Raw genomic sequence first — 72089 nt, 5'->3', positions numbered from 1 at the left:
TCAGACATCCCTACTTCAGCTCCTCAGTCTGTCCTCACTTCGTGTTCTCCCTCACAAACCCTGGTATCGACAAGACCTCCCAATCGTCCCTCTACTTCTCAGAGGTCCAAAAAATCTTAAACCCCTCCTTCCCTTCATCCACCTCCACATTTTACCTTCCAGGTCACTGTACCTGGGTCTTTCCCTTTCACTACCTCTGTTAAAAGTGTGGAGGTTCATCATCCTCCTCGTACTGTGCCTTCCTCCCCTGTCCCTTCCCAAGTTTCTTCCTCTTCTGCCACCTCCCAGGTTTCTGCCTCTTCTGTCCCCTCCCACACTTCTCCAGTTCCCTCCACCCTTTGGCCTCCCCCTACCTTGGTCCAGTCCATTACAGCTCCGATCTTTACTCAAACTCCTCCTCCTCCCATCTCCAATATTGTCTCCCATACGACGTCTCTGAACTCCGAAACACTTGAAGCAATCTCTGAATATATTGCAGAGACCAAACCATCGATGGACACTGATCCACCCTCTGTTCCTTCTCTTTCCTCTTCTCCATTTGTGCAACTCCTTTCTTCACAACGCACCGTTCCTTTGCTGCTTGAACGTTTTCTTTTGCCACCGCATGTGGACTTTTCAAACCCTTCTAGTCTGTAGGTACCCTTACCTGCGGATTTCAGGTATCTTTATCATTGCCAATCATGGCCTATTTACAGTGGAATATTCGCGGCCTCGGGTAATCAGGGTGAGCTTCAGATGTTGCTCTCCCAGTTTTCCCCTGTTAATGTTTGCTTACAGAAACCAAAATTACACTCTGCCGTTATCTATCCCATCTCAAGCTATAATTTATTGTATTCTTCAGATCCTTTTCCTGATGGGACCTTTAATGAAAGTGCCCTTCTTCTACGCACTGATATTCCGTACCATCAGCTATTTGTTCGTACTTCGCTGCATTACACAGCAGCTTGTATCCACTTGCATAGGTGGTATACACTGTTCTTTGTATCTCTCTCCTCGGGCATTATCTATCCCAGATATTGCCTTTCTTGTTTCGTCATTACCGCCACCACTTCTGTTATTTGGCGATTTTAATGCCCATCATTTCCTCTGGGGGGGTCTCACTGTGATACCCGTGGCATTCAGTTAGAGGCTTTTACTTGCTACCCACTCCCTCCATGTTTTAAATACAGGTACTCGCACCCATTTTGATCCTCGGACTCGTACTCTCTCTTCCATCGATCTCTCTCTGCTCTTCCTCCGCCGCATTAGACTTCACCTGGTCTGTTCTCCCGGATTTACATGACAGCGATCATTTCCCAATCATTCTTACTTCCCCTTCATATTCACCACCTCTTTGTATCCCATGCTGGCAATTTGATCAGGCAAATTGGAACCTTTACTCACAACTAACTGTTTTTAGTGAGGTTCCTTCTTCGTCCTCCATTGATGAGCTTTTACACCTCTTCTCGTCCTCCGTTTTAACCGCAGCTTCTCATTCTATACCCCAAACTTCGGGCAGGCATTCTCAGAAATGCGTGCCTTGGTGGTCTCCTGCTTGTGCTCGTGCAGTACGTTTGAAACGCACTGCGTGGGGCAGGTACCGATACAATAGAACCACGGAGAGAGTTCTTGATTTTAAGCAGAAGCGTGCGATCGCTCGCCGTGTCATCTGTGACGCTAAACACACTTGCTGGCGAGATTGTCTCCACCATCGCCTTTTCTTCCTTTATGAGTGCAGTCTGGAAAAAAGTACGAAAACTGAGTGGTAAATTTTCTCCTGACCCGTCTCCTGTTCTGCGGGTTGCCTGTGTTGATATAGCAAACCCACTAGAATGACTAGATGTTGCCAATGAAATTGGCAATCATCTGGTCCGTATTTCTCAGGGGCTCCATCTATGCCCCTCGTTTCTTTCCTCAAAGTCTGCCAGTGAATTAGCACCCTTGGACTTTTCTTCTCTCAGAGAAGAACAGTATAATGTGCCTTTTACACTTAGGAACTGGAGGCAACACTCTCAGCTTGCCGATCATCGGCAGCTGGGCCTGACGACATTCATATTCGTATGCTACAACATTTACATCAGTCAGCCCTTGCAGTCCTATTACACCTTTTCAATCTTATTTGGTCACAAGGAGTTCTTCCACAGCTGTGGAAATCTGCCATTGTTCTCCCTTTCTGCAAACCAGGTACTACAGGACATGAAGCCTCCCACTATCATCCCATTGCTCTTACCAGTGCAGTTTGCAAAGTGATGGAACGCCTGGTAAATAGACGTTTAGTGTGGTATTTAGAGAGAGACAACAGTCTCTCCACTTGTCAATATGGCTTTCGTAAGGGCCATTCTACCATAGACCCCTTACTACGCTTGGATACGTATGTTCGTAATGCCTTTGCGAATAACCACTCTGTTATTGCCATATTTTTTGACCTTGAGAAGGCATATGACAACTTGGAGGTATAATATTTTGGCCCAAGCCCACTCCTTAGGCCTTCGAGGCAATCTACCATCCTTCCTTAAGAACTTTTTAACTGACAGACATTTCCGTGTTCGGGTTAATGTGCTCTCCCCGGACTTTATCCAAGATGAAGGTGTTCCCTAGGGGTGCGTTCTGAGCACAACACTTTTTCTCCTTGCTATAAATTATTTGGCCTCTAGTCTTCCATCCAATATTTGGTCATCACTCTATGTTGATGACTTCGCTATTGCCTGTGCAGGTGCTGACTGTCACCTCATTACAGTTTCTCTCCAGCATGCGGTCGACCGTGTTTCCAATTGGGCTACCACACATGGGTTTAAATTTTCCAGTACCAAAACTCGCCAAATTACTTTCACTAGACACTCTGTCATCTCCGATCATCCTTTATACTTCTGTGGCACCCGTATTCCTGAACGTGATAGTCAGGTTTCTAGGCCTCTTCTTTGACCGTAGGTTATCCTGGAACCTCACATTACCTCTCTGAAGACAACTTGTCACAGCCGGCTGAGCCTTCTTAAAACCCTTGCTCATCTTTCATGGGGAGCTGATTGTCGAACTCTCCTTCGCCTACATTCCACCCTCATTTTATCGAAACTTGATTATGGTGACCAGATCTATTCAGCTGCCTCTCCTGCTATTCTATCTAGCCTCAACCCCATTCATCACCAAGGATTACGTTTATGCCTTGGTGCTTTTCGCTCTTCCCCTGTTGAGAGCCTCTGCAGAAGCGAATGTTCCATCCTTATCTGATCGCCATGATGCCCATTGCCTTCGCTATGTACACTCTCATGATCTCCGCAATCCTTCCATTTATAGAATGGTCACCGATGTTAGTAGACATTATTTGTTCGCCGCCTGTTTGCTCCGTCCCTTCTCTCTTCGCCTACATTCACTCTTGTCTTCTCTTCAATTTCCACCTTTCTATGTTCATGTAGCATCTCACTTTTCCCTACCCCCCTGGGAAGTTCCAGCTGTTCTAGTCTGTTCTTTCTCACTCCCTTGCGCGAAAGCCCAGCTGTCTACGGTAGCTTCCCGCTCTCTTTTTCTTGACCACTTCCACTCTCATTCTTGTGCCATTGCAGTGTACACAGATGGCTCTTGACGGCGTAAGATTCACAGCAGTGTTTCCAGACAGTGTCGTACGAGGGCATTTGCTATCTTCGGCTAGTATCTTTACTGCTGAATTGTATGCCATTCTTGCATCACTTATCCATATTGCATCTATGCCTGTGTCATCATTTGTGGTTGTCTCAGACTCCCTTAGTGCTTTACAGGCTATACAGAAATTTGATACACCTCACCCCTTAGTCCTCCGTATCCAACTTTGGCTACGCCACATCTCTACCAAGCATAAAGATATTGTTTTTTGTTGGGTCCCTGGTCATGTTGATGTACAGAGCAATTAACAGGCAGACACTGCTGCACGGTCAGCAGTACATAACCTACCAGTTTCATATAGAGGTGTTACATTTACAGACTATTTTGCTGCAATAGCTACCCACCTTCACACCCGTTGGCAACAACGTTGGTCTACTCTACTCGGTAACAAACTTCAATCTATTAAACCGAGTATAGGTTACTGGCTGTCTTCTTGTTACCAGTGTCGAGGTTGGGAGATTACTCTCTCCTGTCTTCACATTGGTCATACTCGTCTTACTCGTGGATATCTCATGGAGAGGCGCCCTGCTCCTCTCTGTGAGAATTGTCAGGTTCCATTATCGGTCAGCCACATTCTGTTAGACTGCCCACTTGATCAACGAGCACGCGGCATTTACCTCCAACGTCGTCTTCGCTCCTCTGCTCTCTCTTTACCTTCCCTTCTCGCTGATGGACCCACCTTTCATCTGGACACTTTCATTGATTTTTTGACAACTGACTGACTTCACAAACTCTGATGATACCTTCAGCCCTTTCTACCTCAATCTCTTGTTGCCCTCTACCCCTGCACTATCCCCTGCCTCGCTGTTTTCTGTAACCTACTGATCGCCCCTCCGCCCTCCTGCCGCCCAATACCCTCGCTTCCTTCCGTACCCTGCAGCGCTGTATAGCCCTTGTGGCTTAGTGCTTCTTTTTTTTATTATAATAATATCCTGATTGCTAGTTTACTGGCATGATGACTCCTCAGTGCTCACGTGGCTGCCGTGGTGAGAGGAGGTGTTGCACTTTCGTCTCTCATCCGCCCCATCTTTTGTCCAGTGTTCCCTTTGGTTTTGGGGCTATACGTGTTTGATTATGTGTAAAAGGAAGTCGTAACACCAGAAACTATAGCTCAAATCATAGGGCTTCACAAAGCTGGACAACAGACGAAAGAAATAGTAGAGAACGTAAGTGTGTGTGAGCGTTCAGTGAGGAACTGGGTGCAGCGTTTCAAAGCTGGTGGCGGTGTCGAGTTACCATCTGCCAAACCTCGGCCTGTCCCCTTGAATAGACATCTGTTTGTACCTTAATTGTGTTAAAGAAGCAGTTAGAGTGTACACCTAAGATAACTGCTAGAGAATTGAAAGAAAACCCACGTCTTCTCTCAGAGGTGTCTGTAAGAACTGTTAACAGACGTGTGTCAGAACTGGGCTACAGTAGTCACTGCCAGGTTAAGAAATCAATCCTCTCCAAGCCACAGAAGAAATGTAGGCTGGATTATGCAAAGAAATATCTTCACTGGAATCCTCAAGAGTGGTCTGAAGTACTCTGAAGTGATGAAGCAACCTTCACCGTCGCCTGTAACTGTGGGAGATGCGTACCGGCCCAGAGGTAATGACCCGCTAAACCCACTGTACACCTGTGGGACCACCAAACACTCACTCATGGTTTGGGGGTGTTTCAGTGCTCAGAGTGTTGGTGAACTCATTGTGCTTCCCAAAAACTAATATATAAACCAGTATAATTACCTGGAGTTATTTTGTGACAATTTACCCAAGGCATTTGACGTGTGGGGCTACAGTTTTTATGCAGGACTGTGCACAGTGTTGTACCACCAAATCTGTAGTTCAGTGGCTTAAGGACTGTGAAGTGAGATTCTTTAATGACTGGCCAGGCAATTCCACAGACCTAAACCCTATTGAGAACCTCGGGTCAGTAGTGAAACAAAGTTTATTGGGCAAGGATATCAGTTCCTTCCCACAGCTGGAGGCTGCTCTATGTGAGGCATGGAATAATATGCCTCCCCAAACCCTCAAGAATTTGTGAGAGTGTTTTCCTACATGGCTGAGGGATGTGATTAAGCGTAAAGGATGCAGCATCAAGTATTTAAACCTCAGTAAGTGTGCAAATATATAATAATCTTTCATGGGATATGTTTGTGTTTTGGTACATGTGTGAGGGAGGGGCAACATAATGTCGTGACTAGCACTATACACTGTTGGCTGCACTGAGGGCTCTCTTGGGTGCAGAGGGAAATATATGATCCTTTCCATTCCTTCTGAGAGGCCTCCACATTCCTCCCCTCTTTTTCTCCCCCCTTTTTTTAATAAATAAAGGAACTTATCGAGACCCATACCCATGACTTGCTACCTCCTGGACCCTTTCCTGTGGTACCCCCCAAAGGCATGCCTTTGGACCATTCTTCGGACCTCTCTTCCAACCTGGTACTTTCTCTGAGTAACGTTTCTTTACCCTCCTCCGGTACCATAGTGCCAACTGACCTTTTCAACACTTCTGACCTCTGCGCCCCTCAGGGAAGGTTCCTTGATGTTGGTGAGGGGCTCTTGATTTAGGGAATTGGATCTGTGCTCCAGTTCCCCGAATTAAGCCTGAATGCCTTCCACATCCTCCCCCCAGGCGCTGTATAATCCTCCGGGTTTAGCGCTTCCCCCTTGATTATAATAATAATGACCTCTGCGCAGCCCTGACTATGATCCTGGCTTCTCCACATATAGCATGTAGATTTTCGGATCGTACACATGACTCAGGACAGCCTGCCTCTAACCTCCTGTCCAAACGACCTCGACCTGTCCCTGATGACCCTACCTCAGTTTCCTCTCATGCTTCTAGGAAATACGGCGTAGGATTCGCAGCAGTGTTTCCGGACAGCGTCGTACAAGGGCATTTACTATCTTCGGCTAGTATTTTTACTGCTGAATTGTATGCCATCCTTACAGCACTTATCCGTATTGCATCTATGCCTGTGTCATCATTTGTGGTTGTCTCAGACTCCCTTAGTGCTTTACAGGCTATACAGAAATTTGATACACCTCACCCCTTAGTCCAACTTTGGCTACGCCGCATCTTTACCAAGCATAAAGATATTGTTTTTTGTTGGGTCCCTGGTCATGTTGACGTACAGGGCAATGAACAGGCAGACACTGCTGCGCGGTCAGCAGTACATGACCTACCAGTTTCATGTAGAGGTATTCCATTTACGGACTATTTTGCTGCAGTATCTTCCCAACTTCACACCCGTTGGCAACAACGTTGGTCTACTATGCTCGGCAACAAACTTCAATCTATTAAACCGAGTATAGGTTACTGGCCGTCTTCTTGTCACCAGTGTCGAGGTTGGGAGACTACTCTCTCCCGTCTTCGCATTGGCCATACTCGTCTTACTCATGGATATCTCATGGAGAGGCGCCCTGCTCCTCTCTGTGAGAATTGCCAAGTTCCATTATCAGTCAGCCACATTCTGTTGGACTGCCCACTTTATCAACGAGCACGCAGAATTTACCTCCGTCGTCGTCTCGCTCTGCTGCTCTCTCTTTACCTTCCCTTCTCGCTGATGGACCCACCTTTCATCCAGACTCTCTCATTGACTTTTTGACAACAACTGACTTCACAAATTCTGATACCTTCAGCCCTTTCTACTTCAATCTCTTGCTACCCCCTACCCCTGTACTATCCCCTGCCCCGCTGTTTTCTGTAACCTACTGATCATCCCTCCTCCCTTCTGCCATCCAATACCCTCGCTTCCTTCCCTACCCTGCAGCGCTGTATAGCCCTTGTGGCTTAGCGCTTCTTTTTGATTATAATAATAATAATTCTAGGAAATATCCAACTAAGCAGTTCCTCTCCTTATGTTCTGTTTCAAAGTCCTCCTTTGGACAAAATTCTTTCTGACCACAGCAGTTGCTTCTCTCTTAATTACTTCTGGTTTCATTCTTGTGCCGTCGTAGTATACACTGATGGTTCTAAATCCTCTGGTGGTGTCAGGTTTGCAGCAGTGTTCCTGGACAGCGTAATGCAAGGTCATTTATTAGCCTTGGCTAGCATTTTTACAGCTGAATTGTATGCAATTCTTGTAATCATCCGTATTTCGTCTATGCTTACCTCAACGTTTGTAATTGTCTCGGACTCCTTTAGTCCTTCGCAAGCTATTAAAAAAATTAATTTGCTTCATCCCCAAGTTTTTCATATACAACTTTGGTTTTGCTGCATTACCAGCAAAAACAAAGAAATTGTTTTCTGTTGGGTCCCTGGTCATGTTGATGTACAGGGTAATGAGCAGGCAGATTCGGCTGAGCGGTCAGCAGTACATGACCTTCCAGTTTCATCTAGAGGTATTCCATTCTCAGATTATTTGGGGATAATCTAGCCACCTTCGCAATCGTCGGGAACAACGTTGGTCTGGGTTGATTCATAACAAATCACATTCTATCAAGCCAAGTTTAGGATGCTGGTTTTTCTCATCATTGATGTCATGGTTGGGAGACTACGCTTTCCTGTCTTTGCATTGGGCGCGCACATCTCGCTCACAGGTACATCATGGAGAGGCACCCAATTCCACTCTGTGCGAATTCTCAGGTTCCAATCTCAGTTTGCCATATTCTGTTGGATTGTTCTGTTTACCAGTGAGCATGCAGACTTTTCCTCCGATATCGTCACCGCTCTAACACCTTACTTTATCTTCCCTCCTAGCTGATGGCCCCACCTTTGACTTCTTGACAGCAATAGATTTATTACACAACCTTTGATTATACTTTTGCACTCTTACGACGCTTACGTACTCTCCCTCCGTCATACTCTCCACCCTTGCTAGTTTCAGAGTAAGCATATTGCACAATTCACACTAAACCCTGGTGGGTTTAGTACTTAGTTTTAATTATAATAATGTGCTTGGTGTGCTTTACCTCCCTAGGGGTGGCCATGACATAACAGAGGACAAACTAAGCACTGCCTTGTGGGTTTGCCATGCATGGTAATCCATGAATCCCTCGTGTCTGCTTGCCTGGAAGTTTAGCCTGTCAGTGGAGCTATGGCTCTCAGGTGGGCAACTCACTTTGGTGAAGGGATAGAGCTCAAATGAAAGGTTCAGTACTGCCCCTGTTGAATCTCTCGGCTGATCTTGCGTCACTCCACAAGATGGGGTCATGTATTTTAATTAGGTTCATTCAAGCATCAGAGAGGAAGAATCGTCTTGATCCTATGGCTGCCACTTGGTCATCTGTTGGATAATAAGCAAATATTGTTTTATGAATATAGTAAATTATTCCTTTGCACCATCCCTGACATAATTCAATTGTCAATCAGTGAACATTTACCGAGTGCACAGACTGCTTTTCAGGAACTGCAGTTACAACAGCTACCCATTCCCATAGTTGATACTTGTCCGTCCTACACGAGGATAACTTAAATACTCGATCAGTTGTACCACGTTAATGTTCGACAGCCGTGAGTTTCCCTCAAATGTGTTCAGCAGGTAGTTGCTTCACTTAAGTACCAGCTCTTGCAAACTCCTGAAGCATTCCATCAGTTTGGCCAGAATTTCTATCTGTACTCTTCTCCCCTATTCATGATGGCAAATCTTAAAAACTGTCTATAAGAACATAAGAAAGAAGGAACACTGCAGCAGGCCTACAGGCCCATGCGAGGCAGGTCCAATTCTCCCACCGGCTTAAGCCAATGCTTAACCTAGTCAGGTCAGTCAGTCACTAAAGGGAGGAGCACGGCATCTAACCTAGTAGCACAAGCTAGTCAGGTCCAACTCGCCCACCTAAATCCACTTGTGTATGTATCCAACCTATTTTTAAAACTACACAACATCTTAGCTTCTATGACGGTACTCGGGAGTTTGGTTTAGAAAGACACGTAAGCAAACACTAGGACATTTATTTGAAAACGTTTCTGTCTTGGGACCTTGATCACTTCTAACATACAGAGGTAGAAAGACATATGTAGGCGGAGAGTGAGGTGTGAGTGACGCATGGTGACCTGAAGAATGCCATGATGTGCAAGAAAGGTATAAAATACCGACAATATGAAAGTTAAGACACATGTGCAACATCTGGATATCTTTATTGTAGACGTTTCGCCATTCAGTGGCTTTATCAATACAGATTCTAGGACATAATAGGAAGACAGTAGAACTATATACAAAAGATGAGGTAATCAGTCCCTCGGCCTTGGAGTTAGTGTTCACAGCATCTCCTCCACCACGATGCTGTGAACACTAACTCCAAGGCCGAGGGACTGATTACCTCATCTTTTGTATATAGTTCTACTGTCTTCCTATTATGTCCTAGAATCTGTATTGATAAAGCCACTGGATGGCGAAACGTCTACAATAAAGATATCCAGATGTTGCACATGTGTCTTAACTTTCAATGCCATGATCCTCTTCAAGGGGGGCTCCTTGGCGTGGTGAAGAGGCTCTTGGTCTGAGGAATTAGCCCTGTCGGTCTTCTTCCTCAGACCGAACCTAATTACCCCCCATTCTCCCCTCCCCTATCCCATCCTCCCCATCCTCCCCTTTTTCCATTCCTCCTCCTCCTCCTCACCCCTCCCTTTTGCCCTTCCTCTTTTTAGCCTTCGTGATTTCTCCCACAGGCGCGCTAGTTCCTAGGTAGGGGAAAGGACACCGGGGTCGATCCCATTCCGTTGAGGTTTCTTGGCGGTGGCGTAGTTTGCCGTGGAATCTGGATTGCCTAGGGATGTCCCGATCCCTCTCCGGTATCCCGGAGTAGCTTTGGGTGTCTTTTGGGCGACGGGTGTATCTCTGGAAGCCACCTTTCGGATTCCGGGGGTGGTGGCTGAAGGAGGTATGCTTTGTGGCGGATATCCGGCCGCCCTCTCTTTTGTCCACCGAGGTAGCTCGGCAGATGTGAGGTTGCTATCCCGGATTGCTGGTTTACTGGCATGAAGGGTAGGGTATGGCACGGGTTCCATGCTGCATCTGCGCTACTAGCGGTGTCGAGTCCTCTTGGGCGCGGAGGGAGATTTCCGGCCCTTTCATTCCTCCTGGGAACTATTCCTCCCCGCTCCCCCCTTTTTTTATTCTTTTTTTTGTTTTTATTTTCTTTTCTTCTTTCTTTTTTTTTCTTAAAAATAAAAAGCAAAGGAGTAACCTAACCATGGCAGCCCTAGTCCATGAAACCACTACCCCCGGGCCCCTTCTTGATACCGCACCCCATTCTGACCCTGCCTTGTGTTTAGACCACTCTTCGGACACTCCTGATGCCCCTGTACCTCTTGCTGGTGCTGTTTCCTCACCCGCTTCAGGTACCGGGGCTTCGACTGACTCCTTCGATTTGTCTGAACTCCGCTCTCCTTTGACTATGCTTCCGGCTTCTCCCTCTACGGTACGGCAATTTTCGAATCGCCCACCCATTTCATGCCGGACCAACTCCGGTCCTACTCCTAAACGCCAACGTCAATCTCCTGATGATGCTCCGTCGTTACCTTCCCATTCTACTCGGAAACGACCGACACGTCAAGCACTCCCTCTCCACGCTCAATTTCGGACCACACAATGGACTAAATTCTTTACTTTAAGACCAACTTCTTCTTCTGCCTACCTTTCTGACCATAGTATTGCCAAAGCGCTCCTGCGTCATGTTGGCAGAGATATTTCATTTCACGCTCTCAAGAGCGGTACGCGCATCGTCACTGTCCAGAATGCTACCCAAGCTCATGATCTTTCTCTCCTTTCGAATATCGATACTACTCCTATCACTATTGAAAAACATCTTTCTCTCAATTCTTGTAGTGGTACTGTCATTCTGCCCCATACCATAGTCCAACAGAATTTCCAGTCATGTGGCAATGACATTTTTGAACAGCTGGAACTCCAGGATCTCCCAATCCTCAAAGTAGACACTTATGTCCTTCCTGCCCGGGGGCGGAGACGTTACCCTTGCAATGTGGCTCGTTTAACTTTTGACAGCCGAGAACTCCCGTCCTCTGTATATGTCGCGGGACATCGGTTACAAGTTCGAAAGGTGATACCTACACCGCAACAATGTAGAAATTGCTGGCGTTTTGGTCACCCAGCGAAATATTGCAGATCTATGGCCGAATGCCCAGTCTGTGGTGCCGACAACCATTCTAATACATCTTGCAGTCAACCTCCATCTTGCCTTAATTGTAATGAAGCTCACCCTTCGTACTCCCGCCGTTGCCAGGTCTACTTAAATGAACGTGAAATCCGTTGCCTCAAAGAGGCAGAAGGTCTCCCTTATGCTATGGCAGTTACTCATCTCCGCCTCCAAGGGAGACTACCCCGTGTTTCTTATTCTCGTGTTTCCAAACATCCCCCCACTTCTGGGGTCCCATCTTCTGCAGCCTCCTCTGTTGTTACCCCTCCCATAGCCATTACGGCATCTAATCCTTTTGCTGTCCTTGGCTCTGACGTCCCGACTACAACTCAGTCTGTTCTCGCATCTTCGCGTCCTTCCTCACAAGCCCCAGTATCGACAAGACCTCGTACGACACCTAATACCAATCGCCCCTCTACTCAGAAGTCCAAAAAATCCACATTGCTCAAATCTTCTTTGCCCCTTCCTTCCCTTCTTCCACCTCCACACGTTACCTTTCCAGTCTCTGTACCTAGTTCTTCCCCTCTCTCTGGCTCTATTACAAGTGTGGAGATTCACCCTCCTCCTCGTACTATGCCTTCCACCCCCGTCCCCTCCCAAGTTTCTCCCTCTTCTGTCACCTCCCAGGTTTCTACCTCTTCTGTCCCCCCCCACACTTCATCTCCAGTCCCTTACACTTTTCCCTCCCCCTCTACTTTGGTACAGTCCATTACTGTCCCAATCTTTACTCACCCTCCTCCTCCTATCTCCAATATGGTTTCCCATACATCTTTGAATTCAGAAACACTTGAAGCCATTTCAGAATATATTGCAGAGACTAAACCTTCAATGGACACTGATTCACTTCCTGTTCCTTCTCTTCCCTCTCCTCCATCTTCACAACCCCATTCTTCGCAACGCTCCGTTCCTTCGCTACTTGAACATCTTCCAATGCCACCACACGTTGACTTTTCTAACCCCTCTAGTCCGTAGGTGCCTTTACCTACAGATTCCTGATATTTTCTTCATCGCCAATCATGGCCTATTTACAGTGGAATATCCGCGGCCTCAGGGGTAATCGGGGTGAGCTTCAGATGTTGCTTTCCAGGTTTTCCCCTGTTGGTGCTTGCTTACAAGAACCAAAATTACACTCGGCTGTTTTCCAACCTATCTCAGGCTATAATTTATTGTATTCTTCGGATCCTTTCTCAGATGGGACCTTTAATGAAAGTGCCCTTCTTCTACGCAATGATATTCCGTACTGTCAACTATTTGTCCATACCTCGCTGCATTACACTGCAGCCCGTATCCACTTGAATAAGTGGTTTACAATATGTTCTTTATATCTCTCTCCTTCTCGAGCATTTTCTATCCCAGACTTTGCCTTTCTTGTTTCATCCTTACCACCACCACTTCTGTTACTTGGTGATTTTAATGCCCACCATTTCCTCTGGGGGGGGTCTCATTGTGACTCACGTGGCATTCAGTTGGAGGCTTTTCTTGCCTCTCACCCCCTCCATGTTTTAAATACGGGTACTCCCACCCATTTTGATCCTCGTACTCATACTCTCTCTTGCATCGATCTATCAGTCTGCTCTTCCTCCACTGCACTAGACTTCACCTGGTCTGTTCTACCAGACTTACATGACAGCGATCATTTTCCGATCATTCTTACTTCTCCTTCCTATTCACCACCTTCCCGTAGCCCTCGCTGGCAATTTGATCGGGCAAATTGGGATCTTTACTCACACCTCACTGCTTTTAGTGAGGTTCCTTCTTCATCCTCCATTGATGAGCTCCTACACATCTTCTCGACATCAGTTTATACCGCAGCTTCTCATTCTATACCCCAAACCTCAGGCAGGCATTCTCAGAAGTGCGTGCCTTGGTGGTCTCCTGCTTGTGCTCGTGCAGTACGTTTGAAACGTGCTGCATGGGGCAGGTACCGGTACAATAGAACCGCTGAGAGACTTGTTGATTTTAAGCAGAAGCGTGCGATCGCTCGCCGTGTCATCCGTGAAGCTAAACGCACTTGTTGGCGAGACTATGTTTCCACCATCACCTCTGCTTCTTCTATGAGTGCAGTCTGGAAAAAAGTGAGGAAATTGAGTGGTAAATACTCTCCTGACCCGGCTCCTGTTCTACGGGTCACTGGTGTTGATATAGCAAACCCTCTCGACGTTGCCATTGAACTTGGCACACATCTGGTCCGTATTTCCCGAGGGCTCCATCTATGCCCCTCGTTTCTTTCCTCAAAGTCTGCCAGAGAGTTAGTACCCTTGGACTTTTCTTCTCTCGGAGAAGAACAGTATAATGTGCCTTTTACACTTCAAGAACTGGAGGCAACGCTCTCAGCTTGCCGATCATCGGCAGCTGGGCCTGATGACATTCATATTCGTATGTTACAACATTTACATCGGTCAGCCCTTGTAGTCCTCTTACACCTCTTCAATCTTATTTGGGCACAAGGAGTTCTTCCCCAGCTGTGGAAATCTGCCATTGTTCTCCCTTTCCGCAAACCGGGTACTACAGGACATGATGCCTCCCACTATCGCCCCATCGCTCTTACAAGTGCAGTTTGCAAAGTGATGGAACGCCTCGTAAATCGACGTTTAATGTGGTATTTAGAGACTCACAACAGTCTCTCCGCTAGTCAATATGGCTTTCGTAAGGGTCGTTCTACCATAGACCCCTTACTACGCTTGGATACGTATGTTCGTAATGCCTTTGCGAATAATCACTCAGTTATTGCCATATTTTTTGACCTTGAGAAGGCATATGACACAACTTGGAGGTATAATATTTTGGCCCAGGCCCATTCCTTAGGCCTCCGAGGCAATCTACCATCCTTCCTTAAGAACTTTTTAACTGACAGACATTTCCGTGTTCGAGTCAATAATGTTCTTTCCCCGGACTTCGTCCAAGCTGAAGGTGTCCCTCAGGGATGTGTTCTAAGCACAACACTTTTTCTCCTTGCTATAAATGATTTGGCCTCTGTTCTTCCACCCAATATTTGGTCATCACTCTATGTTGATGACTTCGCTATTGCTTGTGCAGGCGCTGACTGTCACCTTATTGCAGTTTCTCTCCAGCATGCGGTCGACCGTGTTTCCACTTGGGCCACCACACATGGGTTTAAATTTTCAAGTACCAAAACTCACCAAATTACTTTCACTAGACGCTCTGTTATCTCCGATCATCCTTTGTATCTCTATGGCTCCCGTATCCCCGAACGTGATACAGTCAGGTTTCTAGGCCTTCTCTTTGACCGTCGGTTAACCTGGAAACCTCACATTACCTCTCTGAAGGCAACTTGTCACAGCCAGCTAAACCTTCTTAAAACCCTTGCTCATCTTTCCTGGGGAGCTGATCGTCGAACTCTGCTTCGCCTACATTCAGCCCTCGTTTTATCGAAACTCGATTATGGTGACCAGATTTATTCCGCGGCCTCTCCTGCTACTCTCTCTAGCCTTAACTCTATCCATCACCAAGGCTTACGTTTGTGCCTTGGTGCTTTTCGCTCTTCCCCTGTTGAGAGCCTCTATACAGAAGCAAATGTTCCATCCTTGTCTGATCGCCGTGATGCCCATTGCCTTCGTTACTATGTACGCTCTCACGATCTACACAATCCTTCCATTTATAGAATGGTCACCGATATTAGTAGACATTCTTTATTCGTTCGCCGCCCCTGTTTGCTCCGTCCCTTTTCTCTTCGCCTACTTTCCCTCTTGTCTTCCCTTCAGTTACCACCTTTATATGTTCATGTAGCATCTCACTTTTCCCTACCCCCCTGGGAAGTTCCAGCTGTTCGGGTCTGTTCTTTCTCACTCCCTTGCTCGAAAGCTCAACTGCCTACGGTGGCTTCCCGCTCTCTTTTTCTTGATCACTTCCACTCTCACTCTCATGCCACCGCTGTGTACACAGATGGCTCTAAGTCTTCAGACGGCGTCGGATTCGCAGCAGTGTTTCCGGACAGCGTCGTACGAGGGCATTTACTATCTTCAGCTAGCATTTTTACTGCTGAACTGTATGCCATTCTTGCAGCACTTATTCGTATCGCATCTATGCCTGTGTCATCATTTGTAGTAGTCTCAGACTCCCTTAGTGCTCTACAGGCTATACGAAAATTTGATACATCTCATCCCCTAGTTCTCCGTATCCAACTTTGGCTACGCCGTATCTCTACCAAACATAAAGATATTGTTTTTTGTTGGGTCCCTGGTCATGTCGACGTACAGGGCAATGAACAGGCAGACACTGCTGCGCGGTCAGCAGTATATGACCTACCAATTTCCTATCGAGGTGTTCCATTTCTGGACTATTTTGCTGCAATAGCTACCCACCTTCGCACCCGTTGGCAACAACGTTGGTCAACTCTGCTCGGTAACAAACTTCATTCTATTAAACCGAGCATAGGTTACTGGCCGTCTTCTTGTCATCAGTGCCGAGGTTGGGAGACCACTCTCTCCCGCCTTCGCATTGGCCACACTCGTCTTACTCATGGGTATCTCATGGAGAGGCACCCTGTTCCTCTCTGTGAGCAGTGTCAAGTTCCAGTATCGATTAGCCACATTCTGTTAGACTGCCCTCTCTATCAACGAGCACGCAGAATTTACCTCCAACGTCGTCTTCGTTCTCCTACTCTCTCTTTACCTTCCCTTCTTGCTGATGGACCCTCCTTTAATCCTGACTCTCTCATTGACTTCTTGACAACGACTGATTTACTCCACAAACTCTGATGATACTTTTCGCACTCCCCTCAGCCCTTTCTGGTTCAGTCTCTTGCTGCCCTTTACCCTTTCACCATCCACTGCCCCGCTGTTATCCGTAACCTGTTGCTCATCCATCTCCCTTTTGCCACCTGATGCCCTCGCTTCCTTCCTGCCCTGCAGCGCTGTATAGTCCTTGTGGCTTAGCGCTTCTTTTTGATTATAATAATAATAATAATCAATGCCATGATGGGATGAGGACGGGTAAACGATGAGATCATGTGACTCCTGTGTTGGGTTGGTGGTGCTTAGCCTGCTTGAGTATCATGTATACTAATGTTTTAGAAATTTTGTGGTTTCCAGTGCTACGTTCTATTGTGTCGGTGACGGCACCGTCGGCGTCTGAGGTCTGGTTCGGTGAGAACGAGTTGCGCCTCATCTCAGTTTATCAAATGCCCCGTGGAGTCTCTGGAGGACACAGGCGTGCCTTAAATCGTCTCCAGGAGACGATTTAAGGTACGTGTCTTTCTAAACTAACTTGTTGGTATTTATTACCAAGGTTTATACCACTCGGGAGTTTGTTCCACTCATCCCCAACTCTGTTACCAAACCAGTACTTTCCTATTTCCTTGCTGAATCTGAATTTTTCCAACTTAAAACCATTGCTATCTGTCAATGAATCGTGGCCAGACAGATGACCGACGAACACTTGCCGAGACATTTGACCGAAGGACAATTGGCCGAACAGACAATAAACAGAATGGATAATTTTGGTTAGGTTTGATATTTTATGGCCTTTTAAATTTTGTTTATTTCTTTTTAGTGTTTGGGAAACATGGCTGTGATAAATATCAGTTAGGCCATATGTCCGTTTAGTAAAATGTTCGATGTCCATTCGTTCAAATGTCCGTAGGCGAAGTGTCCGTGAGCCGTTTGAACTGCCCATTTCTTTTCATGTTCTGTATTCGTTAAGGAACATGTGATCCACCTAAAGGAGAAAGAGGCCATGTCGTACTGCAAAGATATGCGTCTTCATTTCAGAATAGGTCTTCTTTCAAAGATTTCTCATGTCTGTGCTACTTAACTTTCATCTCATAAATACACACACACCTCTTCTCTATTATGTATCTAATATTTTTTTTTTAGTTTTACTGCAAAGTGAACATGGTTCTTTGCATTGTGAGCCAAACATTCTACCACTGAGCTATACTACAAGTACTTCCCTGTTGGTTTTGTGACATGTCGATAGAGCTGATATGGGAACGATTGTTAGCTTGTTCATCATCCTTTATTATGACAATACTCTTCGGGGCGTGAAAGGTCACATTTTGGCCAACATGCCTCATGAGAGTTTTGCTAATACCATGGTCGGTAAGGTAATCAATAGATGTTGGTTGAAGGGGAAAAATGTTTTGTCAAACTGTCTTAGAAACACATCTGTCCTGTGACGAGCGAACCATCCAACATTCGATGCTGCATCGGGGAAGAAGCCGGGAGTATAGCCAAAGTTCTGCTAAGGTCAGAGGATCAAAGGGGTTAGAGTGGAAGCCAGCACCAGAGTCAGGTAAGTACCCAAAACTGGTATCAGGTTCCAAGGGGTCCGGGGGCGCACAGGGATCGTCAACAGATTTTGTGGTATGAAGAATATCCGTACAACGTTAGTAATCACCATTTATTTCCCCACCCACCATCGAGCCCAACAAGGAAGGGAAGAGGGTGTTTAACGTTAACTGAAACAACTAACCCCGGGGTTAGAGAGGCATACGCAAGTACCATCAATGAGCAAAACACCAGCCACAGGACCGAAGTGGTGCCACTCACAGTGCTAGCTTGGCCCTAGCCAAACACATCTCTCTACCAGCTACCAGCTTTTCTGCCTTTCCTTGGATCAAATTCGAATATTCCCATTCTCCTCTCTTTGTCTAAATGGCGGAGACATTTCCCCCTTTGTCAAAATTTACTGCGGCTTATAAAGCCTATGACAGCCTTGTTGCACAGCTGCTAATGCTGATACCAGCATTGCTGCTAACACTGTCGCCTCTGATACTGCCGTTTCCACTACCGCTGCTCTTGTAAACCAAGTCTAGCTCTTAGTTATGATTATGATAATTATAATACAAATCAAGTCTTCCCTGACAGTTCCACTTTTAGCCCAGACATACACTGCTTGCTGCATTTCCAGTCAAGTTCCCCTTCCTCCTTTTAGCCAATGTCCTGTGATGTACAATCCTTGTGTGTTTAGCATTGAACCATAAATATAATAATAGGGTGAAGCAAACATCGGAGGGTAGGCACACTTATTGACCGTAGGAAGTCAGAAAGCGTGTATTCATTAGTGTACTAAGTTTTTTCTTTTGGGTTCTGTGGTCAAATGGGATTTTAAAAGCTAAGTTCCTGAAGCATTATTTAAGGATAATATCAGTACTAATTACTCCCTTCGATGTTGGGTGGGTAGTAGATGATAAATGCTGATAGACAGTAAAATCACCCATCAAAAATGAAAAGCTCTTGACCCAGGGAACTGGAATTGGCTTCCCTTTCCTTGAATCGAACCTGGTAACATTCCATTTTTCATGTGCTGTATAACCCCTATGACCCCTTAAGGGAGGTTCCTTGATGATGGGGGATGGGGCTCTAGATCTGTAATAATAATAATATATCTTTATTTACTACAAGTACATGTACATGGTATACAGGCCTAGACGACATCAATAGCATACTACTGTATAGAAAGCCGCTTGTTATGCTGAGCATTTCGGGCAAATTAGATCAGTTTTGCCCCAGGATGCGACCCACACCAGTCGACTAACACCCAGGTACCTATTTTAAACTGATAGGTGAACAGGGACAGGGACAGCAGGTGTCTTACGGAAACACGTCCCAAATGTTTTCCAGCCGTACCGGAGGAGATTCGAACCCCGGACCTCAGTGTGTAAGCTGAGTGCGATAGCGATCGTGCTACGGGACACCTAACCGACTATATTTGTTGTATTAATGTTTGTAGGATTACCCCCAATATGTTAGGTAAAAGGACACAAGTGCAACTAATGTGACATTTTATTGTGGCAACGTTTCGCTCTCCAGGAGCTTTATCAAGCCGTTATGGTAACGGCTTAATAAAGCTCCTGGAGAGCGAAACGTTGCCACAATAAAATGTCACATTAGTTGCACTTGTGTCCTTTTACCCATTATATTTGTTCTAGTGAATCAAATCCTATCGCCTCCCGTTCGATGTACGAGTCCCCTATGGTTTTAGTGCACCCCTAAATATAATAATGACTACAGGTGTAGCGCCTTCCTTTATACATATTAATACATATAATATGTTCCTTATTAATTTAGCACATGGATATAAGAAAAGTATATTCACAAAAAGGGTGAGGAGGCTCTTGATACAAGAAATTGGATATTTTCTCCTCTTGAACAGAACCCAATTGCCTTCCATTGCCCATAAACTGCTCCATGATCCCCTACGGGGTTAGCGCTCCCCTCAAAATATAAAAACAATGGACTGAGCCTTATTGCTTCCCATTTCTCCAGGAGCTGTATGACCTATGGGTTCAGCGCTTCCACATGAACAAAATAATAACCTGGATTAATATGCTGAGGCAACAAAGCAATATATTAATATATAGCGTTTTATTATGACACATTCAGGTAAGAAATCTATAAAAAAAACATATATCTACAAGGAAACGGTGCCAGCTACTAAAGCGCGCCATGCGCACGCACGCACGCACGCACGCACGCACGCACGCACGCACGCACGCACGCACGCACGCACACACACACACACACACACACACACACACACACACACACACACACAACTGAACAATCCAAACCAACCATCACACACTGATCCCTCTGTTTCCACCCCCCGCACCACAGTTACAGTATTAGAACAGAAGTTGAAGGTTTGGTACACAAATGCAGATGGATTAACGAATAAACATGAGGAATGGCAAGAAAAAATCAATGAGAAGTCCCCAGACATCATAGCAGTTACAGAAACAAAACTCACGGAGACAATAACAGATGCAGTCTTCCCACCAGGATACCAGATCATGAGGAAAGATAGAAGGGGCAGGGGGGGAGGTGGGGTTGCTCTGCTCGTAAAAAACAGATGGAAATTCGAGAAAATGGAAGGCATAGATGAGACGGGAGAAAGAGACTACATAGCCTACGTTAGCCTGGTGGCTAACGCTCTCGCTTCACACGGCGAGGGCCTGGGTTCGATTCCCAGCCAGAGTAGAAACATTGGACGTGTTTCTTTCCACCTGTTGTCTATGTTCCCCATCAGTAAAATGGGTACCTGGGTGTTAGTCGACTGGTGTGGGTCGCATCCTGGGACACTGACCTAATTTGCCCGAAATGCAGAGCATAACAAGGGAGTTTCTATATAGTAGTATGTCATTGTTGTCAGCTAGGACTGTATACCTTGTACATGTACTTGTAGTAAATAAAGATATTATATTCAGTCTGGGGAACACAAAGTGGTCATTGCAGTGATGTATAATCCACCACAGAACTGCAGGAGGCCAAGAGAGGAATATGAAGAGAGCAACAGAGCAATGGTGGACACACTTGCTGAGGTGGCAAGAAGAGCTCATTCCAACAGAGCAAAGTTGCTGGTTATGGGGGATTTCAACCACAGGGAGATCGACTGGGAAACCCTGGAGCCACATGGGGGTCCCGAAACATGGAGAGCCAGGATGTTGGACGTGGTGCTGGAAAATCGCATGCACCAACATGTTAAGGACACTACCAGAGTGAGAGGGGAGGATGAACCAGCAAGATTGGACCTTGTGTTCACCCTGGGCAGCTCAGACATTGAGGACATCAAGTATGAGAGTTCCCTAGGAGCTAGCGACCACGTGGTTCTGTGCTTTGAATACATAGTAGAGCTGCAAGTGGAGAGAATAACAGGAGTTGAATGGGAAAAGCCTGACTATAAAAGAGGGGACTACATAGGGTTGAAGAACTTCCTGCGGGAGGTCCAGTGGGACAGAGAACTGGCAGGGAAGCCAGTAAATGAAATGATGGAATATGTAACAACAAAATGCAAGGAGGCAGTGGAAAAGTTTATTCCCAAGGGCAACAGTAACAACGGGAAGACCGGAACGAGCCCCTGGTTTACCCAACGGTGTAAGGAGGCAAAAACAGAGTGCAATAGAGAACGGAAAAAGTACAGAAGGCAGAGAACACACGAAAATAGGGAGATCAGTCGCAGAGCCAGGAATGAGTATGCACAGGTAAGGAGGGAGGCCCAGCGACAGTATGAAAATGACATAGCATCGAGAATCAAGACTGACCCGAAACTGTTGTATAGCCACATCAGGAGGAAGACAACAGTCAAAGACCAGGTGATCACATTAAGGACAGAAGGTGGAGAACTCACAAGGAATGATCAGGAGGTATGTGAGGAGCTGAATAGGAGATTTAAGGAAGTTTTTACAGTAGAGACAGGAAGGGCTGTGGGAAGACAGCACAGAAGGGAACATCAAGAGGGAATATACCAACAAGTGTTGGATGACATACGAACAACTGAGGAGGTGAAGAAGCTCTTAAGTGACCTTGACACCTCAAAGGCGATGGGACCGGACATCTCCCCATGGGTCCTTAGAGAAGGAGCAGAGATGCTGTGCATGCCTCTAACCACAATCTTCAACACATCCCTTGAAACTGGGCAACTACCTGAGAAATGGAAGACAGCTAATGTAGTCCCCATATTTAAGAAAGGAAACAGAAACGAGGCACTAAATTACAGACCTGTGTCTCTGACATGTATTGTGTGCAAAGTCATGGAGAAGATTATCAGGAGGAGAGTGGTCGAACACCTGGAAAGGAACAAGATTATAAATGAAAACCAGCATGGGTTCATGGAAGGCAAATCCTGTATCACAAACCTCCTGGAGTTTTATGACAATGTAACAGAAGTAAGACACGAGAGAGAGGGGTGGGTAGATTGCGTTTTCCTAGACTGCAGGAATTCCTTTGACACAGTTCCCCACAAGAGATTAGTGCAGAAGCTGGAGGATCAGGCGCATGTAAAAGGGAGGGCACTGCAATGGATAAGGGAATACCTGACAGGGAGGCAGCAACGAGTCATGGTACGTGAAGAGGTATCACAGTGGGCGCCTGTTACGAGCGGGGTCCCACAGGGGTCAGTTCTAGGACCAGTGCTATTTTTGATATATGTGAACGACATGATGGAAGGAATAGACTCTGAAGTGTCCCTGTTCGCAGATGATGTGAAGTTGATGAGAAGAATTAAATCGGACGAGGATGAGGCAGGACTGCAAAGAGACCTGGAGAGGCTGGACATGTGGTCCAGTAACTGGCTTCTCGAATTCAATCCAGCCAAATGCAAAGTCATGAAGATTCTGGAGGGGCAAAGAAGACCGCAGACAGAGTATAGGCTAGGTGGACAAAGACTACAGACCTCACTCAGGGAGAAAGACCTTGGGGTGACCATAACACCGAGCACATCACCGGAGGCACACATCAACCAAATAACCGCTGCAGCATACGGGCGCCTGGCAAACCTGAGAATAGCGTTCCGATACCTTAATAAGGAATCGTTCAAGACACTGTACACTGTGTATGTTAGGCCCATACTGGAGTATGCAGCATCAGTCTGAAACCCACACCTGGTCAAGCACGTCAAGAAGTTAGAGAAAGTACAAAGGTTTGCAACAAGGCTAGTCCCAGAGCTCAAGGGAATGTCGTACGAGGAAAGGTTGAGGGAAATTGGACTGACGACACTGGAGGACAGAAGGGTCAGGGGAGACATGATAACGACATACAAGATACTGCGGGGAATAGACAAGGTGGACAGAGATAGGATGTTCCAGAGAGGGGACACAGGGACAAGGGGTCACAACTGGAAGCTGAAGACTCAGACGAGTCACAGGGACGTTAGGAAGTATTTCTTCAGTCATAGAGTTGTCAGCAAGTGGAATAGCCTAGCAAGTGAAGTAGTGGAGGCAGGAACCATACATAGTTTTAAGAAGAGGTATGACAAAGCTCAGGAAGCAGAGAGAAAGAGGACCCAGTAGCGATCAGTGAAGAGGCGGGGCCAGGAGCTGAGTATCGACCCCTGCAACCACAATTAGGTGAGTACAATTAGGTGAGTACACACACACACACACACACACACACACACACACACACACACACACACACACACACACACACACACACACACACATACACACATACACACACCAGGAGCTAAGACTCGACCCCTGCAACCACAAATAGGTGAGTACACGTACGTTCCAGGAAGGGGACACAGAAACATGAAGTCACAACTGGAAGTTGAAGACACAGATGAGTCAGAGAGATATTAGGAAGTATTTCTTCACTCATAGAGTTGTCAGGCAGTGGAATAGCCTAGAAAGCGACGTAGTGGAGGCGGGAAAAATACATAGTTTTAAGACGAGGTTTGATAAAGCTCATGGAGCAGAGAGAGGACCCAGCAGCAACCGGTGAAGAAGCGGGGCCAGGAGCTAAGATTCGACCCCTGCAACCACAAATAGGTGAGTACACACACACACACACACACACACACACACACACACACACACACACACACACACACACACACACACACACATACACCCACACAGATAGACACACACACGCACAGACACACACACACAGACACACACACACAGACACAGACACAGACACACACACACACACACACACACACACACACACACACACACACACACACACACACACACACACACACACACACACACAAGAGGGTGTTCCTAGACAGAGACAGAACAAAATCAGAACGACAGCAGCTGAGGGAGAGGACAAAAAAGCGAAAGGAGCTAGGAAAAGAGACAAGGATGGAACCAGCAGAGGTCAGTCAGAGCAAAATAGAACAGCAAGGGCAAGCACACACACAACTATTCTCAGAACCATACAACCTATCACACCATCCCAACACACACTACAATCCATACCCACAGCCTCCACCCAACACCGAGCTATAGAATCCCACAGTATGCCACCAGGTCTCCCACCCTCACAGGCCCCCCAAACCACAGTGTTGGAAAGGAAACTGAAGGTATTGTACACAAACGCTGATGGAATAACAAATAAGTGGGAGGAGTGGCATGAAAGAGTCAAAGAAGCATCACCGGACATCATAGCTCTCACAGAAACCAAGCTTACAGGTATGATAACAGATGCCATCTTTCCAACGGGATACCAAATCCTGAGGAAAGACAGAGGGAACAGGGGGGGGTGGAGGAGTGGCGTTGCTGATCAAAAATCGCTGGAATTTTGATGAGCTGGAGAGAGGAGACAGCGGAGAAGAAAGTGATTACATAGCGGGAACACTTCACTCTGGAGGTTCCAAGGTGGTAATAGCAGTGATGTATAACCCACCATAGAACAGCAGGAGGCCAAGACAAGAGTACGACGAGAGCAATAGAGCGATGGTTGACACACTGGCTAGAGTGGCCAGAAGAGCTCATGCATGCAGGGCAAAGCTCCTGATCATGGGTGACTTTAACCACAAGGAGATCGATTAGGAGAACTTGGACCCACATGGGGGCCAAGATACATGGAGGGCTAAGATGATGGAGGTGGTACTGGAAAACTTCATGTGCCAACATGTAAGGGACACTACAAGAGAGAGAGGAGAGGATGAACCAGCAAGGCTGGACTTAGTATTCACCTTGAGTAGTGCAGATATCGAGGACATCACATATGAAAGACCCCTTGGGGCCAGTGACCATGTGGTTTTAAGCTTCGAATACACAGTAGAGCTACAAGTGGAGGGAGAAGCAGGAAGGCCAGGACGAATGAAGCCAAACTACAAGAAAGGGGACTACACAGGAATGAGGAACTACCTGAACGGGGTTCAGTGGGACAGAGAACTGGCAGGGAAGCCAGTTAATGAGATGATGGAATATGTAGCAACAAAATGCAAGGAGGCTGAGAGGTTTGTACCCAAGGGTAACAGGAATAATGAAAAAGCCAGGATGAGCCCATGGTTTACCCAAAGGTGCAGGGAGGCAAAAACCAAGTGTGCTAGGGAATGGAAGAAATATAGAAGGCAAAGGACCCAGGAGAATACGGAGAACAGTCGTAGAGCCAGAAACGAATATGCACAGATAAGAAGGGAGGCCCAAAGACAATATGAAAATGACATAGCAGCGAAAGCCAAATCTGAACCGAAACTGTTGTACAGCCACATCAGGAGGAAAACAACAGTCAAGGACCAGGTAATCAGGCTAAGGAAGGAAGGAGGAGAGACAACAAGAAATGACCGTGAAGTATGTGAAGAACTCAACAAGAGATTCAAAGAAGTGTTCACAGAGGAGACAGAAGGGACTCCAGAAAGAACGAGAGGTGGGGCACACCACCAAGTGCTGGACACAGTGCACACAACCGAGGAAGAAGTGAAGAGGCTTCTGAGTGAGCTAGATACCTCAAAGGCAATGGGGCCAGATAACATCTCCCCATGGGTATTGAGAGAGGGAGCAGAGGCGCTATGTGTACCCCTAACAACAATATTCAATACATCTATCGAAACAGGGAGATTGTCTGAGGCGTGGAAGACAGCAAATGTAGTCCCAATCTTTAAAAAAGGAGACAGACATGAAGCATTAAACTACAGACCAGTGTCACTGACATGTATAGTATGCAAAATCATGGAGAAGATTATCAGGAGAAGAGTGGTGGAACATCTAGAAAGGAACGATCTCATCAACAGCAGCCAACATGGTTTCAGGGACGGGAAATCCTGTGTCACAAACCTACTGGAGTTCTATGACATGGTGACAGCAGTAAGACAAGAGAGAGAGGGGTGGGTGGATTGCATTTTCTTGGACTGCAAGAAGGCGTTTGACACAGTTCCACACAAGAGATTGGTGCAAAAACTGGAGGACCAAGCAGGGATAACAGGGAAGGCACTACAATGGATCAGGGAATACTTGTCAGGAAGACAGCAGCGAGTCATGGTACGTGGCGAGGTGTCAGAGTGGGCACCTGTGACCAGCGGGGTCCCGCAGGGGTCAGTCCTAGGACCAGTGCTGTTTCTGGTATTTGTGAACGACATGACGGAAGGAATAGACTCTGAGGTGTCCCTGTTTGCAGATGACGTGAAGTTGATGAGAAGAATTCACTCGATCGAAGACCAGGCAGAACTACAAAGGGATCTGGACAGGCTGCAGACCTGGTCCAGCAATTGGCTCCTGGAGTTCAATCCCACCAAGTGCAAAGTCATGAAGATTGTGGAAGGGCAAAGAAGGCCGCAGACGGAGTACAGTCTAGGGCAGTGGTTCCCAAACTTTTTCAGCTTGTTACCCAATTTAACATGCCACATAAAGCATGTTACCCCTTTCACAAAATGTTGTTATTATTGATATATATGGCTAAACGTGAACGTATACAGCCTCGCATACTCTGCTAATCCTAGCAAAACCATTGAAAACGTAAAAACACACATACATTATATATAAAATTAATAATAGCTACAAATTCACAGTAACAGTGGGTAAATACTAACTATATACTGCACAGGGCAGTACACATACATACCAGCTTATGTCTACCTCGGCTGATGCTCACAGATAAACTGACAGTGTGAAATAGAGGCAGCCTCAGGAAGTGAGTGACGTGTACTGGACAGGTCGATCTGAGCTACTGAGTGACTTTTGTCCTGAAGCATACTTGTCAAAATACTTTTGGGTTTCCACACACTTAGCTATATATTTCTTCTTTTCTAATACTGTATATTAGTTTTTGATGTTTATTGTTATTTTGTTTAACTTTATTACTTACTTATAATAGGTTTACTTTACAACTTTATATACTAAGACAAAGTTAACAATAATCCTCATACCGGGTACCGCATTGTTTTCTTGATTTTCAGAATTCATAACTTTTTTTCTGTCACCCCTCCATTACCCCCCAAAAATGGTTAAATTACCCCCAGGGGGTAATTTACCCCCAGTTTGGGAACCACTGGTCTAGGGGGTCAGAGACTACAAACCTCACTCAAGGAAAAAGATCTTGGGGTGAGTATAACACCAGGCACATCTCCTGAAGCGCACATCAACCAAATAACTGCTGCAGCATATGGGCGCCTAGCAAACCTCAGAACAGCATTCCGACATCTTAATAAGGAATCATTCAGGACCCTGTACACAGTGTACGTTAGGCCCATATTGGAGTATGCGGCACCAGTTTGGAACCCACACCTAGCCAATCACGTGAAGAAACTAGAGAAAGTGCAAAGGTTTGCAACAAGACTAGTCCCAGAGCTAAGAGGTATGTCCTACGAGGAGAGGTTAAGGGAAATCAACCTGACGACACTGGAGGACAGGAGAGATAGGGGGGGACATGATAACGACATACAAAATACTGAGAGGAATTGACAAGGTGGACAAAGACAGGATGTTCCAGAGATTGGACACAGTAACAAGGGGACACAGTTGGAAGCTGAAGACACAGATGAATCACAGGGATGTTAGGAAGTATTTCTTCAGCCACAGAGTAGTGAGTAAGTGGAATAGTTTGGGAAGCGATGTAGTGGAGGCAGGATCCATACATAGCTTTAAGCAGAGGTATGATAAAGCTCACGGCTCAGGGAGAGTGACCTAGTAGCGATCAGTGAAGAGGCGGGGCCAGGAGCTCGGACTCGACCCCCGCAACCTCAACTAGGTGAGTACACGTTTTTTTTTTTTTACATATTTTCAAATATAACAAAACAAAAACGTAGATCAAAGTTTGTTTTACACGTTTTCAAATGTAAAAAAAAAAAATTACATTTTTTTACATACTTTCAAATGTTGAAAAAACGTAGATCTACGTTTGGACAGTTTACGGGTTAAGGACACTAAGAGAATGTTATAAGCATAAAAGACCTAAACATTAATATTTTTCCTTCAAATATACGGAGAATTACTAACAGATTCTTATCTTCAAGAGGTAACGTACCTTATTCTTTGTAAAATCAAACTGTTGTCAGCCGTCTTACTGCCAGTTGCACAGTTCAACAACATGACTCATCAGGTCAGAGATGGTGCCGCGGGGGCGGTGATCCCGTGAATTCAAAATAATTATCCAAAAAATTAACACTCCTAAATGTCCACACTTATCTTGCGGGTAATTAAAAAATAAGTAGAAGGGTGGAGCAGTGTACCTTGTAAATTTCATATCCTTTGAAATACGTTAGTTGCAAAGTTTTTTTGTTATTGCTAAAGTTATCTTCACAGGGAACTACCGTCATAATGTTTAAAATGCTGTTCAAGATTAGGAGTGTCCCTCCGTTGCTCACTACTTATCCCCTCTACACTTTATTTCCTTTCCACCCCGTCTCCTTCCATTCCCTCACGAGTCTCTCAGCTCAGGCTGCAAGATTTCAACATTATGTATGAAAGCCATCCTATGTGATGGAGTATGACAGGAAAAAATATCTAGATATTGTTCTCGCTATGTCATTATTATTCTCCATATGCATTATATCTATACCGTCCCTTCCTTCGCTACCTTCCCTCCCCCCCTCTCTCTGTTCCACCACTTGCCATATGAGAGAGAGAGAGAGAGAGAGAGAGAGAGAGAGAGAGAGAGAGAGAGAGAGAGAGAGAGAGAGAATCTTTACATACAATGCCTCACTCAAACACTCTTACAGCTAGTATTACCCTCAGCATCTCCCACCAAAACATTATCCCAGGTACCTTCCACAGACATCACTCAGGTACCATCCCTCCTCACTTCTCCAGATCCCACCCCTAGACAACACCCCAGGTACCACCCCTAAACATCTCCAGGTTCCTCCCTCAGATATTACCCCAGGTATCATCACTAGACATCTCCCCAGGTACCTCCCCTAGACATCGACCCAGGTATCTCCCCTAGACATCGCCCCAGGCACCTTCCCTAGACATCGCCCAGGTACCTACCCTGCCCACCAGCATGCACATCTTTCCCTCTGGTCACCTATTAACCTTTTAAGTTTTACGATCCATTTCGTAGACTCGCTGGCTCGCCAAGCCTCGTCCAAGCCCTGGGGAAGGGGAGGTCACCTACACACGCCCATTACCCTGTCCTGTTGGGTACTCTACTGTCGTCCAAGCCCTGGGGAAGGGGAGGTCACCTACACCCGCCCATTCCCCTGTCCTGTTGGGTACTCTACTGTCGTCCAAGCCCTGGGGAAGGGGAGGTCACCTACACCCGCCCATTCCCCTGTCCTGTTGGTTACTCTGCTGTCGTCCAAGCCCTGGGGAAGGGGAGGTCACCTACACCCGCCCATTCCCCTGTCCTGTTGGGTACTCTACTGTCGTCCAAGCCCTGGGGAAGGGGAGGTCACCTACACGCGCCCATTCCCCTGTCCTGTTGGTTACTCTGCTGTCGTCCAAGCCCTGGGGAAGGGGAGGTCACCTACACCCGCCCATTCCCCTGTCCTGTTGGGTACTCTACTGTCGTCCAAGCCCTGGGGAAGGGGAGGTCACCTACACCCGCCCATTCCCCTGTCCTGTTGGGTACTCTACTGTCGTCCAAGCCATGGGGGAAAAAGGGTTTCCTGCTCCGAAACTTCGTCAAAGCCCTTGGAGAGACAATCCTAGGCTTGCCCTTTCCTTAAGGTGTTTATTAAAATGGCTGTTTACTTGGTCAGCTACACACCAAAACTTCATACCACGTCAGTTGTGAATGGTTATATAACACGTTTAGCTGTTAGTGTACCATACAGTGACAAACACACATTATTATTATTATAATCAAGGGGGAAGCGCTAAAGCCGGAGGATTATACAGCGCCTGGGGGGGGGGGGATGTGGAAGGCATTCAGGCTTAATTCGGGGAACTGGAAACAAACACACAAGATTACAAGATAACACAAGGAGAGATTAAAGGGTATTAGCAGAAATTGGAAATTTAGATCATAGAAATATTATTAGAAAGGCAAAGAAGATTTCCAAGTCAGGCGCATTAACCGACACTGAGAAGAATAGTAAACAATATTTAGGAAGAGATACTTCTGAGTACCTCGACAGAACATTCGGTACCCCAGAGCAGGACATTTAAATGGACAAAGAGCACATTCTATTCTTTTCTTTTATTATTTAAAAAGGTTACACAGAATAATAACAATCCATGTGTATAGTATCCAACGAGAAACGTATTTTCTCAAATCACATGACCTATTATAAACGACTAGAATAAGCTTTGGGCTGGCTATTATATCTTAGATTAGATTTTGCCACCGAAGTGGCTAGTTTATTGTGCACCCCATATCCATCCTGTGGACGGTAGCGCGAGAGCATATGGATACACAAAAGGCCTAGGAACTAGGCCCCAAAGGGTTAACAGGAATACATATGGATTTATATCTACATATCTATAGTTCACTTATCTGTTACAAGCAAATTTAGGAAATTTGCTTAGTATATCTGGTATCTTATTTTCATTAATAAGATATCTTGACATGTCACATAGGTTATTATACTGTCTGTCTCTGTATTCCTCAATAAGTGGACTATTAAGCACATAGTGTTCAAGACAGTGACCATATGCCTGATCACATAATTTACATTTAGTTTCTTGTGATTTCATACTTGACATCTCAGAAACCATCCTACCCCATATGGGGAGTAGGGGGATGGTGGAAGGGTGGGGTTGGCACCGACCATTCTAAGGGTAATCGTAGCTGGTGACACATCCGCACTATGCTACTCTTGAGAAAACTCTCTCCCTGCTTTAGTTGCTCTCTTGCAACACTGCCTAGCTCCTGATGACACACTAAGAAGTGTGAAAGTACTTGAGCTAAAAATTTCCACCCCCCGTGGCTTCTCTTGCATTGTTAAGATCGCCCGACACACACACACACACACACACACACACACACACACACACACACACACACACACACACACACACACACACACACACACACACACACACATACACACACACACACATACACACACACACACATACACACACACACACATACACACACACAGGTCTCTTGTGAGGTACTCTATCGAAGGCTTTACTAAAATCCAAATAAACAATATCATATTCCTTATCACTGTCAACTGCCTCAAATGTTCTATTGAAGAACGTCAGTAAGTTTGTCGGGCAGGAACGACCTCTCGTGAATCCATGCTGGGATTCATTTATCAAGTTATGCTCTTCGAGGTGACTTCTGATAATGTCAGCTATAGTTGATTCTAATAACTTGCCCACTATAGATGTCGGGCTTATTGGACGGTAATTTGAAGGAGTGGACTTGTCCCCTGATTTGAATATAGGAGCCGCATTGGCCATCTTCCACAACTCTGGCACAACACCGGTAAGGATGGACGTATTGAATACACTCGTTAATGGCTGACGGAGCTCCATCTTGCATTCCTTAAGTACCCTGGAAAACAGCTCATCAGGTCCAGGGGACTTATTTTGCTTCAGTTTGTCTATCTGTTTAATAACCATGTCCCTCGTGACAGTAATATTAGTTAATTTAAATTCATCAGGAACTAAATAATTGTTAATTACTGGAATCTCATTTACATCTTCCTGTGTAAAAACTGACAAAAAATAGTCATTAAATAGGGAACACATTTCCAGTTCATTATCCGTCAGCTGTCCATTCCCAATTTTCAGAGGTCCTACTTTTTCCTTCACCTTCGTCCTATACACTTGAAAGAACCCCTTTGGATTAGTCTTTGATTCATTAGCAACTCTAATTTCATAGTCACGTTTAGCCTTTCTAATCCCCTTTTTTACTTCTCTTTTAAGCTGAACATATTGGTCAGTAAGGTTAACCTCTCCTCTTCTGATGCGCCTATAAATTCCCCTTTTCTCCCCTAATAGATGCTTCAACCTACTGTTAACCCATTTGGGATCGTTGTTATTAGACCTAATTTCTCTCTGGGGAATGTATATACTCTGGGCACGGTGTACATTATTAAGAAAACAATCATAAAAGCAGATCCCTTCATAATCATAAGTATGATCATCGTCAATAAAATCATTAGCTAGATAACCCCAATCAAGATTAGACAGGTGTTCCCTAAGTCCATTATAATCGGCAGAACGAAAATCAGGGATTTTTATTGTATTATCAATATTCTTGCATTCCCAGTTAATGCTAAAAGTGATGGATTTGTGATCACTTGCGCCAAGCTCTTCAGTGATCTCCAAATTATTTACGAGTGTTTCCTTATTTGACAAGACTAGGTCTAGCAGGTTGTTACCCCTGGTAGGCTCCGTTACGCACTGCTTCGGAAAACAGTCCTGAACTGTTTCCATAGTCACTGGACTCTAGATTACCTGTCAAAGAATTCCAGTCAATTTGGCCAAAATTAAAGTCCCCAACTATGACTATGTTATTGTGTCTAGAAGCCCTAACAATTTCGTCCCAAAGAAGTCTCCCTCTATCGTGATCCAAGCCTGGAGGTCGGTATATTACACCTGGAATTGGTTTTTCTTGACCCTCTGCAAACTCTACCCAAACAGATTCTGTTACTGCTCCATCTATTTTTATACCTGTTTTTATGCAACAATTAATATTTTCTCGAACATATAATGCAACTCCTCCCCCCTTCCCATTACATCTATCAACATTGAACAACTTAGATCCCTGAATATTACGCTCAGCAGTCGTGTCCCGACTCTTTGAATCATACCACGTTTCAGTTAATGCAATGATATCAGGGTTCCCAGCACATGCTACCAAGCGTAGTTCATTAATTTTGTTTCTTGCACTTCGACTGTTGGCATGGAATACCATCATATGTTTTTTCTTCTGCACATTTTTCCTATTGATCTTTGATTTTACACAATTTCTGAATTTATCATTGCCCAGAGCTGCTCCATGACAGTTGCTATTAGGGTTCTTGATATCGGAGCATGGGTCAATGTATCCATACTCATTGTTTATCATTTCTAAACCCATACCTCTAACTAATCCAAGTTTAAAGTCCTAACAACCCCCTGAACTGAACTAGCAAGAAAGCCCACACCTGCCCTGGATAAGTGAACCCCATCCCTGGCATACATGTCATTTCGGCCATAGAAGTTGTCCCAGTTGTCAATGAATGGTACTGCATTATCCTTACAGTGTTTATCCAGCCAACAATTAATACCAATTGCTCTGGACAACCATTCATTACCAACACCTCTTCTTGGCAAAATGCCACATATAACACACACACACACACACACACACAATTAGGTGAGTACACACACACACACACACACACACACACACACACACACACACACACACACACACACACACACACACACACACACACACATGCATGCACATACAACAGGCCTAGTGTCTAATCGACATGTGCCTAGGACCAAATGGTAACTAACTAACACACACACACACACTAACACACACATGCATGCACATACAACAGGCCTAGTGTCTAATCGACATGTGCCTAGGACCAAATGGTAACTAACACACACACACACACACACACACACACACACACACACACACACACACACACACACACACACACACACACACACACACATATATATATATATATATATATATATATATATATATATATATATATATATATATATATATAAGTATGTATGTATTATTCTCATCAACCTCTTTAAGCAGTACTAAAAATAAGAAATCGAATCTTGTTTTACCGTATAACATTTTTTGATCATTGATGTACTCGACCAGTTAACTGTTTTTATTTGTCTAGTTGTAACCGAACTAAGTTAAGTTTATTCAGGTACATTGCACAAGTTTAGATTTTTACTACTGTTTTGTATAGTAACATGTAAAGTAAAAGAAAGTGATTAATTTTCATTGGGGCCCTTCATTTATTTCCATTGGGGTCCTTGAGTATGGGCCCATATTGTATATACAATATGGGCCCATTTGATTATGTATATTTACACTTTAATCCATATAAATTTTTCGCACCTGATTTTAGCAGCAGATCGCTGTAGATGAGTTTGTTGGTGGTGGGTGATATGCGAGGTGGAGCCCACGACCAGCCAGGAAGCGGTGACACCTCTGTGTCGCAGACCCTCCATCCACCTCTCGCAACCATCAGCGTCTAGCTCACTGCCTCGCAAAACCAGGCGTGTGTAAGTTCTGGACAGAGCTTTCACGATATCACACGACCACTCAACAGTAGCCTTAGTAATTTTCCATATGTCCACAGAAAGTGCAATAGGTCTCTCAGAGATATTCAAGGGTGGAATTGTTTTGGGATCCGTTGTTGTAGAAGCATCTAAGTTTAAATACAGCATTTCCAAAGCTTTAAGCAACGGAAGAGTAGTTTTGAGAGTTTCCAACATATCTGGAGTGATGTGGATAGCTAACCTTTTCAGCGATGCTGGGAGTCTGGTGATGGCTGTAGAACTCAGACGTCCAGCAAAGTGTTCCATCACGCATGGTGAATCTCCACTTGTCACAGTGTCCAAGAACTTATCTGACAAGTTAATTTTCTCTGACCAAAAGTGCTGATATAGGTGAAGCGACAATCTTAGCTCAGGAGAGGCTGCACAGACTTTAAGAATTTTTTTTAAATGCGGATAGTTACTTGGGCACCTGGTAGCGACAAGAGACAGATGACGAGGTTGAGTTTCCTTGCTTAAATCAACAAGAGTTGAAGTTATAGCAAAATCCTCTACTTCCCATTCATCACCCATTTCCTTTAATATTTCGTCTTTGATTGTAGCTTCCGCCTTTGCCTCCTCGATATACTCTAGCCACTGAGATGCCTTCTTTACCCCTAAATCTTTTAAAAGACAGACGATTTCCTTTGCTCTAGTCTTTAGTTGGCAAGGTAAAAGCAAAGCCAACATTCCCACAAGATACTTCATCATTGACCGTAAACTGGGATCATGAGCTTCACCAGTACCAGAAGAGGGAAGTCCAAGAACTTGACGAATGGTTGTAGAAGGCAGTGCTTCTTGCAGCTTCTGGGTGACTGACCAAGCAGCATAATACTGCAGGGTCGACCGTCGGGGAAAGGACACCTTGCAACCCCTCGTAGAAAGGCTGTTAACACCCTCGTCTGTGTAGTTCATAAACGCCGATATTAAATATTCCTCGGGCAGTTTTAAGGTTTGACATTCTACAGCTAAATTTACGAGATCTTCTGGGTCGATGTAGAATTTTCCGGCCCTCAAGCACTCAGCCGCTACTCCAGTCAGTGAAATCAAAAATTTTCGTAGATTAACCCTGACAATAGATTGTGTGCTTATAGCGCACGGTGACGAGCCTGTTAAATTTTGCAGAACTTTATGTACGAGAAGATCTTCCACTAACATGAAGATCTCTGTGAGAGTGGACGATGCGTTAAGACGCTCAGGAGCAAACGTCCAGCTTAGAGCAAGTAGACTGAGAATTTCTGGAGATCTAAGATGTTCCTGCAGGCATGACCGCTTTGTTCTTATCAGCTGGAAAAGTTCTGTCTCACTTTCATGGTGATGCGTGTTGCTAGGGAAAATATAACTCAAGCTTCGCTGTATAAATGTAATGGTTTGGTTGTCTGGTATACCTTCAATTTCCAAAACGAGTGCTCGTTTGTGCAATGCAGAGATTTGTCTTTGAATAATTTTTGAAGTCTCTCTGGAAGTGGTAGCTATAACTCGAGTACCAGGTGACATCACCTTTAAAAATTCCTCGAAAACAGAAAAAGATGTCTTGTTTAATTCATCAACGTCATCTAATATTACAAGCAAATTAAGCGACAGAAGTGTACGCTTAAATTCAGATTGCTGCAACAGTGCTGCCGTGCGAGGTAGAAGGAAAGCCAACATTGCATCTAGAGAGGAAAATGATGCACGACGACATTCCATGAAGAGTATCTGGTCAAAATTATCTGTCAGTTCCACATCGCCTGTCTTATTTATTCCTCTGTCTATTATATATTTCAAGAGTGTTGATTTCCCCATGCCACCCAGAGCACAGAGTAGAGTGACATGAGGCTGTGTTCCGTCACACTCTCTTGCCTGTAGCACATCACTGACTGACAAGTAACTTTCCTCCACCGATAACTGTCTTTGCATTATTTGCGTTTCATCCCGTTTTAATTTAGGGTGTATGAACACCTTCATAACATTCACACTTCTTCCCTCCATCAGCCAGGGCGCCACATTTACTTGACAAATACCATTAAAAATTTGTGAAGATTCACTTCCTGCTTCTTCAATCAAGCGAGCTTTTCTGCTTGCTAATAGTTCTCTCTGGTATTCAGCTTCTGTTTCCAATGGCACACGAGAATCTCGGATAGCATCTAACTGTCGGTTGACGGAAACTAACACAGAGTTCACTTCACACTTACCTATAGAATATGTTTGCCCAGCTTTCTGAATTGTCCGAGTGAACAAAGTTCTCAGAGCATTCAATTCATCAACCAATTCATTAGGAGAAAGGCGTATATTTTCGTGAGCTAATTCATTTCTCTTTTTTTTGATACCATGCAAGCAAAATTCCAACGAGTCTGAAGCTTCCGTTGTCCACACTGAATCACTGGGATCACTCAAGCCACACACTAACTGTAATAGCTTGTAAATTAACGTGATATCAAATTCCGATACTGAATCATCTCTGGTGATTCTTTCACGTTGGGAGTTATTAAAATCTTTGCTGAACTTGTTTTGCGAGTAGTGAGGGAGGGCAAAGAGGGTGTTCTTAAGAGTGCAGGAGCCTCCTATGTAACCCCACAAGAACACCTGATACAACACTTGCTGCCCCACTCTTCTCAAGCTGATAGTGTACTTCAGGTGGTTGAAGTCTTCCAGGTGAACACCCTCCTTGGGAAGTGACGTCCCCATCTCCGCTAGTGCCGTCTCTGAAAGTATGTGCTAATCACATTAGTGCCTTCAGCTTAATATAGCTGCATTACAACAAAAGTAAAAAAAAGTATAGAAGAGATGTATTACAGATACACATCCTCTGATTTCAGATTTCTGTAAAACATTTGGTATCATCTCGTGTGTGTGTGTGTGTGTGTGTGTGTGTGTGTGTGTGTGTGTACTCACCTATTACCTATTACTCACCTGTGTTTACCTGGAGTTTACCTGGAGAGAGTTCTGGGGGTCAACGCCCCTGCGGCCCGGTCTGTGACCAGGCCTCCTGGTGGATCAGAACCTGATCAACCAGGCTGTTACTGCTGGCTGCACGCAAACCAACGTACGAGCCACAGCCTGGCTGGTCAGGTACCGACTTTAGGTGCTTGTCCAGTGCCAGCTTGAAGACTGCCAAGGGTCTATTGGTAATCTCCCTTATGTATGCTGGGAGGCAGTTGAACAGTCTCGGGCCCCTGACACTTATTGTATGGTCTCTTAACGTGCTAGTGACATCCCTGCTTTTCATTGGGGGGATGTTGCATCGTCTGCCAAGTCTTTTGTTTTCATAGTGAGTGATTTTCGTGTGCAAGTTCGGTACTAGTCCCTCTAGGATTTTCCAGGTGTATATAATCATGTATCTCTCCCGCCTGCATTCCAGGGAATACAGGTTCAGGGACCTCAAGCACTCCCAGTAATTGAGGCATTTTATCTCCGTTATGCGCGCCGTGAAGGTTTTCTGTACATTTTCTAGGTCAGCAATTTCACCTGCCTTGAAAGGTGCTGTTAGTGTGCAGCAATATTCCAGCCTAGATAGAACAAGTGACCTGAAGAGTGTCATCATGGGCTTGACATCCCTAGTCTTGAAGGTTCTCATTATCCATCCTGTCATTTTTCTAGCAGCTGCGACTGATACAATGTTATGGTCCTTGAAGGTGAGATCCTCCGACATGATCACTCCCAGGTCTTTGACGTTGGTGTTTCGCTCTATTTTGTGGCCAGAATTTGTTTTGTACTCTGATGAAGATTTAATTTCCTCGTGTTTACCATATCTGAGTAATTGAAATTTCTCATCGTTGAACTTCATATTGTTTTCTGCAGCCCACCGAAAGATTTGGTTGATGTCCGCCTGGAGCCTTGCAGTGTCTGCAATGGAAGACACTGTCATGCAGATTCGGGTGTCATCTGCAAAGGAAGACACGGTGCTGTGGCTGACATCCTTGTCTATGTCAGATATGAGGATGAGGAACAAGATGGGAGCAAGTACTGTGCCTTGTGGAACAGAGCTTTTCACTGTAGCTGCCTCGGACTTTACTCTGTTGACTACTACTCTTTGTGTTCTGTTTGTGAGGAAATTATAGATCCTTCGACCAACTTTTCCTGTTATTCCTTTAGCACGCATTTTGTGCGCTATTACGCCATGGTCACTCTTGTCGAAGGCTTTTGCAAAGTCTGTATATATTACATCTGCATTCTTTTTGTCTTCTAGTGCATCTAGGACCTTGTCGTAGTGATCCAATAGTTGAGACAGACAGGAGCGACCTGTTTTAAACCCATGTTGCCCTGGGTTGTGTAACTGATGGATTTCTAGATGGGTGGTGATCTTGCTTCTTAGAACCCTTTCAAAGATTTTATGATATGGGATGTTAGTGTTATCGGTCTGTAGTTCTTTGCTATTGCTTTACTGCCCCCTTTGTGGAGTGGGGCTATGTCTGTTGTTTTTAGTAACTGTGGGACGACCCCCGTGTCTATGCTCCTTCTCCATAGGATGGTAAAAGCTCTTGATAGGGGCTTCTTGCAGTTCTTGATGAACACGGAGTTCCATGAGTCTGGCCCTGGGGCAGAGTGTATGGGCATGTCATTTATCGCCTGTTCGAAGTCATTTGGCGTCAGGATAACATCAGATAGGCTTGTGTTAACCAAATTCTGTGGCTCTCTCATAAAAAATTAATTTTGATCTTCGACTCTCAGTCTGGTTAGCGGCTAGAGTCATATTGGGACTTGAGTAGCTCACTCATTTCCTTGCTGTCATCTGTGTGTGTGTGTGTACTCACCTAGTTGTGGTTGCAAGGGTCGATTCACAGCTCCTGGCCCCGCCTCTTCGCTGGCCGCTACTAGGTCAGTCTTCCCACTCCATGAGCTTTATCATACCTCTTCTTAAAGCTATGCATGGATCCTGCCTCCAACACATCACTTCCCAGACTATTTCACTTCTAGACAACTCTGTGACTAAAGAAATACTTCAAAACATCCCTGTGATTCACAGGATTTCCTGTCCATGAAACCATGCTGGCTGTCGTTGATAAACTCATTCCTTTCTAGGTGCTCCACCACTCTTCTGACAACCTTCTCCATGATTTTGCATACTATACATGCCAGTGACACTGGTCTGTAGTTGAAGACTGCTGTTAATGGTACACATAGCGCCTCTGCTCCCTCTCTCAGGACCCATGGAGAGATGTTATCCGGCCCCATCACCTTTGAGGTATCTAACTTGTTTAGCAGCCTCTTCACTTCTTCCTCGGTTGTATGTATTGTGTCCAACATTTGAAGGTGTACCTCACCTCTCCTTTCTGGAGTCCCTTCTGTCTCCTCTCTAAATAATTCTTTGAATCTCAAGTTGAGCTCCTCACATCACGGTCGTTTCCTGTGATCTCCCCCCCTTCCTCAGCCTGATTACCCGGTCCTTGACAGTCGTTGTCCTCCTGATGTGGTTGTACAACAGTTTCGGGTGTGTGTGTGTGTGTGTGTGTGTGTGTGTGTGTGTGTGTGTGTGTGTGTATGTGTGTGTGTGTGTGTGTGTGTGTGTGTATGTCTGTGTGTGTACTCACCTAGCTGAGGTTGCAGGGGTCGAGTCCAAGCTCCTGGCCCCACCTCTTCACTGGTCGCTACTCACCTAGCTGTGGCTGTACTCACCTAGTTGTGGTTGCAGGGGTCCATTCACAGCTCCTGGCCCCGCCTCTTCATTGGCCGCTACTGGGTCACTCTTCCTGCTCCATGAGCTTTATCATACCTCTTCTTAAAGCTATCTATGGATCCTGCCTCCACTACATCACTTCCCAGACTATTCCACTTCCTAACAACTCTGTGACTGAAGAAATACTTCCTAACATCCCAGTGATTCATCTGAGTCTTCAACTTCCAACTGTGATCCCTTGTTGCTGTTTCACATCTCTGGAACATTCTGTCTCTGTCCACCTTGTCGATTCCTCTCAGTATTTTGTATGTCGTTATCATATCCTCCCTATCTCTCCTGTCTTCCAGTATTGTGTGTTGCTGCAGTGTTTGTTGTGTGTTGGTGCAGTATTTGTTGTGTGTGTACTCACCTAGTTGTAGTCACCTAGTTGTGGTAACAGGGGATGAGTCACAGCTCCTGGCCGCGCCTCTTCGCTGGCCACTACTAGTGTAGACAGCCTGTACTGTCTGCACAGACAGCCCATGCTGTCTGCCAGCTTAGTTCATATTTTGCGCCACTCAGATGCTGCCCTCTGTAGTCAGGCCTCTCGGTAGGCACGCCAGCCTGTCTGCCCTTGCCTCGCTCTCACTCTCACAGCGGCCTAGCAGGAAGACACAAGTACTCCCAGCTCTCTCTCGTGGGATGGCCCTGCCTGGGCCATGGGCACAAACACACAAGCCTGTGTACCCACCACGACTTAACAATAAAGTAAGAAGCCTCCGAAGACGTATCATTTACTCCCCGCTACCAGAACACCAAATAATCCTTTTTATAAATGGTGGCAGCCTCCGAAGACGTATCATTTAACCACCCGCTTTCAGCTCTACCAAACAAACCCATTAAACATTGGTAGCAGTGGTGGTCGCAGCAGTGTATTTGCCCAGAGAAAGGAAGGAAGGAATGAATGAAGTTGTTCACTTCATCCCCCTACACAACAAGCATCTGTCTCTCAACGAGTTATCTTGATGTCATGTCTGCACGTCTGAGCATCCAGACACAGGTACAAGCAGGATCCAGCCGAAATTTGCTGGAATTCTTCGAGAATTGTGACTCCACGCTACAGCGTCCCATGCTGTTTCTCAAGTCACGTGTTCAGCGTCACTTGTATGTTGCTGTTGTTGTTCAGCTCAGCACAGCTGTTTCAGCAAGCCAGAGGTGAGTTTCGTGGTGATTTCTGCATCCAGTGTGAGATTCTCCACGTGTTTGTGGGTAGGAGAGAAGGGGAGGAAGTGGCCGTTCCTCACCTTGCACATGCTCGCCCTACTCACGCTCACCCGTCTACCATACACTCACCACTGCTCACTTCCTCTGCTGTGTTTTCTGCTGTTTTTCGTGTGAATTCGTCGCCAGTGCTGTGTATCCGAGGGCCCGAGGCCACTCGAAGCTACGTGGATCAGCATGCCACATAGATCACGATGCCATGTGGATCACGACGCCACGTTGGGTGTGGGCGATGTCACGTGGATCTACCAGCCACATGAGTTACCAGATGTCCCAGGCCACATGCTGTGGTCTGCTGCCTGCATCACATTGACGTCACTGACGATGCTCCCCGACTTCATGACGCCACGATGTCTGCCTGACGTCACCTCGAGATGTCTGCTGACGTCACAGTGCTGCTGACGTCACCTCGCGACATCACACCTGACATCACATGATGTCACATCGAGTGCTTCTAGTAATTATTTCAGTATTGTTGAGAAGATTAACAGAAGATATATGTTGTGTGTTAATTCCTCTCAGTCAGTGTTCTCACATGTTAGTGTACCGCATGTACCGCGGTGTGTCCAGTGAGGTCTGAGCCAGACCTGAGTAGCACCACTGTGCTAAGTCACCCGATGTGACCAGTGCGTATGACAGCTGATGTCAAGACAGACCCGAGTGACCGAGCCCTCGTGTACAGAAAGCTTTTATGCTCGTCGCTCGTGATGTTCTGCAGAATCGTACCTGCTACGATTCCCATCGAGATTTGTTTCACTTCACCTCCAGACCTTCAGAGTGCAGTTATATGTAGAGAAACAAGTCTGGGGACGCTTAGACTAACCTCTGCTATAACTCCAACTGTCGAGAGAATGACACACTGTGTCAGCCTCGTGTCACAAGCTTCAGTGAGCAGCCTGCACAAAGAAGATGTCACTTTGATTGCTTGCTCGCTCACTGCAGTCTGGTGTATGATGTTACGACTCCCAGATGTTTCGCCCAGTCGTCTCTGCCACGACTCGCTCCACAACTCGCTCCATGCTCGCCATCAGTGACAGCCCAGCGACAGTACCAGTCGAGAAGTGTCCTCCTGAGTCGCTTGCCAGAAGTCCTGCCCAGTTGCCGAGTTTTGTCGACGCCTCACTCGAGGGCACCAGCATGTGCCCCAGGTTGAGTGAAAACCTGCAGCGACTCCTACGATGACTGCTTCACCGTTCCAGAGGAGACCGTAGCCTGTTACGTCACAGCTCAGCCGCAGCGATGTCTCCTGTGTTGCAGTATCTGTCCAGACGCAGGAAGGTGTGCAGTGATGCCCTTCGACGCTCACTGCCTATGACCATGATGTTCAGCACACCCCACATGTTTTTTTCTTCCCTCCCTGTAGGAAGTTTTTTTTCCATGTCCATATGTATATATATGTTTTTTTATTTTGTGTTCTGTGCCCTGTTCCTACGAGAGAGAGACTGAGCTCCTTTTACCACCAGTATCGTCGTGTCGGGACGACGCGCGGTAGGTGGCCGAGCGTATGTAGACAGCCTGTATTGTTTGCACAGACAGCCCATGCTGTCTGCCAGCTTAGTTCATATTTTGCGCCACTCAGATGCTGCCCTCTGTAGTCAGGCCTCTCGGTGGGCACGCCAGCCTGTCTGCCCTTGCCTCGCTCTCACTCTCACAGTGGCCTAGCAGGAAGACACAAGTACTCCCAGCTCTCTCTCGTGGGATGGCCCTGCCCGGGCCATGGGCACAAACACACAAGCCTGTGTACCCACCACGACTTAACAATAAAGTAAGAAGCCTCCAAAGATGTATCATTAACCACCCGCTTGCAGCACCTACCAAACAAGCCAATTAAACACTAGTTCACTCTTCCCGCTCTATGAGCTTTATCATACCTCTTCTGAAAGCTATGCATGAATCCTGCCTCCACTTGTGTGTGTGTGTGTGTATGAGTGTGTGTTCTACCTATTTGTAGTTTCAGGGATCGATTCCTAGCTCCTGGTTTGCCTCTTCACTGGTCGCCACAGGTCCACTCTTTCCTTTCTCCATGAGCTTTATCGTATTTCTTAAAGCTATGTACCGATCTTGCCTCTACTACAACACTCTCCAGAGTATATCACTTCTTAACAACTCTATGGCTGAAGAAGAACTTCCCGTGTGTGTGTGTGTGTGTGTGCTCACCTATTTATGGTGGCAGGGGTCGGGTCATAGCTCCAGGCCCCACCTCTTCACTGATCGCTACTAGGTCCTCTCTCTCCCTGCTCCATGAGCTTCATGAAACCTCGTCTTAAAACAATGCATGATTCCTGCCTCCATTACGTCACTTGCCAGACTATTCCACTTCCTGACAACTCTGACTAAAAACATACCTCATAACATCCCTTTCATTCATCTGAGTCTTCAACTTCTAATTGTGAACCCATGTTTCTGTGCCCCATCTCTGGAACATCCTGTCTCTGTCCACTTGTCCACCTTGTCAATTCCTAGCAGTATTTTGTGTCGGTATCATGTCTCCCCTAACCCTCCTGTCCTCCAGTGTCGTTGTCAGGCCGATTTCCCTTAACCTTTCTTCGTGGGACCTTCCCCTTAGCTCTGGAACTAGTCTTTTTGCAAACCTTTGAACTTTCTCTAATTTCTTGACGTGCTTGACCAGGTGTGGGTTCCAAATTGGTGCTACATACTCCAGTATGGGCCTGACGTACACGGTGTACAGAGTCTTGAACGATTCCTTACTGAGGTATAGGAATGCTATTCTCAGGTTTGACAGGCACCCATATGCTGCAGCAGTTATCTGTTTGATGTGCTTCTCAGGAGATGTGCTCGGTATTATACTCACACCAAGATCCTTTTCCTTGAGTGAGGTTTGCAATCTTTGGCCACCTGTCTGTAGTCTTCTTTGTTCTTCCCCAATCTTCATCACTTTGCATTTGGCGAGGTTAAATTCGAGGAATCAGTTGCTGGACAAGGCTTCCAGCCTGTCCAAATCTCTTTGTAGTCCTGCCTGATTCTCATCCGATTTAATTCTCATTAACTTCACATCATCTGCAAACAGGGACACTTCTACGTCTATCCTTTCCGTTATGTCATGTGTGTGTGTGTGTGTGCACTCACCTGTTTATGGTTGCAGGGGTCGAGTTACAGCTCCTGGCACCGCCTCTTCGCTGGTCACTACTAGGTCCACTCTCTCCCTGCTTCATGAGCTTCATCGTATATCTTCTTAAAACTATGTATGGATCTCGCCTCCACTACATCACTCTCCAGACTGTTCCACTTCCTGACAACTCTGTGGCTGAAGAAATACTTCCTAACATCCCTGTGACTCATCTGGGTCTTCAACATCCAGTTATGATCCTTTGTTGTTGTGTCCCATCTCTGAAGCATCCTATCCCTATCTGCCTTGTCAATTCCTTTCAGTACTTTATATGTCGTTATGTCATCCCAATCTCTCCTGTCCTCCAGTATCGTCAGGTTGATTTCCCTTAACCTCTCCTCGTAGGACATACTCCTTAGCTCCGCGACTAGTCTTGTTGCAAACCTTTGCACTTTCTCTAGTTTCCTTATGTGCTTGGCTAGGTGTGGGTTCCAAAATGGGGCTACATACTCCAATATGGACCTAATGTACAAAGTGTACAGGGTCCTGAAAGATTCTTTATTAAGATGTCGGAATGCTGTTCTGAGGTTTGCTAGGCGCCCTTATGCTGCAGTAGTTATTTGGTTGATGTGCGTCTCATGAGATTTGCCCGGTGTTGTACTCACCCCAGGATCCTTTTCCTTGAGTGAAGTTTGTAGTCTCTGCCCCCCTAGACTGTACTCCGTCTGCGGTCTTCCTTGCCCTTCACCAATCTTCATGACTTTGCACTTGGTGGGGTTGAACTCCAGGAGCCAGTTGCTGGACCAGGCCTGCAGCCTGTCCAGATTCCTTTGTAGTTCTGCTTGATCCTCGTCCAACTGAATTCTTCTCATCACCTTCACATCATCTGCAAACAGGGACACTTGGGGGTCTATTTCTTCCGTCAAGTTGTCCACAAATACCAGAAACAGCACTAGTTCTAGGACTGACCCCTGTGGAACCCCGGTCATTACAGGCGCCCACTCTGACACCTTGCCACGTACTATGACTCGCTGTTGTCTTCCTGACAGGTATTCCCTGATCCATTGTAGTGCCTTCCTTGTTATCCCTGCCTGGTCCTCCGGCTTTTGTACTAATCTCTTGTGTGGAACTGTGTCAAACGCCTTCTTACAGTCCAAGAAAATGCAGTCTACCCACCCTCTCTCTCTTGTCTTACTTCTGTCACCCTGTCATAGAACTCCAGCAGGTTTGCGACACAGGATTTCTAGTCCCTGAAACCGTGCTGGCTGTCGTTAAGCTCATTCCTTTCTAGGTTCTCCATCACTCTTCTGATAATTTTCTCCATGACCTTGCATACTATATATGTCAGTGACACTGGTCTGTAGTTTAATGCTTCGTGTCTGTCTCGTTTTTTAAAAATTGGGACTACATCTGCTGTCTTCCATAACTCAGGTAGTCGCCCTGTTTTGATGTGTTGAAGATTGATGTTAATGGTACACATAGCGCCTCTACTCCCTTTCTCAAGACCCATGGAGAGATATTATCCGGCCCTATCGCCTTTGAGGTATCTAGATCGCTTAGCAGCCCTTTCACTTCTTCCTTGTTCGTATGTATTGTGTCCAACACTTGATGGTGTACCCCGCCTCTCCGTCTTTCTGGAGTCCCTTCTGTCTCGTCTGTGATCACTTCTTTGAATCTCGTGTTGAGCTCCTTACATACTTCGCGGTCCTTTCTTGTGATCTTCCCTCCTTCCTTCCTCAGCCTGATTACCTGGTCTTTGGCTGTTGTTTTCCTCTTGATGTGGCTGTACAACAGCTTAGGGTCGGATTTGGCTTTCGCTGCTATGTCATTTTCGTATTGTCGTGTGACGAGGTGTGTGTGTGTGTGTGTGTGTGTGTGTGTGTGTGTGTGTGTGTGTGTGTGTGTGTGTGTGTGTGTGTGCGTGTGTGTGTGTGTGTGTGTACTCACCTATTTGTGGTTGCAGGGGTCGAGTCTTAGCTCCTGTGTGTGTGTGTGTGTGTGTGTGTGTGTGTGTGTGTGTGTGTGTGTGTGTGTGTGTGTGTGTGTGTGTGTGTGTGTGTGTGTGTGTGTGTGTACTCACCTAGTTGAGGTTGCGGGGGTCGAGTCCGAGCTCCTGGCCCCGCCTCTTCACTGATCGCTACTAGGTCACTCTCCCTGAGCCGTGAGCTTTATCATACCTCTGCTTAAAGCTATGTATGGATCCTGCCTCCACTACATCGCTTCCCAAACTATTCCACTTACTGACTACTCTGTGGCTGAAGAAATACTTCCTAACATCCCTGTGATTCATCTGTGTCTTCAGCTTCCAACTGTGCCCCCTTGTTACTGTGTCCAATCTCTGGAACATCCTGTCTTTGTCCACCTTGTCAATTCCTCTCAGTATTTTGTATGTCGTTATCATGTCCCCCCTATCTCTCCTGTCCTCCAGTGTAGTCAGGTTGATTTCCCTTAACCTCTCCTCGTAGGACATACCTCTTGGCTCTGGGACTAGTCTTGTTGCAAACCTTTGCACTTTCTCTAGTTTCTTCACGTGCTTGGCTAGGTGTGGGTTCCAAACTGGTGCCGCATACTCCAATATGGGCCTAACGTACACTGTGTACAGGGTCCTGAATGATTCCTTATTAAGATGTCGGAATGCTGTTCTGAGGTTTGCTAGGCGCCCATATGCTGCAGCAGTTATTTGGTTGATGTGCACTTCAGGAGATGTGCCTGGTGTTATACTCATCCCAAGATCTTTTTCCTTGAGTGAGGTTTGTAGTCTCTGACCCCCTAGACTATACTCCGTCTGCGGCCTTCTTTGCCCTTCCCCAATCTTCATGACTTTGCACTTGGTGGGATTGAACTCCAGGAGCCAATTGCTGGACCAGGTCTCCAGCCTGTCCAGATCCCTTTGTAGTTCTGCCTGGTCTTCGATCGAGTGAATTCTTCTCATCAACTTCACGTCATCTGCAAACAGGGACACCTCAGAGTCTATTCCTTCCGTCATGTCATTCACAAATACCAGAAACAGCACTGGTCCTAGGACTGACCCCTGCGGGACCCCACTGGTCACAGGTGCCCACTCTGACACCTAGCCACGTACCATGACTCGCTGCTGTCTTCCTGACAAGTATTCCCTGATCCTTTGTAGTGCCTTCCCTGTTATCCCTGCTTGGTCCTCCAGTTTTTGCACCAATCTCTTGTGTGGAACTGTGTCAAACGCCTTCTTGCAGTCCAAGAAAATGCAATCCACCCACCCCTCTCTCTCTTGTCTTACTGCTGTCACCATGTCATAGAACTCCAGTAGGTTTGTGACACAGGATTTCCCGTCCCTGAAACCATGTTGGCTGCTGTTGATGAGATCGTTCCTTTCTAGATGTTCCACCACTCTTCTCCTGATAATCTTCTCCATGATTTTGCATACTATACATGTCAGTGACACTGGTCTGTAGTTTAATGCTTCATGTCTGTCTCCTTTTTTAAAGATTGGGACTACATTTGCTGTCTTCCATGCCTCAGGCAATCTCCCTGTTTCGATAGATGTATTGAATATTGTTGTTAGGGGTACACATAGCGCCTCTGCTCCCTCTCTCAATACCCATGGGGAGATGTTATCTGGCCCCATTGCCTTTGAGGTATCTAGCTCACTCAGAAGCCTCTTCACTTCTTCCTCGGTTGTGTGCACTGTGTCCAGCACTTGGTGGTGTGCCCCACCTCTCCGTCTTTCTGGAGTCCCTTCTGTCTCCTCTGTGAACACTTCTTTGAATCTCTTGTTGAGTTCTTCACATACTTCACGGTCATTTCTTGTTGTCTCTCCTCCTTCCTTCCTTAGCCTGATTACCTGGTCCTTGACTGTTGTTTTCCTCCTGATGTGGCTGTACAACAGTTTCGGGTCAGATTTGGCTTTCGCTGCTATGTCATTTTCATATTGTCTTTGGGCCTCCCTTCTTATCTGTGCATATTCGTTTCTGGCTCTACGACTGTTCTCCTTATTCTCCTGGGTCCTTTGCCTTCTATATTTCTTCCATTCCCTAGCACACTTGGTTTTTGCCTCCCTGCACCTTTGGGTAAACCATGGGCTCATCCTGGCTTTTTCATTATTCCTGTTACCCTTGGGTACAAACCTCTCCTCAGCCTCCTTGCATTTTGTTGCTACATATTCCATCATCTCATTAACTAACTGGCTTCCCTGCCAGTTCTCTGTCCCACTGAACCCCGTTCAGGTAGTTCCTCATTCCTGTGTAGTCCCTTTTCTTGTAGTTTGGCTTCATTCGTCCTGGCCTTCCTGCTTCTCCCTCCACTTGTAGCTCTACTGTGTATTCGAAGCTTAAAACCACATGGTCACTGGCCCCAAGGGGTCTTTCATATGTGATGTCCTCGATATCTGCACTACTCAAGGTGAATACTAAGTCCAGCCTTGCTGGTTCATCCTCTCCTCTCTCTCTTGTAGTGTCCCTTACGTGTTGGCACATGAAGTTTTCCAGTACCACCTCCATCATCTTAGCCCTCCATGTATCTTGGCCCCCATGCGGGTCCAAGTTCTCCCAATCGATCTCCTTGTGGTTAAAGTCACCCATGATCAGGAGCTTTGCCCTGCATGCATGAGCTCTTCTGGCCACTCTAGCCAGTGTGTCAACCATCGCTCTATTGCTCTCGTCGTACTCTTGCCTTGGCCTCCTGCTGTTCTGTGGTGGGTTATACATCACTGCTATTACCACCTTGGGACCTCCAGAGTGAAGTGTTCCCGCTATGTAATCACTTTCTTCTCCGCTGTCTCCTCTCTCCAGCTCATCAAAATTCCAGCGTGTGTGTGTGTGTGTGTGTGTGTGTGTGTGGGTGTGTGTGGGTGTGTGTGTTTGTGTGTGTGTTTGTGTGTGTGTGTGTGTGTGTGTGTGTGTGTGTGTGTGTGTGTGTGTGTGTGTGTGTGTGTGTGTGTGTGTGTGTGTGTGTGTGTGTGTGTGTGTGTGTGTGTGTGTGTGTGGTGTGGTGTGTGTGTGTGTGTGTGTGTACTCACCTATTTGTACTCACCTATTTGTGGTTGCAGGGGTCGAGTCCTAGCTCCTGGCCCCGCCTCTTCACCGGTTGCTACTAGACCCTCTCTCTTCCCGCTCCATGAGCTTTATCAAACCTCGTCTTAAAACTGTGTATGGTTCCTGCCTCCACTACGTCATTTTCTAGGCTATTCCACTGCCTTACAACTCTATGACTGAAGAAATACTTCCTACTATCTCTCTGACTCATTTGTGTCTTCAACTTCCAATTGTGGCCTCTTGTTTCTGTGTCCCCTCCCTGGAACATCCTGTCCTTGTCCACCTTGTCTATTCCACGCAGTATTTTATATGTCGTTATCATGTCTCCCCTGACCCTCCTGTCCTCCAGTGTCGTCAGGCCGATTTCCCTTAATCTTTCTTCATAGGACATTCCCCTTAGCTCTGGAACTAACCTTGTTGCAAACCTTTGTACTTTCTCTAGTTTCTTGACGTGCTTTATCAAGTGCGGGTTCCAAACAGGTGCTGCATACTCCAGTATGGGCCTGACATACACGGTGTACAGTGTCTTGAATGATTCCTTACTAAGGTGTCGGAATGCTGTTCTCAGGTTTGCCAGGCGCCCATATGCTGCAGCAGTTATCTGATTGATGTGTGCTTCCGGAGACATGCTCGGTGTTATACTCACCCCAAGATCTTTCTCCTTGAGTGAGGTTTGCAGTCTTTGGCCACCTAGCCTATACTCGGTCTGTGGTCTTCTGTGCCCTTCCCCTATCTTCATGACTTTGCATTTGGCAGGATTAAATTCGAGAAGCCATTTGCTGGACCAGGTGTCCAGTCTGTCCAGGTCTCTTTGAAGTCCTGCCTGGTCCTCATCAGATTTAATTCTCCTCATTAACTTCACATCATCTGCAAACAGGGACACTTCTGAGTCTAACCCTTCCGTCATGTCGTTCACATATACCAAAAATAGCACTGGTCCTAGGACCGACCCCTGTGGGACCCCGCTCGTCACAGGTGCCCACTGTGATACATCATTACGTACCATGACTCGTTGTTGCCTCCCTGTCAGGTATTCTCTGATCCATTGCAGTGCTCTTCCTGTTATATGCGCCTGATGCTCTAGCTTCTGCACTAATCTCTTGTGAGGAACTGTGTCAAAGGCCTTCTTGCAGTCCAAGAAGATGCAATCAACCCACCCCTCTCTCTCTTGTCTTACTTCTGTTATTTTATCGTAAAACTCCAGAAGGTTTGTGACACAGGATTTGCCTTCCGTGAATCCGTGCTGGTTGGCATTTATACTCCTGTTCCGTTCCAGGTGCTCCACCACTCTCCTCCTGATAATCTTCTCCATAATTTTGCATACTATACACGTCAATGACACAGGTCTATAGTTTAGTGCCTCTTTTCTGTCTCCTTTTTTGAAAATGGGAACTACATTTGCCGTCTTCCATACCTCAGGTAGTTGCCCAGTTTCCAGGGATGTGTTGAAGATTGTGGTAAGTGGTACGCACAACATATCTGCTCCCTCTCTAAGGACCCATGGAGAGATGTTGTCCGGTCCCATTGCCTTTGAGGTATCGATGTCCCTTAGCAGTTTCTTCACCTCCTCCTCATCTGTATGTATGTCGTCCAACACTTGTTGGTGTATTCCTTGTTGGTGTCCCCATCTGGTCTGTCCCCCCAGAGTCCTTCCTGTCTCTACTGTAAATACTTCCTTAAATCTCGTGTTGAGCTCCTCACATACCTCTTGATCGTTTCTTGTGAGTTCTCCACCTTCTTTCCTCAGCCTTATCACCTGGTCCTTGACTGTTGTCTTCCTCCTAATGTGGCTATACAGCAGTTTCGGGTCAGATTTGACTTTCGATGCTATGTCGTTTTCATACTGTCGCTGGGCCTCCCTCCTTATCTGCGCATACTCGTTTCTGGCTCTTCTACTAATCTCCTTGTTTTCCTGGGTCCTATGCCTCCTGTACCTTTTCCATTCTCTGTTGCACTTAGTTTTTGCCTCCCTACACCTTCGGGTAAACCAAGGACTCGTTTTGGTCTTCCTATTATTTCTGTTTCCCTTGGGAACAAAACTTTCCTCTGCCTCCTTGGACTTTGTTGCCACATATTCCATCATCTCGTTTACTGATTTTCCTACCATTTCTCTGTCCCACTGAACCTCCTGCAGGAAGTTTCTCATACCTGTGTAGTCCCCCCTTTTATAGTTTGGCCTGTCCCCTTCAGTTCCTGTTACCTTCTCCACTTGTAACTCTACTATATAGTCAAAACTCAGAACCACATGATCGCTAGCTCCAAGGGGCCTCTCGTAAGTGATGTCCTCGATGTCTGAACTGCTCAGGGTGAACACAAGATCCAGTCTTGCTGGCTCATCCTCCCCTCTCTCTCTGGTTGTGTCCCTGACATGTTGATGCATGAGGTTTTCAAGTACCACATCCATCATCTTGGCGTGTGTGTGTGTGTGTACTCACCTATTTGTACTCACCTATTTGTGGTTGCAGGGGTCGAGTCACAGCTCCTGGCCCCGCCTCTTCGCTGATTGCTACTAGGTCCTCTCTCTCCCTGCCCCATGAGCTCTATCATACCTCGCCTTAAAACTATGTATGGTTCCTGCCTCCACCACATCACTTTCTAGGCTATTCCATGGCCTGACTACTCTATGACTGAAGAAATACTTCCTAACATCCCTTTGATTCATCTGAGTCTTCAATTTCCAATTGTGACCTCTTGTGTCTGTGTCCCATCTCTGGAACATCCCGTCTTTGTCCACCTCGTCTATTCCGCGCAGTATTTTATATGTCGTTATCATGTCTCCCCTGACCCTCCTGGCCTCCAGTGTCGTCAGGCCGATTTCCCTCAACCTTTCTTCATAGGACAATCCCCGTAGCTCTGGGACTAGTCTTGTTGCAAACCTTTGCACTTTCTCTAATTTCTTGACGTGCTTGACTAGGTGTGGATTCCAAACTGGTGCTGCATACTCCAGTATGGGCCTGACGTAGATGGTGTACAGAGTCTTAAACGAATCCTTACTGAGGTATCGGAACGCTATCCGTAGGTTTGCCAGGCGCCCGTATGCTGCAGCAGTTATCTGATTGATGTGTGCCTCAGGAGATATGTTCGGTGTTATACTCACCCCCAGATCTTTTTCCTTGAGTGAGGTTTGCAGTCTTTGGCCATCTAAACTATATTGTGTCTGCGGTCTTCTTTGCCCTTCCCCAATCTTCATGACTTTGCATTTGGCAGGGTTAAATTCTAGGAGCCAGTTGCTGGACCAGGCTTGTAGCCTGTCCAGATCTCTTTGTAGTCCTGCCTGATCCTCGTCCGATTCGATTCTTCTCATTAACTTCACATCGTCTGCAAACAAGGACACTTCTGAGTCTATCCCTTCCGTTATGTCGTTCACGTATACCAAGAACAGCACAGGTCCTAGGACTGACCCCTGTGGAACCCCGCTTGTGTGTGTGTGTGTGTGTGTGTGTGTGTGTGTGTGTGTGTGTGTGTGTGTGTGTGTGTGTGTGTGTGTGTGAGTGCGTGTGTGTTCAAAAGCTCACTTGCAGTATTATGTATGGTATTAACTGCATCACAATCGTCTCCACAATTGTTGTTCAGTTGAGCAGCGTAAAATTCAGCGCAATAACAAATGCGGATAAAACCAGAACATGTAAAATATCCTTATAATAGCATTTTATTTTGCTTTGAACACGTGTCAGCTTCAACAACATTTACAGTAGGGCTCTAACGTTGGTATGATATTGTTTATATTATTGTTGAAAGAGAGAGAGAGAGGAGGGGAGGAGAGGTAGCAAGAAAGAGGATCGGAAAGATTAGCATAAATAAATGATACATGATATATGATAGTTATAGCGTGTGTCGGGCGGAAGGTGGGTGATCACAATGACTGTGCCCTGGGATGTGATCTGCTAGACCAGACAGTGAGATGCCGCGATGTCTAGTGATCACAGTATAGTGATGTGATATATAATGCCGTGATTACTAGTGTAATAGTGAACTGTGTTCGCGTTTATTTTATTAATTTGGTTAAATTTTATTTGAGCCTTCCATTCTTCGAACATCTACGCAGAATGATGGAAGGCAGAAAAACAACGAGTGGGGTCTCGCCGGGATCAGTATCAGGGCCTCTGTTCCTATTATATATGAACAACGTACTAAAGGAGACTGGATACTGTGTCACTGAATGAGAAGAATAAGAAAGAGCAGAATAGGCCGTCGAATTCATTCTGACGAGGACATTCGAGCACTCCAGGAAGATTTGAATAGACTGATGCAGTGGTCGGAGAAGTGGCAGATGCAGTTTAATATAGACAAATGCAAAGTTCTAAATGTTGGACAGGACAATAACCATGCCACATATAAACTAAATAATGTAGATCTTAATATTACGGATTGCGAAAAAGATTTAGGAGTTCTGGTTAGCAGTAATCTGAAACCAAGACAACAGTGCATAAGTGTTCGCAATAAAGCTAATAGAATCCTTGGCTTCATATCAAGAAGCATAAATAATAGGAGTCCTCAGGTTGTTCTTCAACTCTATACATCCTTGGTTAGGCCTCATTTAGATTATGCTGCACAGTTTTGGTCACCGTATTACAGAATGGATATAAATTCTCTGGAAAATGTACAAAGGAGGATGACAAAGATGATCCCATGTATCAGAAACCTTCCCTATGAGGATAGACTAAGGGCCCTGAAACTGCACTCTCTAGAAAGACGTAGAATTAGGGGGGATATGATTGAGGTTTATAAGTGGAAGACAGGAATAAATAAAGGGGATGTAAATAGTGTGCTGATAATATCTAGCCTAGACAGGACTCGCAGCAATGGTTTTAAGTTGGAAAAATTCAGATTCAGGAGGGATATAGGAAAGTACTGGTTTGGTAATAGAGTTGTGGATGAGTGGAACAAACTCCCAAGTACCGTTATAGAGGCCAGAACGTTGTGTAGCTTTAAAAATAGGTTGGATAAATACATGAGTAGATGTGGGTGGGTGTGAGTTAGACCTGATAGCTTGTGCTAACGGGTCGGTTGCCGTGTTCCTCCCTTGAGTCAATGTGACCTGACCTGACTAGGTTGGGTGCATTGGCTTAAGCCGGTAGGGACTTGGACCTGCCTCGCATGGGCCAGTAGGCCTTCTGCAGTGTTCCTTCGTTCTTATGTTCTTATGTTCTTAAAACAGTGTTAAGCTCCAGGGAGACCTCAACAGATTGCCGTTGTGGTCAAAGAAGTGACTTATAGAGCTTAACCCATATATATGCAAGGTCGCGATTTGGAGAACGTGATGGCAGGCTAGACACAGTACTGCATGGGCGAAGAGAAGTTGCTGCAAATATCAGTGAGCAAGAAGGACCTGGGAGTAAATATAGCACTTAGCATATCGCCTAAATTACACATAAACTGTATAACGTTAGCAGCATATGCCAGATTAGCAAACCTCACTGTAGCATATAAAACAAGAACAAAGACTCCTGAGTCTTATATACGACAAGAGAGAGTGCAACGGACAAGTGTAGTAGTAGCAGCAGCAACACACACAGCAAGAGGCATTATTGTGCTTCCCCAGCGCTCGAGCTTAATGCCCAATGCTGGTGTGTGACTCCACAAGGATCCTGTAGTGCTTGCTGCCTTCGCACCTCCTGACATCGTCTGCTGCTATACAGCTGCCACACCCTTCGAGCCCAATGTGGACGTGGTTTGTGGCAGCCCACGGTGTCTAGCTTCTCCCTCCGGGCCCCGTGGGGGCGGGAAATAGGGTTAGGCCTTGGGACAGCTGGTCCCAGAAGACGAGGAGGTTCTTGTACCTCCTCCCATGGCAGATACTGGTCTGAGACACTCCCTCGACAGGGAGCCAAAGCTGGGCCACCTCTTGCAAAAGGCCCGGGCCGGGCGATTATACCGGCGAATCTACAACTGAACATTTATACGACATATATTAGGACAGTCATTGATTATGCGGTCTCAGCATAGACCCCACAGCTGGTCAAGCACAATGCAAGTACCAGAACTGAGAGGAATGCATTGTGAGGAAAGGTTGAAGGATCTGAATCTCACAGCCTTGGCATAGAGAAAAACAAAGGAAGACATGATTAGGTCATATAAAATCTTTAATCTTTATAGGACAGATAGGGAAACACTGTTTGAATTAAGAGGACCAGGATCAAGGGAACACAAAGGGAAAGGGTGAAGATTCAGATGAACTATAAGGATGTAAGGTGATATTTATTTAGTCTCAGGTTGGTTGAAAATTGGAATGACGTGGATGAGGCAGTAGTGGGGGAAGTTTTAAGAGTAGATATGATAGTATCTGAAGAGGTTAAATAGTTGAAGGCTGGGAAGGGTGTGTGGTTGATGCGGTCACTAGTAATCACTAGGCTGGAGTGGGTGTGTGGTTGTGGTCACTAGTAATCGCTAGGCAGGTGTGGGTGAATGGTTGTGGTCACTAGTGATCTCTAGGCTGGAGTGGGTGTGTGGTGTCGTGACTAGTGATCTCTAGGCTGCAGTGGGTGTGTGGTCGTGGTCACTAGTGATCTTTAGGCTGGAGTGGGTGTGTGGTTGTGGTCACTTGTGATCTCTAGGCTGGAGTGGGTGTGTGGTTGTGGTCACTAGTGATCTCTAGGCTGGAGTGGGTGTGTGGTTGTGGTCACTAGTGATCTCTAGGCTGGAGTGGGTGTGTGGTTGCGGTGACTAGTGATCTCTAGGCTGGAGTGGGTGTGTGGTTGTGGTCACTAGTGATCACTAGGCGGGGTTGAAGGCTGGAGTGGGTATGTGGTTGATGCTGTCACTAGTGATCACTAGGCTGGACAGGACATCCTTCTTACTACCACATGGTTGCCTGCAGTATTATGTTTAAAGTTTATCCACTACATGAAGGTCATAAAGGCCTCGAGTCACTTCCATACCACCAATCTAGAATACTTTAATCTCTTAAAATAGGAATTAAACTCTCAGTATTTATACACTGAGATATACACCACTCAGTGTATATACCCTATTTATTACATGTTGGGCCATTGTTAACGTATGTAAAATAATGTGCAGAAAGTGTAATTTGAAGAATATTAATATATATATAAGTATTGCTTCAAAAATACTGAATTATCCCATATCTCTGATCCCAGGGCAGGGAGAAAGGAGCAGGGACAGGGGGTAGGGACAGAGGACAGGAGGAAGGGACAGAGGACACGGGGCTGGAATATGGGGTGGGAACAAGGGGCAGAGATAGGGGACAGGGACAAGGGGCAGAGACAGGGGACAGGGACAAGGGACATAGACAGGGGACAGGGACAAGGGGCAGTGACAGGGGACAGGGACAAGGGGCAGTGACAGGGGACAGGGACAAGGGGCAGAGACAGGGGACAGGGACAGAGGGAAGGAACTTGTAATTGTTTTGTAAGTATATAATTGCTATACCACCACCAGACAAATTTAGGAGTGTGACTGTACTCCTGTATATTTGTGCATACATATTTTTCTTTACTAGGTTAGGCTAAGTTCGGTATGTTCGTCAGGAAACAGACAAGTGTTTCCAGACGCGGGTCTTAGTCATGTGATGACCAGCAGCTGGAGCTTTTGGTCATCTTATCGAGGTCTTTCGCTGGCATACCGGTCCACACCTTTAAAAATTGGGTATGATTACAACTACTGTCATGCTTGTGTTACCATCAACTGTGATACCTTGTTTGTGATACCATGAACTATGATACCTTACTTGTGTTAAGTTTATTTAGGTACAAGTGAACATAAACAGTTTATGTGTGACCATGGCGTAATAGCGCACAAAATGCGTGGTAAAGGAATAACAGGAAAAGTTGGAAGATGGATCTATATTTTCCTCACGAACAGAACACAAAGTCGTAGTCAACAGAGTAAAGTCTGAGGCGGCTACGGTGAAAAGCTCTGTTTCACAAGGCACAGTACTCGCTCCCATCTTGTTTCTCATCCTCATATCCGACATAGACAAGGATGTCAGCCACAGCACCGTGTCTTCCTTTGTAGATGACACCCGAATCTGCATGACAGCGTCTTCCATTGCAGACACTGCAAGGCTCCAGGCGGACATCAGCCAAATCTTTCAGTGGGCTGCAGAAAACAATTTGAAGTTCAACGATGAGAAGTTTCAATTACTCAGATATGGTAAACATGAGGAAATTAAAACTTCATCAGAGTACAAAACAAATTTCTTCCACAAAATAGAGCGAAAAACCAACGTCAAAGACCTGGGAGTGATCATGTCGGAGGATCTCACCTTCAAGGACCATAACATTGTATCAATCGCATCTGCTAGAAAAATGACAGGATGGATAATGAGAACCTTCAAAACTAGGGATGCCAAGCCCATGATGACACTCTTCAGGTCGCTTGTTCTATCTAGGCTGGAATATTGCTGCACACTAACACCACCTTTCAAGGCAGGTGAATTTGCTGACCTAGAAAATGTACAGAGAACTTTCACGGCATGCATAACGGAGATAAAACACCTCAATTACTGGGAGCGCTTGAAGTTCCTAAACCTGTATTCCCTGGAACGCAGGCGGGAGAGATACATGATTATATACACCTGGAAAATCCTAGACAATACAATAAGTGTCAGGGGCCCGAGACTGTTCAACTGCCTCCCAGCATACATAAGGGGGATTACCAACAGACCCCTGGCTGTCTTCAAGCAGGCACTGGACAAGCACCTAAAGTCGGTACCTGACCAGCCGGGCTGTGGCTCGTACACTGGATTTCGTGTAGCCAGCAGTAACAGCCTGGTTGATCAGGCTCTGATCCACCAGGAGGCCTGGTCACAGACCGGGCCGCGGGGGCGTTGACCCCCGGAACTCTCTCCAGGTAAACTCCAGGTTATCATACATAGCAGCATATGTGTAGATTACCTAGGATAATCCGAAAAAAAGCGAAGTGACTTATTTCCATTGGGATCCTTGTGATAAGTATTATTTATATTTTAAAAGTGATATACTATTTGCACTAACATTAAAGATAGGATCAGATCATAGTACATGTATGTTAGGTATGTAAGAAATCACTCTTCGTTTCTGTAGCCATCAACTGTGACACCCTGCCAGTGTTACCATCAACCGTGGTACCTTGCATGCACTACCATCAACTGTGACACCCTCCCTGTGTTACCATCAACCGTGGTACCTTGCATGCACAACCATCAACTGTGATACCCTGCATACCTTGCATGCACTACCATCAACTGTGATACCCTGCCTGTGTTACCATCAACCGTGGTACCTTGCATGCACTACCATCAACTGTGATACCCTGCCAGTGTTATCATCAACCGTGGTACCTTGCATGCACTACCATCAACTGTGATACCCTGCCTCTGTTACCATCAACCGTGGTACCTTGCATGCACTACCATCAACTGTGATACCCTGCCAGTGTTATCATCAACCGTGGTACCTTGCATGCAATACCATCACCTGTGATACCCTGCCAGTGTTACCAACAACCGTGGTACCTTGCATGCACTACCATCAACTGTGATACCCTGCCTGTGTTACCATCAACCGTGGTACATTGCATGCACTACCATCAACTGTGATACCCTGCCAGTGTTACCATCAACCGTGGTACCTTGCATGCACTACCATCAACTGTGATACCCTGCCAGTGTTACCATCAACCGTGGTACCTTGCATGCACTACCATCAACTGTGATACCCTGCCAGTGTTACCAACAACCGTGGTACCTTGCATGCACTACCATCAACTGTGATACCCTGCCTGTGTTACCATCAACCGTGGTACCTTGCATGCACTACCATCAACTGTGATACCCTGCCAGTGTTACCATCAACCGTGGTACCTTGCATGCACTACCATCAACTGTGATACCCTGCCAGTGTTACCATCAACCGTGGCACCTTGCATGCAATACCATCACCTGTGATACCCTGTCAGTGTTACCATCAACCGTGGTACCTTGCATGCAATACCATCACCTGTGATACCCTGCCTGTGTTACCATCAACCGTGGTACCTTGCATGCACAACCATCAACTGTGATACCCTGCCAGTGTTACCATCAACCGTGGTACCTTGCATGCACTACCATCAACTGTGATACCCTGCCAGTGTTACCATCAACCGTGGTACCTTGCATGCACTAACATCAACTGTGATACCCTGCCAGTGTTACCATCAACCGTGGTACCTTGCATGCACTACCATCAACTGTGATACCCTGCCTGTGTTACCATCAACCGTGGTACCTTGCATGCACTACCATCAACTGTGATACCCTGCCAGTGTTACCATCAACCGTGGTACCTTGCATGCACTACCATCAGCTGTGATACCCTGCCAGTGTTACCATCAACCGTGGTACCTTGCATGCACTACCATCAACTGTGATACCCTGCCAGTGTTACCATCAACCGTGGTACCTTGCATGCACTACCATCAACTGTGATACCCTGCCAGTGTTACCATCAACCGTGGTACCTTGCATGCACTACCATCAACTGTGATACCCTGCCAGTGTTACCATTAACCGTGGTACCTTGCATGCACTACCATCAACTGTGATACCCTGCCAGTGTTACCATCAACCGTGGTACCTTGCATGCACTACCATCAACTGTGATACCCTGCCAATGTTACCATCAACCGTGGTACCTTGCATGCACTACCATCAACTGTGATACCCTGCCAGTGTTACCATCAACCGTGGTACCTTGCATGCACTACCATCAACTGTGATACCCTGCCAGTGTTACCATCAACCGTGGTACCTTGCATGCACTACCATCAACTGTGATACCCTGCCAGTGTTACCATCAACCGTGGTACCTTGCATGCACTACCATCAACTGTGATACCCTGCCAGTGTTACCATCAACCGTGGTACCTTGCATGCACTAACATCAACTGTGATACAATGGCAAGCACCACCATGAATTATAACTTGCATGCACCACCGTAACTTAACAAAGCCTCACATTTCACAGCCTCGGGTGTAGTAGTAATAATAATCATAATAATAATAATACTGATACTGTGAGAAAGACACGAGGCTTGAAGCATCCATACCTGCAGCTATACTCATCTCATGGTACTGATGTGAAGACACACTAGGAGTGACAGCAGGGACCTAAGTTCACCTTCCAACAGTGACAATGTACAAGTGCTCTGGGAGGCGCTGCTGTGGGTTGCCAACCACGTTAAACGCAACTCTTGAAGCATCCTGCAACTCCCTGCCTATATTATTGTGTTGCTTCTCTTCGGTACATACTTATTATTATTATTATTATATCTCCAAACTTAATATATATAATATATATATATATATATATATATATATATATATATATATATATATATATATATATATATATATATATATATATATATATATATATTGTAGCATAGTTACAATATAAATTTAAGACTAATAAAAATATAGGATGAGAGGTGACATGACAATACCGTCATTTTTACACTACCGTGTGTAGGATAAGTCGTAACTCCAATAAACTAGTCGTTGTGAGCGGCAATGGTAAGAAAATATTGTGAATAGTGTCAACCTCACGAAGCTATGACGTCACTAATTAGGTGCCGTCAGAATAGGGTTAAACTACGAAGAAAATACTTTAGTGCCATTAATACAATTAAATATATAGTTTTTATGTTATGAACTAATGGTTCAGTGTTTATGAATATTTAAAATATCATCTTCTGTATAAAACTTGTCGAAATAAGAATATAAATGTGTATTATGGGAGAACTACTGGAAGCTGCGGGTGCCAACTGGGCGAGTCGGGTGAGTCAGAGGTAAGTACGGTATGTTTCTGACCGTATATACGTACAATACTGTACTCACCTATTTGTGGTTGCAGGGGTCGAGTCCTAGCTCCTGGCCCCGCCTCTTCACCGGTTGCTACTAGGCCCTCTCTCTCCCCGCTCCATGAGCTTTATCAAACCTCGTCTTAAAACTGTGTATGGTTCCTGCCTCCACTACGTCATTTTCTAGGCTATTCCACTGCCTTACAACTCTATGACTGAAGAAATACTTCCTACTATCTCTCTGACTCATTTGTGTCTTCAACTTCCAATTGTGGCCTCTTGTTTCTGTGTCCCCTCCCTGGAACATCCTGTCCTTGTCCACCTTGTCTATTCCACGCAGTATTTTATATGTCGTTATCATGTCTCCCCTGACCCTCCTGTCCTCCAGTGTCGTCAGGCCGATTTCCCTTAATCTTTCTTCATAGGACATTCCCCTTAGCTCTGGAACTAACCTTGTTGCAAACCTTTGTACTTTCTCTAGTTTCTTGACGTGCTTTATCAAGTGCGGGTTCCAAACAGGTGCTGCATACTCCAGTATGGGCCTGACATACACGGTGTACAGTGTCTTGAATGATTCCTTACTAAGGTGTCGGAATGCTGTTCTCAGGTTTGCCAGGCGCCCATATGCTGCAGCAGTTATCTGATTGATGTGTGCTTCCGGAGACATGCTCGGTGTTATACTCACCCCAAGATCTTTCTCCTTGAGTGATGTTTGCAGTCTTTGGCCACCTAGCCTATACTCTGTCTGTGGTCTTCTGTGCCCTTCCCCTACCTTCATGACTTTGCATTTGGCAGGATTAAATTCGAGAAGCCATTTGCTGGACCAGGTGTCCAGTCTGTCCAGGTCTCTTTGAAGTCCTGCCTGGTCCTGTATGGTCCTCCGTGTGTACGCTGCTCTTTTTAGACACAGTAGGTCAAACAGGCTAAACTGCCTTGAAAGAGATCTTTTTGAATATTTTATCTTAGATTAGATTTTGCCACCGAAGTGGCTAGTTTATTGTGCACCCCATATCCATCCTGTGGACGGTATCGCGAGAGCATATGGATACACAAAAGGCCTAGGAACTAGGCCCCAAAGAGTTAACAGGAATACATATGGATTTATATCTACATATCTATAGTTCACTTATCTGTTACAAGCAAATTTAGGAAATTTGCTTAGTATATCTGGTATCTTATTTTCATTAATAAGATATCTTGACATGTCACATAGGTTATTATACTGTCTGTCTCTGTATTCCTCAATAAGTGGACAATTAAGCACATAGTGTTCAAGAGAGTGACCATACGCCTGATCACATAATTTACATTTAGTTTGATCATCATCTGTGTGTCTCCCAAACTGCCAGAAGTACTTGTAACCAAGCCTAAGCCTGGCCACTACAACATCAGTCAGTCTGTTCACATTGCAAGTTGCTTCATAAACATACTTATCTACGTTCATGTTATCATAGTGGGTTATAGATCTACTCAGGCTTCTAACTGCATTCCTATAACAATCATTTTCATTATTTACTTCTCTCCTAATATTATTCCTAATGCTAGACACAGTTATACCAAAGTTATATTCTACATTCTCCTTCTGGGTACTCTTCTTGGCTGATAAATTAGACACATGTGCAACTCTTGGGTATCTTTATTGAGGAAACGTTTCGCCACACAGTGGCTTCATCAGTCCATACGTAGGAGAAACTTGAAGAACAGGAGGAGAATGAGGTAATCAGTCCCTCAACCTTGAGTCGATGTGTTCAGTCCATCAATCTTGAATAGAATACGGCATATGAGCGGAGAAGCAGCTTATAAACCGTATGGCAGGAGAGGTGCAGCAGTCATAGGTGGTGTCACATTTGTTCAATGTGGAAGTAGGTCGTGCCCAAGAATTAGGCAAGCGAAGAATTCCTAAGTATTAAGATCCCAAGAAGTTGTAGTGTCTGATAGGTTTGTAGATGAATGGTTCAGAGAACCGACATGTTGATAAATTAGACACATGTGGAACTCTTGGGTTGCACATGTTGCACAGAGTTGCAAGGTTGAGGGACTGATTACCTCATTCTCCTCCTGTTCTTCAAGTTTCTCCTACGTATGGACTGATGAAGCCACTGTGTGGCGAAACGTTTCCTCGATAAAGATACCCAAGAGTTACACATGTGTCTAATTTATCAACATGTCGGTTCTCTGAACCATTCATCTACAAACTCTTCTTGGCTAACATATCAACTTTATCATGAAGGAGTAATCCAATGTGTGATGGGATCCATAGCAATTGTACATTAATTCCTTTGTCCCTAATTTTTGAGTATCTATACCTGGCTTCCCCAATGAGCATGTTGTTGGAGTCATTATATGAGTCAAGAGCCTTCAATGATGACATAGAATCAGTAATGATGACAGAGTCAAGCTCAGTGTCATAGGTTAGCTTTAGCGCCATTAGGATTGCAAACAATTCAGTTTGCAGTGTAGACGCCCAGTTGTTAATTCTTATGCCTAACTCAACAAATTTATTATCGTTCTTAACTAGGGAGGTGGCAACAAGAGCAGATGCAGCCCTGCCAGAACACTCCTGTTTAGATCCATCAGTGTATATAACTTGTGATAACTTATTACTACCAGCTAGGTGAGAAATTTCTTCTTGAGCAGTTGCTCTAACAAGAGATTTAAGGAAGGGATTACTAGCAATGAGCTTCTTGGGAGGGACTTGTAGGTATGTGATATTAAATGAACACATCTTCCATGGAGGGGTGAAATGCTCTTGTTGCCTACAGTGATACAGTTCATGCAGGTTATAAAACTTAATGCAATTGCACGTTTTCACAATCCATTTAGATCTGTGTGTATTTACCTCTAGACACTTGGTAAGATTCACTGTGACAGTGTCTGGTTCGTTTCTCAACATTCTAATACCGAGTACAGTGTTAATTTCAACAATCCTATCACTGATACTAGAAATACCAAGCTCCTTCCTCATGTTAAGAACTTTTGTAGATCTGGGACAGCCAAGAATAATCCTGAGAGCTTCATTTTGCATTAACTCCAAGGGTCGGAGAGAACTTTCTCTAGCTAATATCAACATGGGAGCAGCATAATCAATTAAGGACCTAACATAGGCTATGTACATCATTCTCACGATTCTCACATTAGCACCATAGTTGGGATTGTAGCCAGCAACAGCTTTGAGAGCATTTAGCCTAGCTTTACATTTCTTGTTTAGTTGTGGTATAGTGGATTTGTTAAAGGGTACATCTACACCAAGATATCTGTAAGTTTTAACGTAGCTAATGATTTTACCCTGCAAATAGATGGGTGGGGGGTGTCGTTTGCTTGTTAATATCTTTGTTTTAGAGGAAGATATTATGAGGCCTAGTCGATTACAAATTGCTTGAACTTCATTAAGAATGGTATTCATCTTCTTATGCCCTGTTGTATGGATCATGGTATCATCAGCATAGCTTATAGCTATATGTTTAGGTGAGGCAGGTAGAGCATTTAGGAGAGCATTAATCAGAATATTAAATAGCATGGGACTAAGAACTCCTCCCTGCGGTGTACCTAAAGACATTTCTTTAGAATCACTTCTGAAACCTTGGTAAAGGACAGAGGATACTCTATTTGACAGGTATCCTATTATCCAGCAGAGTAAGCTACCACCAATATTCATTTTGGCTAGTTCATGTAGTATAACGGTTCTGTTCGCAATATCAAATGCAGATTTTAGATCAAGAAAAGTGGTAAAACTAGTAGAGGTGTGTGCAGTGAGAAAGGTGGAAATACAGTTCTGCACACTTTTACCTTTCATGAGCCCATAGAGGTAGGGGGAAAGTTGATGTCTGATTCTGTAGTACAGTCTGTTAAGCATCATTCTTTCAAAAGTTTTACAAAGACAACTAGTTAAGGAGATCGGCCTAAATGTATCAGGCTGTTGGAGCTTAGGGATAGGCACAATGAGACTATTGGTCCAGGAAGTAGGAAGAACGCCCTCAATGTAACTGAGATTATACAGTGCCAACAAAGGGTTATCAGGCACGTGCCTTAGAGTTCTGAGAATATCATAGGTTATACCATCCTCTCCAGGAGCAGTTGATCGACCTTTGGTTAATGCATTATCTAATTCATACTCGGTAAAGAGGCAATCACTCTCATCAATATTTTGGCTCATAAAATTAATCAGTTTCAACATTTCTTCAGAAGTACTCTCTAATTTTTTTCTAATATGAGATGGAAGGCTTTCATGCCTGGATGTTTTGGACCAGTCATTTATGAGGTCATTTGCTTTTTCAAGAGGAAAGGGATGAGCAACATTGCCAGTCTTTTTCCTGGTTATTTTATTTATACCTTTCCAAGCCAAACTCAAAGGGGTGGACCTATTTAATCCACTAACAAACTGTTCCCATTCCTGTTGCCTAAGTTCTTCCTTTCTATTCCTTGCATTTGTTAGTGCAGCTTGGAACGTTCTGAGCAGGTCTGGGGTTCTACATTCACGGTATGCTTTACCAATCCTCCTAGCTGCATGTGTTAGATTGCGCAGCTGTGGATCATTATAGTTTTTACATTGGTTTTTATTGTTATTTATAGTGGAGGGTCTTTGTTTCCTATTCCTTCCCACTTGATCTGTGAGAACACTCTCAATAGTGGTAATTAAATCATCATTAAATTTTTGTGTGCCAATGGGCTCGTAATTCTTATACCATTGATCCAAGTGGTTAATAAAGTTGTATTTTATCTTATACTTGTTATTTACCTGAAACCGGTTTCGGATTGTCGGAGTCACCATAGGGTGGCCCGTGGCCTGGTAGGCAACATTCTTGATTCATACATTGAGTGTCCTTGGTTCGATCCCCGGCGAGGGTGCACACACTGGTCGTGTTTCTTTACACCAGTTGTCACGTTCATCTAGCAAGCAAGTAGATACCTGGGTGTTAGTCGACAGGTGTGGGTCGCATCCTGGGGACAAGACTGATGACTAATAGAAATAAGACAGTAGACCACGGGCATCCTACTCCAAAAACTTGACCATTATGGTATAATAGGCCATGAGCTTGCATATTTCAAATCTTACCTTACTAATAGGTATCAGTATGTCACCATTAAAGACACAGCATCATCAACACGGCCACTTGATGCTGGAGTTCCGCAGGGAAGTGTCCTTGGACCCCTGCTCTTCCCCATTTACATCAATGATCTTCCATACGTATCCCAACACCTGAAACCCATTCTCTTTGCTGACGACACGACTTATGTCATCTCTCACCCTAATCTTGCCACCCTCAACACCATTGTTAATGAGGAGCTGCTCAAAATATCAGCTTGGATGACAGCCAATAAGCTTGCACTTAACACTGACAAAACTTACTATATTATGTTACCTCGACAACAACCTGAATTTCAGCACCCATATCCAACACATATCAAAAAAAGTATCCAAAACAATTGGGATCCTCTCCAAGATACGATACTACGTGCCGCAAAATGCCCTTCTCACACTATACCATTCACTCATTTATCCATACCTCACCTATGCTATTTGTGCTTGGGGATCAACTGCAGCAACACACCTAAAGCCAATAATAACTCAACAAAAAGCCGCAGTAAGAATAATCACTAAATCCCATCCCTGGCAACACCCCCCCCCCACTCTTCATAGATCTAAACTTACTCCCTGTTCACAACATCCACACTTACTACTGTGCAATCTACATATACAGGACCTTAAATTCCAATATTAACCTTGACCTAAAATGCTTTCTTGATAGTTGTGACAGGACCCACAAGCATAACACCAGACACAAACATCTCTACGATATTCCCCGTGTCCGCCTAAACCTTTACAAAAACTCAGTGTATGTCAAAGGCCCTAAAATCTGGAACACCCTACCTGAAAACTCTAGAACAGCAGATACATACATCACCTTCAAAACTACTGTTAGAAAACATCTTATCTCCCTGATACACCCCGTCAACTAACTACATAAAAACCACCACATTTACACTCACTTACCCATTTGACTATAAACACAGAAATACGTAACCTAATCTTAAAATAATGATTCCAAGCTAGTTATAAGTTTTCCTGTGATACTCCAATAAAGAAACTATGTATTGTGCCAAAACAAAAACATTCACATTGCTAAACTCACAAACTAGTATTTGTCACTTAGTATTTAGTCAACTTACCCCACAATTTGTTATAATTTAGGGTTAAGAATTAATCTAAGTTTGACCGAAATGCCTAGCCATACTAGGTGTTCTAGTGGCTCCATCTGTAATTATTTTACTACATGTAAACCACACAATAACCAAAATCTGTAAACCCTGCATTGTAATCCTTATAGAGAATAAACTTTGATTTGATTTGATTCGATGACGTACTGCCTTTCTTGGGTTATCCTGGGTGGCTAACCCTCCGGGGTTAAAAGTCCGAAAAAATCTTACCTTATCTTAACAGTTACAACCAAGGGTAATGTCAGAGAATCTCACTTTCAAAGACCATAAAAAATGTTTCTGTCACATCTGCTACGAAAATGAAAGGATGGATAATGAGAACTGGCTGTCTTCAAGAAGGCGCCGGACGGGCACCTGAAGTCAGTACCTGACCATCCGGGCTGTAGTTCATACGTCGGTTTGCTTGCGACAAGCAGTAACAACCTGGTTGATCAGGCCTTGATCCACCGCGAGGCCTGGTCACAGACTGGGCCGCGGGGGCGTTGACCCTTTTCAGGTATACTCCAGGTACCATCTTAAGTCTAAAACCGTAAGTGAGTGCCATAAGTCTAGCATCGTAAATCTAGTGTAATAAGTCTAACGTTGTGTCACGAATCTAACGCAAAATCTTCTGGCATAAGTGTTCTAGGTCTAACATTGTAAGTTTAATTTTGTAAGTCGAACGTCGTAAATCTAATGTCATAAATGTTATAAATCCAATGTCATAAGTATGAAGCTACAAGTGTCATTAGTCCAACATCACAAATCTAATGTCGTGAGTGTTGTAATTCTAACGTCATACGTTTAGCGTCGCAAGTTTTTCTACGTCGAGTGTGGTGTGTGTGTGTGCGTGCGTTCGTGCGTGTGTGTGTGTGTGTGTACTCACTCACCTATTTGTACTCACCTATTTGTGGTTGCAGGGGTCGAGTCTTAGCTCCTGGCCCCGCCTCTTCACCGGTTGCTACTGGGCCCTCTCTCTCCCCGCTCCATGAGCTTTATCAAACCTCGTCTTAAAACTGTGTATGGTTCCTGCCTCCACTACGTCATTTTCTAGGCTATTCCACTGCCTTACAACTCTATGACTGAAGAAATACTTCCTAATATCTCTCTGACTCATTTGTGTCTTCAACTTCCAATTGTGGCCTCTTGTTTCTGTGTCCCCTCCCTGGAACATCCTGTCTTTGTCCACCTTGTCTATTCCACGCAGTATTTTATATGTCGTTATCATGTCTCCCCTGACCCTCCTGTCCTCCAGTGTGGTCAGGCCGATTTCCCTTAATCTTTCCTCATAGGACATTCCCCTTAGCTCTGGAACTAACCTTGTCGCAAACCTTTGTACTTTCTCTAGTTTCTTGACGTGCTTTATCAAGTGCGGGTTCCAAACAGGTGCTGCATACTCCAGTATGGGCCTGACATACACGGTGTACAGTGTCTTGAACGATTCCTTACTAAGGTATCGGAATGCTGTTCTCAGGTTTGCCAGGCGCCCATATGCTGCAGCAGTTATCTGGTTGATGTGTGCTTCCGGAGACATGCTCGGTGTTATACTCACCCCAAGATCTTTCTCCTTGAGTGAGGTTTGCAGTCTTTGGCCACCTAGCCTATACTCTGTCTGTGGTCTTCTGTGCCCTTCCCCTATCTTCATGACTTTGCATTTGGCAGGATTAAATTCGAGAAGCCATTTGCTGGACCAGGTGTCCAGTCTGTCCAGGTCTCTTTGAAGTCTTGCCTGGTCCTCATCAGATTTAATTCTCCTCATTAACTTCACATCATCTGCAAACAGGGACACTTCTGAGTCTAACCCTTCCATCATGTCGTTCACATATACCAAAAATAGCACTGGTCCTAGGACCGACCCCTGTGGGACCCCGCTCGTCACAGGTGCCCACTGTGATACATCATTACGTACCATGACTCGTTGTTGTCTCCCTGTCAGGTATTCTCTGATCCATTGCAGTGCCCTTCCTGTTATATGCGCCTGATGCTCTAGCTTCTGCACTAATCTCTTGTGAGGAACTGTGTCAAAGGCCTTCTTGCAGTCCAAGAAGATGCAATCACCCCACCCCTCTCTCTCGTGTCTTACTTCTGTTATTTTATCATAAAACTCCAGAAGGTTTGTGACACAGGATTTGCCTTCCATGAATCCGTGCTGGTTGGCATTTATACTCTTGTTCCGTTCCAGGTGCTCCACCACTCTCCTCCTGATAATCTTCTCCATAATTTTGCATACTATACACGTCAATGACACAGGTCTATAGTTTAGTGCCTCTTTTCTGTCTCCTTTTTTAAAAATGGGAACTACATTTGCCGTCTTCCATACCTCAGGTAGTTGCCCAGTTTCCAGGGACGTGTTGAAGATTGTGGTAAGTGGCACGCACAACATATCTGCTCCCTCTCTAAGGACCCACGGGGAGATGTTGTCCGGTCCCATTGCCTTTGAGGTATCGATGTCCCTTAGCAGTTTCTTCACCTCCTCCTCATCTGTATGTATGTCGTCCAACACTTGTTGGTGTATTCCTTGCTGGTGTCCCCATCTGGTCTGTCCCCCCAGAGTCCTTCCTGACTCTACTGTAAATACTTCCTTAAATCTCGTGTTGAGCTCCTCACATACCTCTTGATCGTTTCTTGTGAGTTCTCCACCTTCTTTCCTCAGCCTTATCACCTGGTCCTTGACTGTTGTCTTCCTCCTAATGTGGCTATACAGCAGTTTCGGGTCAGATTTGACTTTCGATGCTATGTCGTTTTCATACTGTCGCTGGGCCTCCCTCCTTATCTGTGCATACTCGTTTCTGGCTCTTCTACTAATCTCTGTTTTCCTGGGTCCTATGCCTCCTGTACCTTTTCCATTCTCTGTTGCACTTAGTTTTTGCCTCCCTACACCTTCGGGTAAACCAAGGACTCGTTTTGGTCTTCCTATTATTTCTGTTTCCCTTGGGAACAAAACTTTCCTCTGCCTCCTTGCACTTTGTTGCCACATATTCCATCATCTCGTTTACTGATTTTCCTACCATTTCTCTGTCCCACTGAACCTCCTGTGTGTGTGTGTGTGTGTGTGTGTGTGTGTGTGTGTGTGTGTGTGTGTGTGTGTGTGTGTGTGTGTGTGTGTGTGTGTGTGTGTGTGACTCAATCAATATTTGCACCAATAACTCATTACAGTTGTGACCGGGTGTGGAAGTGTGAATTGCTCATTACTCTATAATTTGTTCATGATTGTAGCCATGTATAAACGTAAGTAACCATTGTTACAGGATTCATTACCTTTGTAACTTGTGAGTTCATTACCTTGTACCTAGTTCAGCTATCAAAACTTTGGGGGTCCAGTCCCTGGACCCATTATGTACCTCTGTAATCTGTAAATACCTTTGTAACTTGTCATGATTGTGACCAGACCTACCTTTGTAAATTGTGAGTTCATTACCTTTGTAACTTGCTCAGCTATCAAAACTTTGAGGCCCAGTCCCTGAACCCATTATGTACCTCTGTAATCTTTTGACTACCGCCCACAGGATGGGTATGGGGTGCATAATAAAGATATTAAACTAACGAGTGTGGACGTCTCGCTCTCGTCTGAGTATCAGTGACAATTTTCTCCTGTTCCTCCTGTTCCTCTGGGACGCTTGTCCTCATCTTTGGCCGCCGGGCACATTACAAGAGGGGCACCTGTCATAGGCTCAATTTAACCGGCTCCATTTTTCCGCCCTGCGGATATTTCATCAGCGGTTTTGGTGGGAAGCCGGTTGCTGAACAGGTGGGGGCGTACTCACCTAGTTGTGATTGCGGGGGTCGATTCACAGCTCCTGGCCCCACCTCTTCAACTCAGTCACTCTTCCCGCTCCGTGAGCTTTATCATACCTCTTCTTAAAGCTATGTATAGATCCTGCCTCCACTGCATCACTACCTAGGCTATTCCACTTCCTGACAACTCTGTGACTGAAGAAATACTTCCTAACATCCCTGTGATTCATCTGAGTGTGATTGCAGGGATTCAGGGAATCATAGCTCCTCGCCCCACTAGTTGCTACTAGATCCACTCTCTCCCTGCTCCATGAGCTATATCATACCTCTTCTTAAAGCTATGTATGAATCCTTGACTTGTACTCCCTGGAATGCATGCAAGAAAGATACATGATAATATACACTTGGAAAAAACCTAGAGGGATTAGTACCAAATTTGCACCCGAAAATCACTCCCTATGAAAACAAAAGACTCCTTAGTCGGTGCAACATCCCCTCAATGAAAAGCAGGGGTTCCACGAGTACACTAAGAGACAACGCAATAAGTGTGAAGGGCCCAAGACTGTTCAACTGCCTCCCAGCATACATAAGGGAGTTTACCAGTAGACCCCTGGCTGTCTTTAAGAAGGCACTGGACAGGTACCTAAAGTCAGTACCTGACCAGTCTGGATGTGGATTGTACGTCAGGTTACGTGCGGCCAGCAGCAACAGCCTGATTAATCAGGCCCTGATCCACCACGAGGGCTGGTCACAGACCGGGTCGCGGTGGCATTGACCACCGAAGCCCTATCCAGGCATACTACATCACTCTCCAGACTGTTCCACTTCCCGACAACTCTATGACTGAAGAAATTCTTCCTAACATCCCTGTGACTCATCTGAGTCTTCAACTTCCCAGTTCTGCTAGGCTTGGTGAGGGGAT

At 45.4% G+C, this 72089-nt stretch overlaps 1 protein-coding gene across 1 annotated transcript; it reads right to left on the bottom strand.

Annotated features, from left to right (window-relative positions):
* Positions 1–30457: 30457 nt before the first annotated feature.
* Positions 30458–60613, bottom strand: LOC128689755 (uncharacterized). The gene is made up of 2 exons (XM_070087531.1): positions 60485–60613; positions 30458–37208 (listed from the first exon to the last, which is right to left on the bottom strand). Exons 1-2 carry the CDS (start codon positions 60498–60500, stop codon positions 34294–34296), a joined length of 2931 nt encoding a protein of 976 aa, XP_069943632.1. The 5' UTR covers positions 60501–60613; the 3' UTR covers positions 30458–34293.
* Between the last annotated feature and the right edge of the window lie 11476 nt (positions 60614–72089).

The sequence above is a fragment of the Cherax quadricarinatus genome, chromosome 22 (genome assembly GCF_038502225.1).
Source record: "Cherax quadricarinatus isolate ZL_2023a chromosome 22, ASM3850222v1, whole genome shotgun sequence".
Taxonomy (NCBI): domain Eukaryota; kingdom Metazoa; phylum Arthropoda; class Malacostraca; order Decapoda; family Parastacidae; genus Cherax; species Cherax quadricarinatus.
The sequence above is the reverse complement of the archived record's forward strand: the minus strand, read 5'-3'. Positions and strand labels throughout refer to the sequence as shown.